Source organism: Rhincodon typus, chromosome 29, assembly GCF_021869965.1.
Source record: "Rhincodon typus isolate 14 chromosome 29, sRhiTyp1.1, whole genome shotgun sequence".
Classification (NCBI taxonomy): Eukaryota; Metazoa; Chordata; class Chondrichthyes; order Orectolobiformes; family Rhincodontidae; genus Rhincodon; species Rhincodon typus.
The window spans coordinates 2,542,213-2,592,700 of record NC_063360.1 but is presented as its reverse complement, the minus strand read 5'-3'; the positions used below and the strand labels follow the sequence as shown (position 1 = coordinate 2,592,700).

General features: G+C 40.7%; 1 protein-coding gene across 1 annotated transcript; it reads right to left on the bottom strand.

The window, feature by feature from the left end:
* Positions 1-5,908: 5,908 nt before the first annotated feature.
* LOC109927429 (calreticulin-like) lies at positions 5,909-46,385 on the bottom strand. The gene is made up of 9 exons (XM_048614096.1): positions 46,207-46,385; positions 32,050-32,151; positions 23,323-23,526; positions 22,636-22,730; positions 18,909-19,118; positions 17,452-17,565; positions 15,852-15,995; positions 13,808-13,900; positions 5,909-7,360 (listed from the first exon to the last, which is right to left on the bottom strand). The coding sequence occupies exons 1-9, from the start codon at positions 46,289-46,291 to the stop codon at positions 7,127-7,129; spliced, it is 1,281 nt and encodes a 426-aa protein (XP_048470053.1). The 5' UTR covers positions 46,292-46,385; the 3' UTR covers positions 5,909-7,126.
* Positions 46,386-50,488: the final 4,103 nt, after the last annotated feature.

The window sequence follows — 50,488 nt, the reverse complement described above, 5'->3', positions numbered from 1 at the left end:
CAGTATCCAGTGTCTTCAACCGTTTCTTGATATCATGTGGAGTGGATCGAATTGGCTGAAGACTGGTATCTGTAATGCTGGCGATCACTGGAGGAGGCCGAGATGGATCGTTCACTCGGCACTTCTGGCTGAAGATCGCTGCAAATGCTTCAGCCTTATCTATTGCATTGATGTGCTGGGCTCTTCCATCATTGAGGATGGGGATATTTGTGACGCCTCGTCTTCCATTGAGTTGTTTAATTGTCCACCACCATTCATGACTGGATGTTGCAGGACTGCAGAGCTTAGATCTGATTCGTTGGTTGTGGGATTGTTTAGATCTGTCTATCACTTGCTGCTTTCACTGTTTGGTGTGCAAGTAGTCCTGTTTAGTGGCTTCACCAGGTTGATACCTCATCTTCACGTATGCCTGGTGCTGCTCCTGGCATGCCCTCCTGCACTCTTCATTGAACCCGGGTTGATCCCCTGACTTGATGGTAATGGCTGAGTGGGGGATATGCCAGGCCATGACGTTACAGATTCTGGTGGAGTACAATTCTGCTGCTGTTGATGGCCCATAGCGCCTAATGGATGTCCAGGCTTGAGTTGCTGAATCTGTGCAAAGTCTGTCCCATTTAGCACAGTGATAGTGCCACACAACACAATGGAGGTTGTTCTCAATGTGAAGGCGGGACTTCGTCTCCACAAGGACTGTGCGATGGTCACTCTTACCGATACTGTCTTGGACAGATACAACTGCAGCTGGCAGATTAGTAAGGATGAGGTCAAGTATGTTTTTCCCTCTTGTTGGTTCCCTCACCACCTGCCGCAGACCCAATCTAGCAGCTATGTCCTTTAGGACCCGACCAGCTCGATCAGTAGTACTGCTGCCAAGCCACTCTTGGTGGTGGACATTGAAATCCCTCACCCAGAGTACATTTTGTGCCCTTGCCATCCTCACTGCTTCCTCTAAGTGTTGTCAGAGTAAGGTCAGAGGTGGGGATGTTCGCCGATGATTGCACAACATTCAGCACCATTTGTGACTCCTCAGATACTGAAGTGGTCCATGTTCACATGCAACAAGATCTGGACAGTATCCAGGCTTGGGCTGACAAGTGGCAAGTGACATTCGTGCCACACAACTGCCAGGCTATGACCATCACCAATAGGAGACAATCTAACCACCGTCCCTTGACATTCAAAGGTGTTACCATCACTGAATCCCTCACTATCAACATCCTGGGGGTTACCATTGACCAGAAACTCAACTGGACTCACCACATTAACAGAGTGGCTACAAGAGCGGGCCAGAAGCTAGGAATACCGCAGCGAGTAACTCACAACCTGACTCCTCAAAGCCTGTCCACCATCCCCAAGGCGCAAGTCAGGAGTGTGATGGCATACTCCCCACTTGCGTGGATCAGTGCAGCCCCAACAACACTCAAGAAGTTTGACACCATCCAGGACAAAGTAGCCCGCTTGATTGGCACTACATCTACAAGCATTCAGTCCCTCCACCACCGACACTCAATAGCAGCAGTGTGTACTATCTACAAGATGCACTGCAGAAATTCACTGAAGATCCTCAGACAGCACGTCCCAAACCCACGACCACTTCCATCTAGAAGGACAAGGGCAGTATGGGAACACCATCACCTCCAAGTCACTCACCATCCTGACTTGGAAATATATCGTCGTTTCTTCACTGACGCTGGGTCAAAATCCTGGGATTCCCTCCCTAATAGCATTGTGGGTCGACCCACAGCAGGAAGACTGCAGCGGTTCAAAAAGGCAGCTCACCATCACCTTCTCAAGGGCAACTCGGGATGGGCAAGAAATGATGGCCAGCCAACGACGCCCACATCCCAAAAATGAATTTTAAAAATGCACAACGTATATGAAACAAGATAAATGTGCATGCAACGTGGATTTTTAATTGGTTGGTACGACAGAGACATGGCTGGAAGGCCATCAGGGCTGGGAGCTAAATATTCAAGTATACATATCAAGATGGCTGGGGACAGGGTTGCCTTAGTAGTAAGAAATGAAATTAAATTGATAGCAAGAAGTAATATAGAGTCAGAAGGCATAGAATCAGCATGGGTAGAAATGAGGAACCATAAAGGGAAAAAGACCCTGGTGGGATATACGTACAGGCCTCCTAGCAGGAGTCAGGATGTGGCAAAGATGGAAAAGGCACTATTGTAATTCTTGAGTTCTGAAAAAGTGTCACCAGACACAAAACATAAGCTCTGATTTTTCTTCACAGATGATGTCAGACCTGCTGAGCTATTCCAGCAACTTCTGATTTTGTTTCTGATTTACAGCATTCACAGTGCTTTTGGTTTTTACTATGATAATTATCATGAGGGACTTGAATATGCAGGTGGACTGGGAAAATCAGGTTGGTAGCGGATCCCAAGAAAAGGAATTTGTGGAATATCTACAAGATGTTTTTGGTTTTGGAACAGCTTGTGGTGGAGCTCACTACGGAACAGGCAATTCTGGATTTTGTGATGTATAACAAGGCAGAGCTTAAAGTGAAAGAACCCTTTCTTTCTTCCAGAAATATAGTTTACTCAAAAAATCTTTATCTAATGTTATGGACCAGACCGAACCCCACTCAAATACATCAAGGAAATAGCCTAGACCCTAACTTTTATCTTATTTAAAGGCAAATGTAAAGTGCTCTGTTCCAGATGCAATTGGATCAGCTTTAAGCAAAACACACTTTATTCTTACCTACAGTTAATATACAAACAAAAGAAAGAAGAATTGGTATAACTTTAACTCTATTAGAAAACTTAACAGAATAACAGATTGTTTAACTACTAGACAGCAACTGTTCCAATGTAGTAACATCCCATAAGCACATCCTTGGCAAAGTCAAAGTCAGTAAAATGATTGTCTCATATGCAATTCTGGCAACAGAAAGAGAAAAAAAACAAGGCTTTACAAGCTGTTTACTTTATTGGCTTGGACCAGACAGCTTGGCTCCTACGGCTCAAAACCTCTCTTCAAAAAAAAGGACAAAATGTACCTCTTAAAGCCATAGAATCATCACGTTACATTCACAGGTACTAAAGGAGTTCAATACTATCTTTACATATCAAGAAAAACAGACATTGGAATTTGATATCTCTGCAGTTACGAAAACCAAAGTGATTTCTTACTCATGCAGGACAGTACTTACATACATTGAAGCTTGCGGGTCTGATAATTGAACAAACCCTCATTATATTTCAACAGGGGGACTTTAGATGGTGGTCTTTCCCCAGTGCACCTTGGCAGCAACTGACCCAAGCTTTAGTGCATCCCTCAGCATGTAGTCCTGGACCTTGGGATGCGCCAGTTGACACTCGGTTGAGGTCAACTTTTTGCACTGAAAGACCACGAAGTTTCAGACAGACCAAAGACATCTCTCACCAAGTTGATAGTTCTCCAGGTGCAATTGATGTTTGTCTCAGTGTGCAGCCCAGTGAACAGACCATAGAGCACAAAGTCCTGCATCAAGGAGTTGCTTGGGACAAATCTTGACATAAACTGCATCTCTCTCTCCCCAGTCCTTTTCTGCAAAGCTACATTGCAGGAGGGGATGTGAGACAGTCTCTTCACCACTGTAGCTGCTTTGAGGGCAGCATGTGGTGGCACATAGAACAAGGCATGCATGAAGGATCAGGTGGGCAGTGCCCTTCTCACCACAAGCCAAGCTACATCTTGGTGCTTATTGGAAAGTTCTGGCAATGAGGCATTCTGCCACATGACTTGTACAGTCTACATACAGAACCACCAACAGGATCAACCCTTTCCTTTTTCCCACAGGGTCCTGAGGGCCATACGTGCTGACCGCTTCCTGACGGACTTGTAGTCAAAGGTGTTTCTCATTGAAAATTTTTCAATGAAGTACAGGTGATATAGAACAGCCCAACTACTTGGAGTTTTCTGCAGCACCAAGGCCAGTTTGCCTAGTTTCCACCAGGCTCACCGGTTTCCTCCCGTAGTCCAAAGATGTGCAGATTAGGTGGATTGGCTGTGCTAAATTGCCCTGTAGTGTCCAGGGATGTGCATGGCATATGTTGGGTTCCGGGAATAGGGTGAGATGCTCTTCGGAGCGTCAGTGCAGACTCGATGGGCCAAATGACCTCTTTCCACATTGTGGAGAATCTATGATTCTGACACCAGGGCAGGTAGAATCTCAGTACGTAGTGTCACTTGGTGTTTGCGTACCGAGGGTTTACGCACAGCTTGATGCGGCCACCAGGATGAGGGTTGCGTTGGGTACATTCTCCACCCCCCGCGCCTTATCCAGAACTTTGTACATGGTGTCCGTGTGACCATCTTTGACCTCCAGTTGAAGTGGAAGATGGCTCAGGTGACTGCAAAGGTGCAATTTCGGGGAATGGGCCAGACCTGCACCATGTGCAACAACACAGAATCCCTCACACCTGATGACCATGTTTTTACCCACAGTGCTCCCATAAGCCCAGTTTCTGCCTCACCTTGACAATACACACCTCCCAGGTTTTAGCACACACCCTGGCCCCTCAACCATATTCCCAGCACTTTCAAAAACAAACGTGATGGTGAAGAGAATAAAGATCGGTCAGCCCAGTTCCTAAAGAACGTGGCCTCACTCTTGCTTCAATTTACCTTGACATTGAGGCCAGTTTAAACTGGTTACAGATGCACACCAGTCTGCACACTGACAGTGGATCTGAACAGAAAATGGCAACATCAACCATGTTCAGGGAGGCTTTGACCTGCAGGCCTCCGCTGGATGGAGGAGTCACCCCTCTCAGGCTCACATGCTTCCTGATGGACTCGGCCAAAGGTTCACATTACAACACACTTGCCTGAATGTGGACCTGATCAGGAAGCTTTCTGATTTCCACCAGTCAGTCGACACTACACTAACGATCTTAATGTTGGGCAGTTCTGGAATCCACATTATAGGAGTAATAATTGGACTGGAGAGGGGGCAGAGGAGATTTACCAGCACAATGCCCGAGTTGGCAAGTGTCAGTTATAATGCAAAATTAGACAGACTCAGGTTGCTTTCCTTAATCATGTCCGCCCTCAACTGTCTTAAGATGTAAAAAATTAAGGGCATAGATATGGTAGATAGGATGAAATTTTTCCTCTTGATGGAGGAGTTAATGGCCAGGGGGCATAGATTTAAGGAGCAGAAGGTTGAGATGCAAGGAAATAATGTTTTGACAGGAGGCTCTAATTTGATGGGTAGCAAAATTATCCATGTTCTGGCCAATATTTATTCCTCAAAACATCCAAATGAGTTTAACCGGTCACTTAATTCATTGCAGTTTATGGGATCCTGTGTATAGATTAGCTGGCATATTTTCTAAATTACAAGTATTACTTAATTCATTATAAAGCTCTTTGGTACATCCAGAGGTCACAAGTAGGCAATTATACAAACAAAAGTCCTTTTTTTAAAATCCTACTTGTTCAGTAAGATGCAAATTTGAAAAATAATATCAACCATTACAAGTTTAGTTAAAAAGGTAAGAGAAACATGTAATCCACTCTGCAAGCCCACTCACCGCAACGAGCCAGGATCTTTTGTCAATTAGGAAGGCTGAAAATTGACATGTGCCAAAGGAATTTAATCACTGTTTTCAATGGCCCACATCAAAAGTACAAGAAATGTTACTGCTTCAATTTGCCCTCAAATGCAAAGACTGCTGTATTCAAGTATCACATTAGTTATTGGATTAGTGTGCAACTCCAGTGTGGTTATTTGAAGGATCAGCTGCTTTGATTTTGGAAGTGAAGTCTGAACATTTCTTTCATCTCAAAGCTGATGATTATTCAGGAAACAGCAGTACTTAAAATCTGGTATCGAAGATTTCTTTAGCCATGTGGGTCCCCACACTCTGACGGAAGGAAGAAAGCACACGATAAACTTTGACAATTTTTGTACAGGTTTATTTAAAACAAAATGTTTTCTCTGGAAATACATTTAGATCCTACAAAATCAGTTAAAGACAGACTTCATTTTTTTTTTGAAAAGGTACCAAAAATAATCAAAACCTCAGCTGAAAAGTGGGGCATTACCTAGGATTGCAATTATTTACACCAAGATCCAACAATGGAATCTTCCATCGGGTACTGATGTGAATGCAGTTTCAATGCGATGGTTAATCTATTCACCAGCTCCTCCTCAACTTGAAGAAAAGTTCCTGACACAAAGCTCTGCTAAAAATTTCAAAAAAACCAAAGTAGATTTCTCAAGGTGACTTCCTTACTTTCCATTCCTTCCAATTCCTGCATTGCATTCAAGTAATACAGCCATAGTATTTATATCAATGTCCTAATTTACATACAGTACAGCTTAATTACAACATAGCTAATTTTGCCAGTCCTATGTAAAAACATGCAGCTATCGTTTAATTCTTGATCCGTTAAATTTAGGAGGCATCACAGTATTCATGCTCCACTATATTGAGTCAGGGATGAAATTGAGACCCAGTACTGTTCACGGTAGTACATTCATCAGGTCAGGCAGAAATATTTCATTCAGAAGAGGAACTAAAATAATATTGAAAAATGTTTGAGGAGCTTTCCCCAGAACAAATCTGCATCTCTAGGTCAACAGTAGGAAATTTACATCCCATCTGCCCCGAGGAATTTTCTCAACCATGAAGATGATAAGACAGATTCAGACATTCTGCCTTCCCAGTAAGGAAACATAGCTGCCAGAAACCAACAACTTTTTCCAGAGGACTATGATGGGGCAAAAAAAGAGTCAACAAAGGAACAGACTTTCAGATGAGTCAGTCAATCTTCACCTCAGCATGGCTTGAATCAGTAGGTCCCAGTAATTAACTGCAACCATTGCTAGGCTCCGTTAGATGCTAATGGCACAAAACAATGATTCTGATTCTCAACAGGCTTGCCCAGCACCCGAGCTCTACTGATTCTCTTAGAGCCAGAGCTTTTGGAAGATGTAGTGAAGTGGTTTATATGTCAAAGAAAACTTTTAGTAGTAAAGCCTATAGCCCCAAGTTTGTAATCACTGCATTGCTATTTGGGAGACCTTTCAGTCAGAAACTTTAAGAGATGGTAGAGGTGAAAGGATTAAATCGCAGAAAAACATTGAATGGGCATGGCTGACAATATACAGATTTCACAATTCATCTTTTTCTTTAGTTTTATCTTTTGGTGCATCCGCCTCCTCCTCCTCCTCCTCCTCTTCCTCTTCCTCTTCCTCTTTCTTTTCCTCTTCTTCCTCCTCATCCTCTTCCTCCTCATCTTCTTCATCCCCATCTTCATCAGCCTCATCGTCTTTCTTTTTCGCTTCCTCAGCCATACGTTTGCTTTCTTCCTCATCCTGACTTTCCTTCATCTTCTTCTCGGGCTCCTAAACGAAACAGAGAGACATCAGAAATATGTAAAGAGAAAACTATGGAGTAACAATCCAGCCAGGCCTATAACCGTAGCATCAACATCACACAATAAACTATCACCCCGCAAAAATATAAAAATGAGTTAATGGAAGCTTCTCAGTTGGTGCACTTTGGCAGGAGTAAAAGTGCTAGGCCACTGGTTTGCAGAGTCAGCAGAATATTAAAGCACAGTAATTTTTATTTTTTTCAAATGTGTTTCTGTTGTCATGTGCCCATACATTATGAATTTTTAGTCAAAGCTGGTATGTTGAATAATTGGATACAGACTTATTAACCGCTGCAAATCATGTTACCTTTGACATTTGAGCTTCAAACAGTCCCAAGTCTCCAGTGAATACCTAATTAAATATGGCCATTCACTATCATCAGGAGAATTCACACATCACTTTGGATCAACACTAAGAACTAAAAACTTTCAGCTAGTCAGCCTCTGTTTCAAATTGACTAAAATTAAACATCAAAACTCAAATGTGCATAAGGTGGATATGAATGAATCTTACCAACCCATCAATAGATTACACTCGTTTCTCTCATCTAAACAAGACTGGGTGATTCTTGGGTGATGAATGTCAACACAGTGTTGGAATCCACGTACATATTTGTTTGGGAAAAACAATTCTAAACTTGCAAAAGTCAAATGATGGGAAAGATGTGTTGTTGACTACTTTAAAATCAGCCAGAAGAAATGTCCAGGCAGTGTTCCACTAAAAGCCATCCAATTAGTTGCAAATCAGCAAGCAGCCAAGATAACTAACAATACCTCAAACACAGAAAATCTCAAAAAGACTTCCTCCATCCTGTTTAACTTCCTGGAACTTCAACCACTAGGATCCTCACAGCCTGCTGAGAAACCTTCACTTTACAAGACCCTCACTTTCAACTTGAAAGCATAAAGTTTTTGGTGTAGGAAATAAAGGTTCAGTTCCTCAATGGGATACTACTGGTAATGTACACTCTAGCTAGCATTCAACAAGGGTAAAGCTGTTGGGGTGCAGGATATTATATATGGTCAAAATGTGTTAAATTAGATGCAGGAGTGTAAAAGAGTAATGTGAAAGGAGCATTGAGATTGATTGTATTAGTACAGCTTAAGATTTGTTCCAAAGACAAAAACAGATTTAATGTGTCTAATTTCAATGCTTTGAGAAAAACAAATCAATTTAGGAAATGGGAAAGTCAAAAAAAAAAGAGTTGCACTTACATTTACATGATAAAGTTAGAAAGTCTTTCTGAATGAAGGCTTAGGAATTAGTATCAGAGACATGGTGCAATGATCCTGAACAATGGGATATATATCCAGAACAATAGAAGTTTTTAGAAGAAGTCTTTTCAGAAGAAAAGAACATAGTTATATTCCAATATTAAGACAAAAATGAAAGGATATAGACACTCTTTTCTTTTCTGTCAATTTGGACACAATTAATAGGTAGTGACAGAGATACTATACCTCCAGAAATCATCTACAAGCCCTCGGGTCAGAGCAAACGGTACACACGGGGGCAGGTGTGTTAGGTAGAAACCAAGACACCACCCCCACTAGTGAGATAACTTGACCAATTGCACACCAGTCAGCTCGTGGCCTATCACAGGTCTCAACAATGGCACCCCAGGCCACAAGAAGCTTCATGGTTCTTAAAAGGGCTTGATAGGGTAAGTTTCCCTTAACGGAGAGTCTCGAGGTTATAATCTCAGAATTAAGGGTCACATTTTTAAGACGGAGATGAGGAATTTCATCTGACAGTTGTCAGTCTTTGGAACTCCTTGCCTCAGAAAACGGAGTAGGCTTGAGGTGCGGAATAGCCTCACTTGTTCCTATGTTTTTAATGGTCTTATGATAACCAGAGGTGACAGTCCTTATTACCAAGAAACTGTCAGTCAAGTCTTACTTCTCAGGGACCTATGGGAAAGAAGGCAAGTGATTTTTTTTCCTTGTTGGGATGTGTGTTTTGGAGGGGTGGGGAGCAGATTAGAACAAAAGCAGGCCTGTGCACCAACTCGGCAGGCTGGTTATCCTAATTTCCCAGTTGGAAAATTATCCATCCATCTTACCTGTCAGGAAAGTAGAAATCTGGGGTGGCAAATTAAGGCCCTTAAGTTGTCATTAATCAATCACTTAAAGGGCTTTAATTGGTGGTGAGTCAAGTCCTGAACATCTTTTTCCCTATCCTCCCCTGTATTTCAGTGTTGCTCTCTCCGTAATGAGTAATGCTTGTTAATTGTCTTTTAATTAATGACACAGGTGGTTTGGTGGTAGTTTTAAAAAAGCCCCCAATGGGAGGGCTCTTGTAGTGCAGTGGAAATGTCTCAACCTCTGACCCAGAAGGCCACCTGCTCCAGAGGCATGTCATAACACTTAACAGGTTGATTAAAAAACCAAATAAAGTTCCCTGGATCTTCTACAGCACTTAAGTGGGGAGCAGTATCTCATTAGAACCAACTTAGCCAATTATTTCCGCTTCTCGCTACCTCTAGGGAGAGGAAAATTCCACTCTCCAGGATGAGACAATGAAGATGACTAGGAACAGATCAGCTATAGTCTTTAGGGATTTTAAACTAACCAGAAATTGACTGGGGCAGTAATGTCTGTACAACTACTGGGAAGGAAGCCTTTTGTTTAAAAAACGTCTTTGATTCTTTAGAACTCCATTTGTTTAAAAAAGACAAAATAAGAATAAAGTACCTTGGACATGATTACTAAAGTTTACAACACAAAATGTGGGTGAGGCAGTTAACTCAGTCATAGACACTCTTTGTACAGGCAGACCAAAGACTATCTATCTGGAACGAAGTGTTACAGGGTGGCACATTCCAAAAATCTAGGGTTACGTGCTGAAGGATGCACTAAAGCTGGGAGCAGCTGTCACGGCAGCTTACTGAAGGAAGGCCACAGTACACAGATTGGAATTCTTATTAGACCTCTCATGCTGTATGTTTGATATGAAATGAATATTGCATATCTAATTCATAATTTCAAATACAGTGAGGCATCACAAGTGCCATACATTATATTGAGAGAAACTGATCTGCATAGCACTTTGTAATGTCAAATTTGAACTGTAGTTGTATATAACACAAATAAAGCATGTTTTTTGGAATAAAAGATAATATTGATTTATGAAGGGAGTTATTGCCAACCAAATTTTACTGATTTTCATTGCAAATTTGACAAGCCCCTTGGTGGGTATTATAATAAATGTAGTACATTGGAATTTCAATAGGGTCTTTAATACAACCAGTCTGGAAATGCTTGGTGGCTGGCCAAAGCAAGTCAAATGTTAGGATTTACTAACAGATCAATACTGACAATAGCAAGGCAAGTACTCCAATTCATAAATGATTGGCATGACTGTTAATACTGTTACATGCATTGATGGTGTGCAAAACAAAGAGACAACACAGGAGCAGAGCAACAAGTGATTGAGTGGTCTGCTTCTATTAAATGGCACAATCTCTTTAGAAAGAAAGCGATTAATATGTGACAGTAATCCTGTCTTTAGGATTCTGAAAGGGACTGTGCTACAAGCTGCTTCACTTTGATACCAGGGAAAATGGCATGTAGTTGAAGAGGAATGCAAAACTAATCTGCACAAACATATAGTTGAAGGGGATAGGTCAACATTCAATTGCAAAAATTGAGAGTACTGAGAAGGCAAATCCAACCCACAAATTTCTGGATTTTACTGAAATGGGATAAAAGGTGGAGTGGCATTTTAAATATGATCATAAGGCTGGAAACCTTGGAATTGGCAGACCTTAACTATGATCAGTGGAGTTTTCCGGGCTTTGGGAAACAAGTTCAGGCATCACTGCAGATCAAGAGAAGCAGAAGTGCTTCCTTGCCAGGACCCCACACAACCAAATACCTTCCTAGAAAGAGGTGGTGTCTAAATAAGGTTTGACTTCCAGGTCTGACAGTCATAGTTCACATCAGATTTGGTTTCCTTTGCACTAGTGGGCCACCCTTTCCCCAAGTAAAAATTCAGCGAGCAAGTGGTAAAATCTGTGAACAGTTTTCCTACGGAAAGACATGGAGCAAATGGTTTGGAAACAATCAAATATAAATTAGACAAAATTTCTCCCTGAAAACTATTAAGCAAACAGTAATGAGAGATATCAATGGAACATGCAGTTTTGGACAAATGATTCACAAAGCAGTCCACCACTGGAGCTTTCCTCATCTTGTATCAGAGTTTGTTGCGGACTTGAGATTTATTGCCATTGCTAATCAACAACAACAACTTACATAGTGAAATTTTCAAAGCTTCACAGGAGCAGTTTCAAACAAAATTTGACAACTGCATTAGGAAACAATAGGACAGGTGACCAAAAGCTGTCACAACAGGTATATTTTAAGAAGATCCTAAAGGAGCACAGGTAGAATCAAAAGAATTTGAGAGTGAGTTATTGTTTCATCACATTACTAATCTAAATCCACCTGGCATTTTCCCATTTTCCTGCATTTCTGGCTAAATCCATGATCAAAACTAAAGACTGAGCAAAGAATAACTGGAAAAAAAAAGGAACCCCAAGAATATCTTACAAATCTATAAAAAGTAAAAGCAATTGAAAAGAATCATGTGACTGCGTAGGGAAATCTAATACAGCAGAGGACATGCATGAGGTCAAAATGGTTAGAGAGCTGCAAAGTAGTTGATGAAAAGCATGAATTTTGAAGTCACACAGTGGAGAAAGGAGCAGATATATTCAACAAGATAAACATAGATGGAAAGTAGATACTTGGCAACATTAAAATTTTACACGTCACCCAGTCCAAATGCGATGCACTTCAGCTTGCCAAGAGCAGTAGTTGTGGAAATAAGATCTCTAACTATAACTTTTCAATCCCCTTTGGATACAGGAGTGTTGCTAGAGTACTGGAGGATTGGAAACGTTACTCTCCTATTCAATAAAATGACAGGGATAAATCTGGTCATCAGTCAAACATGAATGATGATAAAATTACCAATCTCTTGGCAAGACCAAGATTAATTCTCACTTGGAGAAGCAGAAATTAATCGGGAGAGCCAGCACTGATTTGTTAAAGGAAAATTATAGTTAAGTAATGTGATAGTTTTTTGACAAAGTAACAGAGGGTAAAATGAAGGTAGTAGTGCACTAGATGCTTTCCATATATTTAGGAAAAAAATACTAGACTTAAAGGCATTAACGGAACAGTTGTAACTTCTCAGAGTACAGGTAGTGATAAAGAGAACTGATAAATGGTTATAATTATGAAGAATTTAGAGAGAGTAAAAACAGAAAAACTTTTCCAATTGCTGAAGGATTGAAGTCAGATGCCACAGCATTAAGATTATAAGCAAAAGAACCAGAGGCAACATAAGGGAACCCTCAGAAATAGTAAGAACTGCTGATGCTGGAGTCAGACAGAACACAGAGTGGAGCTGGAGGAACACAGTAGGCCTGGCAGGATCAGCGAAGCAGGAAAGCTGACGTTTCGGGTCGGGACCCTTCTTCAGAAAAAAAAAAAAAAAGAGGGAACCCTCTTTTCTGTTGTGAGTGGCTAAGATTTGGAATGTATTGCTGGACAAGAGGATGGATACAAGTTCAACAGTAACCTTTTAAAGAGAATTGGCTAAATAGTCAAGGAGAAAAAAAGAGTATTGCTGAAAAAGACGTTGTTAGATCTTTTAACTTGCAGTCATCAAAACAGTTTTCAAAAATACTAGTTCAAGAAGACAACCATAATTTATACTACAAGAGAAGGGAATGTTAATTGGTTGGCAAATGGACTACAATTGGCGTTGCATGTAATGCCTATACAAATCAGCATTCTCCGCTCATTGTACAAACATTGTTTTTTCTCTTAAGTTGATTTCTTACAAACTATCCTGATTAATGCAAGGTGAAAAGCTTCAACAAAACTCATGTTCTATACTACTAAAGAGTAGAATTAATTGAATTGTTCTTCAAAGCAGACATCACGGACTTAAAGACGATGTTCTGTGCTGTACAATCTCTGATTGGAATAGGACCGGGCTCAGCTAAACGTTTCAAAGTTAACTTGTTTTTGTGTTTACATCATGAAGTGAGGTGCCAGACAGCTACCCACAACCCAAATGAATGAGAAAAATGCAAACTAAACAAATGAGTAAGCAAACTATTTTGACTGTCTCAAAGTCTGTCATTATTTTTCCTTTCTTTCGCACTCCCCACCCACCTTATCTTTATGGTACATTTTCTTACTTCATAAAGCCAGCAAGGGACACATTGCTAGGCCCGTGCCTATAATACTCAGGGTATTAAATATTGCAAGAAAAAATCCATGTGCCCTATTTTCTTAAAACAATGTCCTACAGTATCAACATTCTAATACAATTAAGTAAATTAGTTTGTTGTCTCCAAATACTCTCTCCATTCCTTTTCCAATTTAGCCACCTCACCTTGGTCTTTCCCCAGGTCTCCTTGCCGAACTCTTCTGCATATCTTTCATCATTAGTAATGAGGAAATTATCAAAAATAGTACCAGATTTCACCTGTGAAACAAGAATGAGGATAAAGTCCTTGAACTGTAGTAACCTTACACGTGTGTGCAAATTCAATACTAATCAATTATAATAAATTGCAGCAACAATGTCACAAAGTATTATGTTGTGTAATATTTCAAGGGGACACAAATTAATCTTGCAAACTAGATGACTGAGAATTCACACTAACAACATTACTTTATAACCGTTGTTGTCAGTAATGAGAAACGTGTCAATAGAATTTAGTCACTCCAATCTGTTAGAACTACCGCAGTTGGAAGAGACTCCTCCAAAAGAAAGCACCTCTGTACTGAAGAGCGTGTAAATTATGTAGTCAAGTCTCTGGTGTCGATACAGGCACTAAACCAATGCTGACACCTTTAAACATAAGGATTAGATAGGGCAGCGCAATCCTTGCTGTTCTTGACTTTTGGAATCAGCCACATTAACTGAAAAGCAGATTAGTTCAGGACAGCGAAGCCAAAGTCAATTCAAACTTCAGCTCAGAAACATGTAGTGTAGCAGTGAGAATTTTGCCACTTTCTACACTAACTATTTTTGCAACCTTTGAATAAAAGTGTTAAATGTTTGATAGTTGCACCACATCCACGATATAGTAGTGCAATCCGAGAACTCAATTCATCCATTGGGCTGGATGGAGGAGTCCTGTTCCCAGAGGTTTTCTTTAAGCCAATGCAGCATATTTAATACAGTATTATTTAATGCAGAAGCATTAAATATTGTTTTTTTTTTAAAACTTGTCTGGGCAGTTCTATCATAAAAATTCAATTTTTCCTCACAATAGCCACACACCAGTTGTTTTACTGAAATAAATGAGGCAGACTTCTATTTATATAGCACGGTGACCTCAGGAAATCCAAAACAAAATTAAGTAATTTTCTTTTGAAGTGTAGAACACTGTTATAATACAGGAAATATGACAGCCAATCTAGGAACTACCTGGCCCTCCAAACACAAACAGAAAATAACCAAAAATATTAGCCAGGATGCTAAACAGATCTTTCCAGAGCTTCTTAAGCTTAGTGTCAAGGGATCTTTTACATTCTCCTGAGGGAGCAGACAGGGCCCTGGATTAATGTTTAATCCAAAGAACAGCATTTCGAACAGTGCAACTCTCCTATGGTACTGCACAGAAGTGTCAAAGTAGATTGTGTGTTAACGTTTTGTGATTTGGAGTTTGAATCCACAATCTTCAGACCCAATTAGGACTTTAAATAGTGGGCAGAAATAGCATAATCTCTCCTCCAGGCTTACAGAAAATGATCTTATTAGAAGTCCAATTGCAATACAAACCGCTGTATCACAAACCTGGAATTTTCAATTTGTTTGGCTCACACTACATGCAACCCAGAGCTATTAGGACTGCTGGAGATGAACTTAAACATCAGTAAAGATATCACCCGGAACCTGAAGTGCTATAGACATGTTGATTTTATTAGGATGCAAACTTCCTTCTGCCTCAGCGACTTCTCCAAAGTCAGTTACTTTGATTGGGTTATCAATATTTAAACTGGAATAGGTGAACAAAGATGCTAATCAGAGTTTTTGTTATGATTTACAATGTCACTATAGTACTGTATTCTATGTTACAGTGTTCGACAATTCTGTGGATTTATTGCTAAGACAAAAGCAAAACATGATATTTTAGGAGCACACTTGATGATTATTGGCAGTAGTAGGTTTGCAATCCTGAGTACAGGGGTCTCCAATTTACAAATGTACGATTTATGAATGTTTGGACTTATGCACGCAATCTTTAACAGGAATGTAAATTTAAAAGATCCGAGTGGCTATTCTGTATTGTCCTGTATTATGTTATGACTTGTGAACAAATTCAAGTACAGAACCCGTTTGCAACCCAGGGACTGCATTTAATAACAATGTTTACATTAGTAATAGCTATTACTGTAACCAGTCATGATCACTGCCCATTACTGACCTGCCACAGATCCAGTCCAATCACACCAATGTTCTCAAATCTGTACATATTTGTGTCAGGAGCATATTCAGGATTATCGATCTCTGGATGAACCCAGGCACCTTTGTAATTGGGGTTTTTTATTTGTTTGGGTTTCCATTCACCCTAAACACAAAAGGATGTCAATGTTTAATTCAACGTACAAACTCCAAGTCCGTAAAACACGGCATCAATACATGTACTAAACCGATGCAACTGCCCTTTGTAATTAATAGTCACAAGTATTCGGATTTTAAACAGTTTATATTAGGTGCAATCCTGCTTCCTAGGGATAGAAAATTTGATACTGCATTTACCCTGCTTGAACTAACTAAAAAGATGATTACAGATTCAGTCACAAGAAGAAAAAGGAGAGGAGAAATATCCTTAAATGAAAATTTGGAAGAAGGAGTATTCCCATTTTCCCTTGCATTTAACAACCCAATTGGTAACTGCATTCAGCATGTTCAAAAGTACATATTTCTGCAAATGTTTAGTATATTTTGTTCACAGCTGACAAAAATGGACAGTTTGTTTCTGTTAAGATGTTTCAGTTGAAGAGTTACTATGTAACTGTGTGGGGTATTACAGCAGGATAAAGGCTACTCACTAACTGTAAGGAATTATATTGATACTGTATTTGAATACACATTCGGGAAAGGTCATAAAACCCTAATGTGTGCCATGGTATTTTAGGTAGAATGAGCATTAACTTTTGTTATCTAATTTACACCCAAAGCAGAGATAACTGAACAGTTGTGGTCTCCTTGTTAAAGAAAAAAATACACACAGAGGCATTAGAGAAAGATGATGTCAGAACTCATGGTATCATCATCAATAAAGGCTGGACAGGTTGGTGCTCTTTAATCCAGATATAAATCTGGAAAATTATAGGTGGGTTTGACAAGGTGGCTGTAGAGAAACCATTTCCACTTGTGGGCTGACCAAAACTGGTGCCATAACTAAGGATCTTCTCTAATGAAACCCTTCCCTGCTTCCACCGATTTATTGACAGAAAATAAGGCATCCACTAGAAACTTCTTCATCCAGAGTATGGATAGAATCACGGAAATGCACTGCACAAATACCATTTGGTCCATCAAGTCTGGTCTAGTCGTTCGAAGGGCAATGAGTTACTCCCACTACCTCTTTCTGCATATCCCTTCAATATTTTTCAAATGTTTACCCAATTGTTTTTAATGGCTATTATCGAATCACATCAAATTGGTGACCTTTTGTTATTGATGCTTTGTTCTAAACCCTAAAAATGATTTTAAACACATCTATTAAGTCTCTCCTAACCCTCTCTTCTGTAACACAGCATCTCCAGTTTTTTACATTACTGCGACTTCTTCAATCCTGGAACCATTAATAAATCTGTTCTATACCGTCTCCAAAGCCTTCACACCTTCTAAAGTCTGGTGCTTAGAACTGGTTTAAATGAACTGGGGTCCTGTACAGCATAAAACGCAGGAAGTAGACCAGTTAGGTCAAATGCTCTGTTTCTATGTTGTAAATTCTATGTACTACCAAAACATTGTAGTCATTAGTTAAGTCAATACAAACGGTTCCACCTCCATACCTTGTAATCTGGATTTGGGATCATCGGAGGCTCCCACTCCCCATCCATTTCTTCATCCCAATCCTCTGGTTTCTTAGCGTCAGGGTCTGGAATGTTTTCAGGTTTATCCCAATCCTGCATTTGATGTTAGGGAAATAAAGTTAGATCAGACAGTTGTCACCTTCTTTGCATTGTTAGTAAATCCCTCTTTGTTCTTTATTTTCATCGCTATCATGACTCTCTTGTAACATCAGCTTTCTCACCAACACATCTACATTAGTTTTATCAGTTTATTCCTGGCTGTAAGAGACCACATATTTTTCATTATTTGGGACTATAAACTGAAATGGAAGTTGTCTGCAATACCAGGAATGTTTTGAAATTTGAAAACCAAGTTTGCCTCTCATTGGGCTGTACAGTATAGTGTCGCTTTTTGGTAGCAGTTAAAAGGGGACATTGCAAATAGAGTGACAAAATCTTTTTGAGGTAAGACAATTCCGCCTGACAACAGCCCTGTGGTTGAGCTGCATCGTGTTGAAAATCTATAAGTGCTAAGAGCAGCAGAGTTGGGTATAAGTATTCAGAGTTGAGAAAGAAAGCATCAATCTCTTCCTCCCTCTGTTTGGGAAGAAGTCAACAAAACAGAAAGCTTAAAAGAAATCATAGATGAGAAAAGGCCCATTAAATCAAAAGACAACCATTACCTTCAGGCCAATCATTATTGCAAAAATCAAAAGGACTGTGAGGAAAATAACTTTACTCCTACTGGTCTGAGTTTTTATATTTTACAATTTCATTTACCCTATATATATTCCTTTCCATCCATCTACTGTATACACCACTTGTGTTTATCATGATTGCGTGTGCGTGTATGTGAGACACACAGTGACTTGGGGGTGGGGCGCAGGAGGCAGGTTCGAGTTTGACGTGGTATGGTTTAAGTTCCATAAATTTATTTTGACTGTTCTTGATAAAGGAAAGCATGTTACAATAAAGTGTTATTTTTGGTGTGAATTGTTTTTATCCAGAATAGCAGTCAGTTAAACAAAACAGTCATTTTGGTGCTCTCATTAGGACTTTATGGCTTGTGGAACAATGGGACAAGATTATCAGTGCACTCCACCCAGTCAGGACTTCGGTTAAGGCTTTTTTCTGATGAGATTGTTATAAAGTTGTCGCTGCTAATAACATGTTATGAAATATGAAATTTTAATGACAGTCTATATTGCTCTTAGTTCTGCCAACAGGAAGTGCGGCATCAGTCTCAAACTTACATACCACCACCACCCCCCCCCAACAAACAGCTTTGCCAACGTGAACAATGTTCACAGTTTAGGGTGATGAATTATACCACTCTATTAAAAAAAAAATTCACAATAACCGAACAGCTATTTTTCATCAGCAGCATGTATACATATCCACCATTGGTCACATTGCCAACAATCACAGGGAGACGGAGGTAACAGTTCTAATCTCACCTCTGGCTTTTTATCATCAACATCATCAATTGTCTCTCGGTCATCCCAGTCCTCTGGCTTGGACACCTCAGGGTCCTTGATCTTCTTTGCTGGTAGCAAGTCCCAATCATCCTCCAGATTTCCAGACTCCACTTTTGCGTTGTCAATCTTAACTTCGTATGTCTGATCAGGTTTAATGATCAGTGTGTAGAGGTGGGTCAACTCATCATCCTGCAAAAGGATGATTAAAAAAAAAAGGTGTCATTCCATTTGTAAAGGGGTCAAGCAAATGATTTTGAATCCCAATGATCGATCACACCATTCAGCATTACCAGAGTGAAGCATGCCAGCATATCTGTGCTTGTAACCCCTGCCCACCGCTCGCTACCACTACTACAGGGGAGAAGCCAGGTTTTTCTGTTAAGAATATGGAACAAGTGCAAAGAACTACATGAAGAATTGCCATTGGAAAGCTGAATAGAAAACAGGGAAAATAGACTAGGTCTTAAAAATGAAGCTTTTTGATAAACATCTTGATTTTCAGGTATGACATTCCCTTTAGTCTGTCTTTCCCCACAGAAGATACTTTTTCTGTTGTTTGGCACCCGTCTGTTTAGTGGAGATTAAAAATCAAACATCCCATTCCATGGTTTTTGCTGCCTGTTTGAAACACTCAAACATTTTCATTTCATGTATTTCCCAGATCAGAGGGCAATGTGAACAAGGTGCCAGGTGGAAAACCCCATTGTCCCACCACAAGATCAAATGGTAGGGGAAGAGGAGGAGAAGGAGCAAGCGAATAGGTGTAATGGAACACAGTAGAGAGACAATAGAGGGGGAAAGAAAAAAAAAAAGAGAAACACACACACACAGATTGTCAGACATTGAGGTATAGATAATGGTAAGCCAGGGAGAAAGAATGCTGACAATGAGGACCTTGAGTAAGTGAAATTGGCTGTACTGAATGCAGCCCATATCATAACAGGGCCAGGGGTGTGCGGGTGGTAAAAGATATAGAGCAAGGTATTCAGTTTATAAAATTATTGAATTCGATATTGAGTCCCAAAGACTGCAGGGTCCCCAAGTCAATCTTGACACACTTTTGTATGTATACATGATATAGAGATACATATTACAAGTAGACACCATCTAACCAACATTTTCTCTAAACTGTGTTGCAATGCAGGACAAGGAGACTGTGCAGCAGGAAAAAAAAAAGGCATCGTTGCTCCTAACCCTATAAACAAAATTAGTCTCAGACCGTTATAGGGGTCAAGTGAACTCAGAGGTAATGCAGATCATCTGCATCCAATTAATACACAATCGCCATCCTTCACCTTTGATGGTTTGCATTGCCCTTAAGATATGCAAGTAAAATATTCAGGTGGAAGCATGGGTGATTTACTGGTGGTTGTGGTTAACAGGTAGAAATAAAAATACCACAATGATTTGGTGATAGGAAAAAAATTCAGTTGTGTGAGATAACACTTTGGATATAGAGGGAAAAAAAAACAAACAAACAAACAACACTCTCTACTTCTCCATTATCTTTGGTGTCATTGCATTGCCCTTGCCAGGCATTCCACGTAAAATGATTAATTGGAAACACAAGTGATTTAGTGGTGGTATATAAAAGATTACGGATGATGTGGTGGTGGTGGTGGAAGAAGCCAGTTGATTAATAGTACTTCTGCATACACAGGGGTAAAAAACAGCACATCAACACCCTTCAGATCATAAATAAGGATGAATGAGTGGGAGGTTATAACTCATCACCTACATAAAACATGTAGCACCAACACACTGTAATGCTCTGCCAAGGCCTGCAACTTTTCATAATTCTATAAAATTTGTGGTTCAAAACTTGTTTAGACCCTCAAATATGTGTTGTTCAACAATCAAGCTCTTGTGACACAATGGTAGTGCTTTCTACCCACGGGCTAGAAGATCCAGGTTCACAAGTCCCACAATACAAATGGAACTCCTTGTAGTTTTTTTAAGACTATAACCATATATGGTTGCAGTTTTGCATTAAAACTGCAGCAGCATTATAATACTTTAACTCCCTTGGGATATCATAAAGCTCTCTGTCCCTACTAAATGACTTTGATAAGGAAGTGGAAGGGTGGGTTAGTAAATTTGCCGATGACAAGAAGGTTGGTGGAAATGTGGATAGCACTGGGGGCTGTTATAGGTTGCAAGGGGACATTGACAGGATGCAGAGCTGGGCAATGAAGTGGCAGATGGAATTCAACCCGGAAAAGTGTGAAGTGATTCATTTTGGAAGGTCAAATTTGAATGCAGAATATAGGGTTAATGGCAGGATTCTTGGCAGTGTGGAGGAACAGAGGGATCTTGGGGTCCATGTCCATAGATCCCTCAAAGTTGCTACCCAAGTTGTTAGGGTTGTAAAGGAGGCATATGGTGTGTTGGCATTCATTGGCAGGGGGATTGAGTTTAAGAGCCGCAAGGTTATGCTGCAGCTCTATAAAACCCTGGTTCGACCACATTTGGAATATGGTGTTCAGTTCTGGTCACCTCATAATAGGAAGGATGTGGAAGCTTTAGAGAGGGTGCAAAGGTGATTTACTAGGATGCTGCCTGGACTTACGAGGAAAGATTGAGGGAGCTAGGGCTTTTCTCATTGGAGCAAAGAAGGATGAGAGGTGACTTGGTAGAGGTGTACAAGATGATGACAGGCATAGATAGAGTGAATACCCAGAGACTTTCTCCCAGGGCAGAAATGACTATTACGAGGGGGCATAATTTTAAGGTCATTGGAGGAAGGTATAGGGGAGATGTCAGAGGTAGGCTCTTTACACAGAGTGCTGGGCGCGTGGAAAGCGCTGCCGGCAATGGTAGTAGAGTCAGATACATTAGAGACATTTAAGCGACTCTTGGATAGGCACGTGGATGATACTATAAATGTAGGGTATGCAGGGTAATTCGATTTTAGTAGGATAATAGGTTGGCACAACATCGTGGGCCAAAGGGCCTGTACTGTGCTGTAGTGTTCTATGTTCTATGACATGCAGATTATCATGACATGTCCAAACAGGTTAGTGAATTACAGTCCAGCAGGCTCTCCTACTTGTCCGACTCCAGTCTAATTTTCATTTCACCCCTTCACTTGCAGTTGAGCCTTCAGTATCTTAGAGCCCACTTTTGCATTCCCTCAAACTCTTCACATCTATTTTTGTTTTAAATGCTGTTTAAAATTCACCTCTCATTCAATAATTTGGCCAGTCCTGCTAATCTCCTTTGGCTCAGTCTTAATTTTCATTATTCCACATCACTTTACTTAGGCTTGTTTTTTCTATGGTGCGAGTACCATGCACGAAAAATCTGCTTTCCCACCATGTACTAAGAATGGGTGTGGTCAGCAAGTTAAAAATGCTGATTAACAGAAGGCATATCAATACTTCAATAGGCACAGCGAGCTTTATGATATCCCAAGGGAGTTAAAGTATTATAATGTTGCTGCAGTTTTAATGCAAAACCACAACCATGTATGATCATGGTCTTAAAAAAACTACAAGGAGTTCCATTTGTATAACTAATCAAGCTTACATTCCTGATTTATTAGGATAATGTTCTTGAAAATGAGAAAACTAGATTAGAAAATGTTTCCATGTTATGTGCATTTTGTTAAACCACACAAGTCTCAAAGGGTGCAAAGGGTAAATTAAGATTCTAATTGACATGGCATTGGATAATATGAATTTTTCTATAAATTATTAATACACACCTTGCACTTAATATCTTTCTTGATGAGATGGTTCTTGCCTTTGTAGCTGACAATTACATGCACTTTCTTTGTTGAATATCCACAGATATCGGGACCTAGGTTACAATTAAAACAGATATATTTTCAGTCCAGGTTTAATTCAGTTAATCGGATTAACCTTTAAACAGTATGAACAATATATAGGACAATGGAACCCCATATACCCAGTTCTCATACAAACGTGGAACTTGAAGCGTGAGCATGGTGATCTCTGTATTATGGACATGGAAGAATGCTGCGGTCAGTGTTCTGTAAACCAGTGTATTATATCATGTCATGTAATAATAATGGCATTGAAGGAAGGTTTCTGGCCTATCATGTTCATCCTATACGAGCCTGCTCAGTTCCACACGCAGAGTGCTTTGGTTTTAAACCATTTGCAGATGTTAAGTGAGCACTGAAGGGATCATAGTGAATTCATCAAATCTTTGGTTACTAAATGAACTGTGGCAAAGCACAGTAATGGCCAGCTAACTAGAAAGTAAACCAGATGGCCACAGCATGCAGTGAAAACGTATCAAACAGCAGGTCACTAGCCAGCCATCTAAATTTGGATTTTTTGAATCTATATCAAGGGGATCGGTTCATAATTGGATATAATTTCTTCACAATGTACTTTGACACTAACCACTCAAACTCAGAACTCACCAAACATGAGATAATATTCAGATTCTCCATGAATGGCATCCTGATCCACGTCAGCTGGGAAGAGTTTAATATAACCACCGCCACAATCTATCTTCTGCTCATGTTTCACAGTGAACTGAATTACTAGGTTTTTCCCCTCATTGCTGAATGGCTCAAATCTTGCTGACAGGGCATAAAACCTAGCATCCTGGCTGGTCTGGATACCTGGAAGAAAGTTGAAACCTTTTAGAAATTCACAGAACAATAATAATTTACACCATTGTACAATTAGAAGTTACACATCAGAAACCAGCAACAACAAGGACAACAGATCAACAAGAGAGGGTACAGTGCAAGTGATATTGTACAGAGAACAGGAATAGACAGATATGATGGATAGTGGGTTTAAGATAGCTTTACAAATGAGCAATCAAGACAAAGTACATTACTCACATTCACACATTTATAGATTACGTACCCATGTAGATCAAGCTGTCCACAAGCAACAAACTAATCCACTCCAGTCTCAAAGAACTTTAAAGATAACTGCGCCAATGTTTATCAGGCAGAAACCCACATCAGGTATGACACACAAATATAACTGCACTAGACACAGGTCAAAAGCACAAATTCAGGCAGAAGGAACATGACAGACACTAGCCCCGATGATGAAAGGCAATTTTCAATATGGAGAGAATGGAAGAGATGCTGGATTTCTTCTACTCCATAACATATATCACAGTGAGTAGTAATTAGACTGTGCCACCTTGACACAGTTGTACACACTACTGTGCTCCTGTATCCACAGTCTTGATGTTTAAACAAGAGTTGCTGAACTCGAGGGTCCATGACAAGACTCTAAGGGATCTCTATCGTCATTGATTTCCTGTCTGTTCTCACATCTCAGATATTTGTCCTCTATTTGCTGACTTATAGCATATCGTTAGTGGTACTGTAGACTGGGAAACATTTGCTATCAGTGCTCAAAGTATACAGGGGCAAAGAACAGAGAAAGTTATTTAAATCGGTCAGACTTAAAATGCAGTTAATGCTATTACAATGAGCTCAGTATGAATTGGTAAAATTTGAATGAGGCTAGTGTTTAGGGTGATAGGTTTGTATACAGAAGGGGAACAAATGCTGCCCTTGTCAGCAACACCCACCTCCCATGAAAGAATAATAAATTGCCCTGTGGTTATTGCTTTTATTTGCGGAGCAGGCTCGAAGGGCCAGACGGCCTACTCCTGCTCCTAGTTCTTATGTTCTTATAACTAAGTATCTACTTTGATTTGCTCATGGTCACAACCCCATAATTGTGGGGTCTTGCTGTGTTTATTTCACATCATGCACTTAAGTCAGTCACCAGCCTAACTTGGAAATGTATCATTATTCCTTCAGTGTCACTAGGTCACATTCCTGGAATCCCTTCCTTAATGGCATTTTGGATCTACCTGCAGCACCACCACCTTCTCAAGGGCAATTAGGGACAGGCAATAAATGCCAGCCAGTCAGCGACACTCATGTAACTGAATAATTTTAAAAAGCCACATTTATAGAAAACTTGGAAAACTACTATATTAGAGAGGAATTAAAATGGAATTCAGTAGATTTTGCTAGGATGTGCAACAGGTGTGTAGATGACGTTGAGATACAGATCAAGAAGGGATGCAACTTAGTGGTGGAACAGGCTCGAAAAACGCAACAGTCTATTTCCGTTCCCGTATTCCTAAATATTTTGCTTTCTTTGGGAACACCAAAGCAAAGGGTGGGAATAATTCATCACAATAGTTATTCCCAGTGTTTTTTGGTCCATTAATATTAAGAATTAATCAGTATTTTGCACAGCTTTTGTTTTTCGAAGCTCTTTCCTTCAGTAAAATCATGACTCTGCCCTGACTATATTTTACAGATATCTAGCACCCCTCCTTATTCACTTCTTATTCCTGAATGAATAAGGGTGGTAGAGTCAGAGATGTACAGCACGGAAACGGATCCTTCTGTCCATGCCAACCACCTAAATTAATCTAGTCACGTTTGCCAGCATTTGGTCTATATCCCTCTAAACCCTTCCTATTCATATACCCCTCCAGATGCTTCTTAAATATTGTAATTGTACCAGCCTTCGCCACTTCCTCTGGCAGCTCATTCCATACACACACCACCCTTTGTGAGAAAAAGTTGCCCCTCAGGTCCCCTTTAAAATCCTTCCCCTCTCCCCTTAAACCTATGCCCTATAGGGCTCCTACACTCTGGAGGTAAAGACATTGCCTATTTACCTTATCTATGCCCCTCATGATTTTGTAAACCTCTAAGTTCACTCCTCAGTCTCCGATGCTCCAGGAAAAATAGCCCCAGTCAAGTTTCACAACATTCTTCCGACAGCGGGGAGGTCAGAAATGCACACACAATTCCCAAAATGGCTAACCAACGTCCTGTACAACCGCAACATGACCTCCCAACTCCTATACTCAATGAACTGACCAGTAAAGGCAAGCATACAAAACATCTTCTTCACTATCACATCTATCTGCGACTCCATTTTTAAGGAAATATGAACCTGCACTCCAAGGTCTCTTTGTTCAGTAACACTCCCCAGGACCTTACCAAAATGCAGCACTTCACATTGATCCAAATTAAACTCCATCTGCCACTCCTCGGCCCATTGGCCCATCTGATCAAGATCCCGTTATACCCTGAGATAACCTTCTTCGCTGTCCATTACACCTTCAATTTTGGTGTCATCTGCAAACTTATTAACCGTACCTATGTTCACTTCCAAATCATTTATATAAATGACGAAAAGCAGTGGATCCATCACTGATCTTTGTGGCACACCGCTAGTCATAGGCCTCCAGTCTGAAAAGCAACCCTCCACCACCCTCTACCTTCCAGCCAGTACCGTATCCCAATAGCTAGTTCTCCCTCTATTCTGTGTGATTTGACCTTGCTAACCAGTCTACCATGAGGAATCTTGTCGAATGCCTTACTTAAGTCCATATAGATCACATCTACTGCTCTGCCCTCACCAATCTTCTTCATTACTTCTTCAAAAAACTCAATCAAGTTAAAAAGACACGATATCTCACACACAAAGCCATGTTGACTATTCCTAATTAGTCCTTGCCATTCCAAATACATGTAAATCCTGTCCCTCAGGATTCCCTCCAACAACATGCCCACCACCAATGTCAGGCTCACTGGTCTATAATTCCCTGGCTTTTCCTTACCACTTTTCTGAAATAGTGGCATCATGTTAGCCAGCCTCCAGTCTTCTGGCACCTCACCCGTGGCTATCTCAGCAAGGGGCCCAGCAATCTCTTCCCTAGCTTCCCAGAGTTCTAGGGTACACCTGATCAGGTCCCAAGGATTTGTCCACCTTTATGTATTTTAAGCCATCCAGCACAACCTCCTTTGTAATGTTGACATTTTGCAAGATGTCGCTATTTATTTCCGCACATTCTCCATCTTCCATATCCTTCTCCACAGTAAACACTGATGCAAAAATACTCATTACTATCTCCCCCATCTCCTGCAGTTCCACACATAGGCGGCCTTGCTGATCTTTAAGGGGCCCTATTCTTTCCCTAGTTACCCTTTGTCCTTAATGCATTTGTAGAATCTCTTTAGATTTTCCTTAACCGTATTTGCCAAAGCTATCTTATGTCCCCTTTTTGCCCTCCTGATTTCTCTCTTAAGTATACTCCTACTACCTTTGTACTCTTTGAGGGATTCACTTGATCTCAAAAGAATATTCATAAGCTAGTCAACTAGAGATGTGGATGAGAAAGGGACAAAATGGCAGTGAAACCTATCACCCAACATATATTTTTTTAAAGAATCATGGCTGTCACTAACATTGCCTAGCTGTCTTTGAGAAAACAGTGGTGAGCCATCTTCTTGAACTACTGTAATGGTGAAAGTTGGAGTGACCATTTGATTGTTCAACTGTTTCAGATAGTTAAGAGTCAAGCAATATTGCTTACACACCCCCAGCAGAAGTTACAGGTTGTTCAAAAAAAAAAATCAGGAGTGGGAAGTCTAGTTCATTTTCTTCTTTCTAATGTCAGCCACTTGAGGTTAGCTAAGAATTGAGCATCAAGTCTGAGATATTGCTTGTTTAACTACACATGGAAATAACTTGGTGAGTCTGCTCTGCCCTCCAACATATTTCTTTAAATATGATGGATATACTAGCTCATTAGGAAGAGCAAATCAGTTGTCCTGTAGGATGCATAGATCTTTAATGAGAATGTTTCCAGTGATAAGGGACTCCGTTATGAGGTTAGAATTGGAGATGTTGGGGCTGATCTCCTTAAAGAGAAGGGGAGGGGTGAGGGAGGAGATTTAACAGACTTGTTCAAAATCATAAGGAGTCTGGACAGAATTCAGAGAGAAACCAGTCCCATTTGCAGTACAGTCACAAGAGGACATCTATTTAAAAGGGAGAAAATAAAATGAAGACATGAGGAAAAACTTTAAAACAAAATACATGGTTAGGATCTGAAATGCACTGCCTGAGTGCGTGGAGGCAAATTTCATTTTGGCTTTCCAAAAGAATTGGATAGTTAGCTAAAGAGAGAATTCTTACAGGCTTATAGGCAAAGAGAGAGTGAGAGAGCTCACTAGGACAGTAGCAATGGACCAAAAGACTTCCTAAGCGGCTGCTGTATTATGCAAAATTCCCTCAATGCAGAATTTACCATTGTCATTTTGTCACCCATTGTTCACATTGAACAATTTATTAGAAGTAATCTGAAAGCAGATGTATTGTACTGTACATAAATCACCCTGGCTAACACTAGTGAGTAGTGCTGCCTTACAATATGTTTCCGGTGTTATGAAGTGGAACCTCAAGTGGGAGAAGGAAAAACACATGCCAGTAACATTTGACCAGTGGTTCAGCAACTAGAACATTAGCAAACGTAATACACCAGTAAGATTACATGGCTCATTTTTTCATAATCAGGTTATGAGTCAGTTTTGCTTATTGCTGTCATATATGAAGAAAGTCTGGAGTGCAAGGGAGTTCGCGTCGGTATGCGAAACTCTATCACTGTCATGCAAACAGCTCTGCTATGACATCATATACAGGGACACTAGACCAAATGTAATAGACAAATGAAAGGGATTTAGAGGGCCAGGAATAGTTTGGGCAGGGTGGCATGCATAATTCAATGGTGATTTTCTAAATCACTTTTTTCCCCCTAAATACTTCCCAATAAATTCTGTATGGAAAATGCAGTCCCCACAGGCAGAAAGATTTAATTATCATGTAACATTAAGTTTACATAGGCAGTTTCTGTTATAAACAGATCTATAAATCTTTTAATGCAAAAAAGGTGACAAGGATAAGACAGTAGAGATGTTATGTTTCCAGTCAATATTATTAGTGGACAAGCCTGATTCCAGACTCTGGCTTAATAGATTTTTGTTTTGTTTTAACATGGTGATATTTCATTGAAATACAGTACACAATGCAGCATGTTTAGTTTCTAAGTTAAAAAAGAAATTTATTACACAAAAAAGGAAATCTAAAGAGAGCAAACCAAGTTATTTACATGTAACACAGTGGCAAAAATCTTTCAAAAACACTATAAAATCCCTACCTATTTCAACATTATTACATTTCGAGGTACATATCGGGGAGACGTCAGAAGTAGGTTCTTTACTCAGAGTGGTAGGGGCGTGGAATGCATTGCTGGAGAGGGTAGTGGAGTCAGCCTCATTAGGGGCATTTAAGTGGCTATTAGATAGACATATGTATGATAGTATAAGGTAGCGGTGGAGGTTAGATAGACCTTAGGTTTAGGGTAAAAGTTCTGCACAACATCGTGGGCCAAAGGGCCTGTACTGTTCTATGTTCTAGGGCGTTGTTTGGAGGATCAGTGCGCACTTGATGACCCATATGATCTCCTTTCCGCACTGTAAGGATTCTATGATTACAATTCTTACACCAGAGAGAGTTCCTTTCTTTATGACATCTAATGACTTAACTGTTTCATTCAACACACACACACACACACACACACACACACACACACAGAGTCTTGAGAGTTTGATAGGCTTTTCCTTTAATATTCACACAATTAAGCTTAAAAAAAAACTTTCTTTGGTTCAAATAACCATTTTAGGGTTATAACCAAACACTTCTGGCCTGAACTTTCTGAACTAAAACCCTTATACTGGGATTTTCTAGTTGTTTTGAACCAACTCCTCTTTCAAGGAAAAGTTCTTACACTTGACCCCAGCCAAGTCACCTGTGAACTGACTTCAAAACCTTTTCAATCTACGCAATTATCCCCAATCAAGAAAATCATTTCTGGATTGTTCTGAAATAGAAGCAAGCTAATGCCTTTCAATGTTTGCACTCTCTGATCACAAAACCCACATTACAAACAAATTCACATCATCACTCCAGAAGGGCCCAGTAAGTGGTCTCTGATACATATTGGCTTAAAATCGTAGCTCCAAAAACACTGACAAGTCAGTCAATTACTAAACTCCTTCTTACAATCCACATGCCACTAGTTCAAAATCCAAATTCTAAACTAAATAATATATCACACACCCTACAATCGAAAAAAAAAATTAAATATAGAATGAAAAAGCCTTAAGAGAATATTCCTATTTACAGAAAACTAAACACTGTATGAATATGTGACAATTAAACAGCTAAATGCTGTAGAAACAGTGACATATAAAAGCTGACAAACATCAAGAACAAGGTAGTTGGAGACACCTGTTTAAGCACATGAAACTGGATTTCTGATGTTCAGCCCATTTATAGGAGTTAAAAATGCAAATATACATAAATGAGTTCCCAGTTCCTCTTAAAAACATCCTATTCTGAAGTTGCACATGTGGCTGAATTACAAGGCATTTTTTCAGAAATTCAATCATATTTGTGAGTAAGAATCAAAGGTCTGTCTTAATAGATAATCCTAGATAGTGTAAGAATGACACACACACCCCCACTCCCAACAAGTGCATCAGGGAACCATTCCGAATTGAGCACCAGGTCCCCAAGAGCTTGAACCTTCTGTTCTTAAGTCAAAACTAAACTGATAGCCTTCATGTGTTTACTCTGTCATAAACACAACAGCATAACCATGTCATCCATTAACACCACATGGATCTCCCACGCAATTGACTGAAGTCACATGCCTTCCTAGAAATTATGTATTAGGTCACTCTCCAAATTATAGAGTCATAGAGATATAAAGCATGGAAACAGACCCTTCGGTCTAACTCGTCCATGCTGACCAAATATCCTAAATAAATCTAGTCCCATTTGCCAGTATTTGGCTCATATCCCTCTAAACCTTTCCTATTCATATACTCATCTAGATGCCTTTTAAAATGTTGTAACTGTACCAGCTATTACCATTTTCTCTGGCAGCTCATTCCATACACTCTGTGTGAAAAAGTTGTCCCTTAGGTTCCTTTTATATCTTTCCACCAACCGCACCCGCTCTTCCCACCACCCCCACCCCCTTTAAACCTATGCCTTCTAGTTTGGACTCCCCCATCCTAGGGAAAATACCTTGTCTATTTACCTTATCCATGCCCCTCATGATGTTATAGGCTTCAATAAGGTCTCCCCTCAGCCTCCGACACTCCAGGGAAAATAGCCCCAGTCTATTCAGACTCTCCCTATAGCTCAAATCCTCCAACCCTGGCAACATCCTTGTAAATCTATTCTGAACCCTTTCAAGTTTCATAACATCCCTCCTATAGCAGGGAGACCAGAACTGCATGCAGTATTCCAATAGTGGCCTAACCAATGTCCTGTACAGCCGCAACATGACCTCCCAACTCCTATACTGAATGAGCTGACCAATAAAGGCAAGCATACCAAACATCATCTTCACTATACTGTCTACATGGGACTCCGCTTTCAAGGAACTATGAGCCTGCACTCCAAGGTCTCTTTACTTACTTTGACTTCTTTTAAAAAAAAAATCACCTTCACGGGACTAACAAAAATCCAGCTGCCTCTTTAAAAAAAAAATTTTAAATATGATATATATTCATCACAAGATACTCTGAGAACAAAGAAATCCCATCTTTTGAAGGTAGGACAGAATATACAGAGTCTGCTGTAATAAATTGAGATGTTTAGAGAACAACACAAACAAACCCAAGAGCAGAAACAAACCTAGTCTTATCGAGCAGAGAAAAATGAGAAAAAGCAAAGGAAATTGGAACTTCATACTGACCTAGTATGAAAGTCATGCAAATGGAGCATTTCTGACATTTGATTCCTGGTCTATGTTACCTATTCTCAGCTAGAATGGCAACAATGGTGCTGAAACTGGTTTAAAGACCCAGAGAGGAGAGTGAGCAAGCAAGAGAGATGCAGAGACAGACAGCCAGGTACACAGAGAACCCCTCCCCAACTTATAATATAGTCTCCTAATTTTCTATGGTTAGGACCAAACAAAGACTAGCACTAAAGAATAGAAGGAGTCTACGAGAACAATACCTCTGCATGTCACTGACTTTACAAATTGAAGGAACAAAAAGAAACAAATTTATAAATTTTAAAGTTATAACATGTTAACAGGAAGTCAGGAGTTCACTTTAAAGAGGCATTGCCATGAGTTTTATACATACAAGCTACAGTTTGAGGAGTGATATGAAATAAATTGAAAGCTATTGTTTCCAAATCAACTTAACCAGACATTAGCAGTGAAGCCCTACAGAAAATGTTTAACCACTTCAAACACATATGAAAAGGTAACCTACCTTTGTCTTTCTCCAGATCCCCATAAAATTTTCCAGCTGTTAGTTTGAATTTGCCATAGTCTGATTTATATTTGGATTCAATCCATCGACTCTTCCAGGCATCTGAAACCAGAATGGGTGGTGGCAGAGAAATCAATAAATAACTTACCAATCTGATACGGTCACATGCTTCCACAAATCTTAATTGCAGAACAACATTACATTCACAAATTCAGGTAAAGAAAGAAAGGAGGAGGATGGATGATGGAAGACTCTCATTGATATGTTGCCATTCATGATCTAAGCACAGTACAGTTGATGAAGTATCTTTGAAGCGTACAACATGCAGCAGCAATCTTGCACCCAGCAAGATCCATACTGAAATGAGATAATAACCAACCTCAGAAATTGTTGGAAAATATAGCATGTCTGGCAGCAGCTATGGAGAGAAATCAGAGTTGAAGGTTTGGGTCCAATGACCCTTCTTCAGAGGGTCTTCAGTTCTGAAGAAGGGTCACCGGACCCAAAGCATTAACTCTGATTTTTCTTCACTGATGCTGCCAGACATGCTGAGATTTTCCAGCAATTTTTGTTTGTGTTTCAGATTTCCTGCATTCACAGTTCTTTCATTTTTTTGAGGTAATGACCAGATGGTTTACTCTTACTTATGTTGGGTAAGGGGATAAATATTGGCTCAGTCAGGTGATGGGCAAACTCACCTTGGCAACATTGTTCTGGAAACCGTTCAGGTGGGGGAATGGAGGAAAAAGTGTGCAGAAGAATACAATAGCAATAGGAGACAATATGGTATTATGCTGAGAGAGAGACAGAAAGAGACAGAGAGGGGAGCTGGGGTCCAAATTGGAATGCAAAACCTCAAAAGGTAATTTCTAGATTCTTATCACAGCCACATGCCAGTTGAAATAGGGTCAAACAGATTAAAGAATTCAATGCGTAATTCATGCTGCAAAGAAATAAGGAAAGAGGAGATTTAAATTCATATACAGGGCAGGAACTTGTACCCAGGAAAGAAGGAGCTGTTTCCCTGGGAATGAGTTCCACTTAAACTGTGCTGAGACCACAGAACTACAGCTGTGGATAGAGGATTAAACTAAAAAGTGGAGTGGGGAAAGGAGTTCAGGTGAAAAGAAAATTCAAAAATCCCAACAGAAAAGCTGAGGCAAAAAAGCAGAAAGATTTAGGTAAAAACAAGCAGAGCAAGACAGAGCGAAACAGAGCTTGACAGAAATAGTGCATTAACAAGACTTATGTAAAGAATGGAATAAAAGTAAAGTTAAAAGCTCTTCAAAGAGCATTTAAATAAGACACAAAATAAGCAGCATAAATATAATGATTTTGATCTAATATCATAATCAGACATGGTTACAAAGTGGCCGTCTCTAATGACCACCACCATCACCATCTCCCCCCACCGCCCCCCAACCTGTTACATGGAATTATCACAAGGCTTGTTGATCACCTTCACATCAACCATCATCGTTCTGTTTTTATTTGGCAGGTAGGTTTACAGGCAATGTATCTTACTGTCATCAACCGTCCTCAGTTGCCCAGACCAGGGTCCAACAACAATACACGCTGGCTTGCTTGCACAATTGGGTGGGTTCTAGTTACAAAGTAACCATCGTTCAGCAATAAATATTCTAAGGTATAATACAGACAGAACAGAAAAGGTACAAGTGTATTCCTGATAGTAAATCATGGCACAAGTACAGTATAGAGAAAAGATTTTGGCTCAGGTGATCAGAAAATAGAATCGATATGAACAGATTAGGAATTTATTTTTTAAAACAGGCTTATTTTATTGGCTTCAACACTTGCTAATCCATTAGACTGGCCATTAAACACAATATATTTGGAGCTTGTAACAGAAAGAATGTAATAATCATGGGGACTTCCATCTTTATATTGGCTGGACCAATCAAACTCACATTGATAATATCAAAGATGAGTTTGTCAAATATTTCAGTGACAGTTTCTTGAAACAAAAAAGTTGAGGAACCATATTGGGATAAGCCTATTTTAGATAGATTCATGCAATGAGCTAGGTTTAAGTAGTAATCTCACAATAAAGTGATTCCCAGGAAGAGATTGATTTATGGCTTACTAAGAAAGCTGAAGATAGCATCAAATTAAAAGAAGGAGGTTTATTATGTTGCAAAGAGTAGTAGCAAGCTTAAAAATTGAGGGTGTTTTAGAAACCAACAAAAGTCAATACCAAAAGAAAAAAATTGGCAATATTGCTTGTAATATGAAAACATTATAGAAGCTTTTAGAAGTATATGAAAAAGGGGGATAATAACTAAAGTAAAAGTCAGTCCCATAGAGGCAGAGACAAGAGAAATCATATATTTGAAGTAAAGAAATGCCACACAGGTTGAACAACTATTTCTGTCTACCTTGACAGTAGTAGGTAGAAAGTAAGTTGCCAGAATTAGAGGGAAACCAAGTCACTAAAGATCAAGGAACTTGGGTAATCAAAGTATTGGAGAAACTTTAGGAAATAATAGCAGACAAAGCCTTAATGGTTTACAATGTGAATTCTATTAGAGGTAGCTGCAGAGACAGTGGATGTACTTGCGAATTTTCCAAATTCCCTATATTTGTCCTAGCAGATTGGAAGTTTGCAAACGTAACATAACTATTCAAACAAAAAGACGACAGGTCAGTCATTGAGGAAATGCTGGAATCTACTATTAAAAGGAAGGAACCAACATAGTTTTACAAAAGGAAAATTGTATTTGACACAGTAACAAGTATCACTAAAAGTACAATCTTGCCCTCCCAAAGATGAAGCTGCCACAGAAAAGACAAAGGACTCAAAAAATTGGGGATGGAGTAAAATGTGAATATGGATGGAGGACTGGTTAATGAACAGGAAACAAAGAGTACGAACAAACAGGGCATGTTCAAGATGACAAACTGCAATTTGTATAGAGCTGCAAAGCTCGGTGCTTGGGCCTCAGTTATTTATAATTGGGACTCAGTTTAACGCATCAAAGTTTGCTGCCCAAACACAGCTGGTGAGATTGTCAACTGTGAAGAGGCCAGGCAGCATGAGACTGCAAAGTTATACAGACAGGTTAACCGAGTGAGAACAGGCAGTATAATGTAGGGAGGTGTGTGTTGACAATCAGAGACTTGCCTGGACTCTTACAAGGGAAACAGCAAATGTATCTGCACATAACAAGCAATTAGGAAGGCAACAGCATATTGGCTCTTATTACAGGAGAATTTGAGTGCAAGAACAAGCAACAATTGTACAGCACTTTGCAGTAGTCCGCATTTTGGTTTCCATGTTTAACGAAGACTTATCGGTGAGTAGTCTCACTAGGTTAATTTCTGTGATGACAGTTCTCCAAGATGAGAAATGGGCAAACTGGCCTAATGTGTTCTCAAGTTTAGAAGAATGAGTTGACATCATTGAAGCATACCAGATTCCGAAACGGCTTGACAGGATAAATACTGAGGATGCATTTCCAGCTGGGAATTTGAGAACAGGGGTTTCATGTGTCAAGATAAGAGGTTGATCATTTAGGTTTGAGGTGAGAAGTTTCTTCGCTCAAAAAGATGGCGAAACTTTGAAAATCTCTGCTCCAACGGGTATGAATGCTCCATCATTGCATACCATATATACAATCCTAAAATTGCTGAAATTTTTGGTATCTCAGGGAATCGAGAGATTATTAGAAGCAGGTGGAAAGTGGAGTTGAGGCAGAAGGTCAGTAGTGACGAGCGGAATCAATAAAATTTATATCCTTGAGTATTGCTCATTTTCTTTAATTAGACATGTTCACTCCTCTTGCCCTAAAATCTCCAGGCGTGATTAGATATGGCTGCTCTGCACAAGTGCTGAAGTTACTTGACAATGCCCTATTATGTACTCCTTTCCCAGCGTTCAGGGTACTGAATACTCCTTTCAGACAAAACAGTGAGTTACTTGTATTTCTTTCAGTTTAATATATTACAGTATTGTGTTTGCTGCCTTCATTGCAGTCTCCACCTTGCTGAGTGGGGTAGGGGAGAAGAGAGAGGAAAAACTAAGAACAGATCAAGTGACTGCTTTGCAAAATGCAAAGGCAAGGCACCCACAAGGGTGACCCTGAATTTATGCTATTTGTAATTCCTTTTTTGCACCACACTCCCATGGTAAATCAGGCACTATTTAGGCAACTTGTGTAATATGGGATAAGCCGAAGAGAAAGGAAAGAAGGACTTCCACACTGACCTCTCTGCCCCAGGCTTCCTACAATGGTCTAGTGAAGTTCAATTTAAGCTTTAGGAATGGCATCTGATTTTACTATTAGGCATCCTATTAGATTTCTAGATTCAACAATGAATTGAACAATTTCAGATCATAACTTGTGCCTCCATTTATTTGGATGTCAGATATTTTCATTGCCTTATGGGATGTGGGTGTCAATGGCTGGGCTAGCATTTGTTGCTCATCCCTGGATTGCCTCAAGATAGTGGTGAGCTGCCTTTTTGAACTGCTACAGCCCATGTGTGCTACAGGTAGACCTACAATGACCTTAGGGAGGTAGTTCCAGGATTTTGACCCAGCAACAATGAAGGAACACCAATATATTTCCAAATCAGGATGGTGAGGTTTGAAAGGGAATTTGCTAGTGATGGTGCTCCCACGTATCTGCTGCCCTTGTCCTTCTAGATGGAAGGGGTTGTGGGTTTGGAAGGTGCTGTCTGAGGATCTTTGGCGACTTTATACAATGTGTCTTGTAGATAGTACACACTGCTGTTACTGAGCATCGGTGGTTGAAGGATGTTTGTGGGCTCCTCTGTCCTGGATGGTGACAAACTTTGAGTGTTGAAGAAACTGCATCCATCCAGGCAAGTGGGGAGTTTTCCTTCACACTTCTGACTTGCGCCTTGCAGATGAGAGACAGACTTAGGGGACCCAGGAGGTGAGTTACTCACTGCAGTATTTCTAGCCTCTGACCTGTTCTTGCAGCCACTATATTTATATGGTGAGTCCAGTTGAGTTTCTAGTCAATGGCAATGCCCCATGATGTGGATTGTGGGGATTCAGTGATAAAGAACAAAGTACAGGCCCTTCAGCTCTCCAAGCCTGACACAGTTTTCTATTGGAAGGGCAAAACACGTCTTCACTTACAGGATCCGTATCCCTCTATTCCCTCCCTAGTCATGTATTCGTCCAGGTGCTGCTATTGTGTCTGCTTCCACCACCTCCTTTGGCAGTGCATTTGAGGCACTCACACTTTGTGAGAAAAACTTGCGTCGCACTTCTCTTAAAAACTCACTCCCCTGCACCTTGAACCTGTGTCCCCTAATAATTCACCCCTCCACCTGGGGAAAATAGCCTCATACTTTCCACTCTATCCATGCCATTCACAATCTTATAAACTTCTATCAGGTCACCCCTCAACCTCCTGCATTCCTGTGAAAACAAACCCAGTCTATCCAACTTTTCTTCTTAGCTAAAATCCCCCATACCAGGCAACATCCTGGGAAACCTTTTCTGTACCTATCCAAAGCATCCATATCCTTCTGGTAGTGTGGTGAACAGAACTGTACGAAATATTCCAAGTGTGGCCTAACTGAAGTTCTATAAAGCTGCAGCATAACTTGCCTATCCTTATACTCAATGCCCCTTCCAATGAAGGCAAGCATGCCATAGGCCTTTTTACTACCGTATCTACCTCCACTGCCACCTTCAGTGATCTATGGACCTGCACACCCAGATCCCTCTGCATATCAATACTCCTAAGGGTTCTGCCATTCACTGTACAATTTCCACCTGCACTTGACCTTCCAAAATGCATCACCTCACAATTGTCTGGATTAATTGTCTATCATTTTTCTGCCCATGCCTCCAACTGATCTATATTCTGCTGTATTTTCTGATAACCGTCCGCATTTTATGCAACTCCACCAATCTTGGTATCACCTGCAAACTTACTAATTAGACAAGCTATGTTTTCCTCAACCTCAGAACAGCAGAGGTCCCAGCACTGAGCCCTGTGGACCACCACTAGTCACAGCCCTCCATTCCAAAAAGCATCCTTCCACTGCTACCCTCTGTTTCCTATGATTAAGCCAGTTCTTTATCCATCTCCAAGCTCATTCCTGATACCATGTGACCTCACCTTTTGTACCAGTCTGCCATGAGGGACCTTATCAAAGGCTTTACTGAAGTCCATATAGACAACATCAACTGCTTTTCCCTCAGTCATCTTCATCACCTCCTCAAAAACTCAATCAAGCTAGTGAGACACGACCTCCCCTGCACAAAACCATGCCATCTATCACTAATAAGTCCATTTGCTTCTAAACGAGTTTAGATCTGGTCCCTGAGAATCTTTTCCAATAATTTCCCTACCACCAATGTGAGCATCACACGCCTGAAATTTCCAGGATTATCCCTGTTACCATTCTTAAACAATGGGACAACATTGGCCATTTTCCAGTCCTCCAGGACCTCACCTGTGGCGAAAGAGGATACAAAGATGTTGGTCAATTGCTCCAGCAATTTGTTCTCTCGCCTCCCTCAATATTCTGGGATAGATCCTATCAGGACCTAGGGACTTATCTACCTTAATACTTTTTAAGACGCACAACACTTCTTCCGTTAATAGCAACTCAGTTTCGAGATTCAACACTCCCTTCCCTGAGATCATCCTCCACCAATTCCCTCTCTTTGGTGAATACCATCACAAAGTATTTGTTTAGGACAACAGTGAATGTCATGGAGTGGTGGTTTGATTTTCTCTTATTGGAGATGGTCATTGCATAGCATTTACATGGCACTAATGTCACTTGCCAGTCCAAACCTGGATATTGTCCAGATCTTGCTGGATTTGAACATGGGCTGCTTCAGTATGAGGTGTTGTGAATGATGCTGAACACTATGCAAATCAGTGAATATCCTCACTTCTGACCTTACAATGGAGGAAAGGTCATTGATGAAGCAGCTGAGGATGGTTGGGCCTGGGACACTATCCTGAGGAACTCTTGCAGAACTGAGATGACTGACCTTCAACAACTTCAACCATCTTCCCATGTGTCAGGTACGACTAACCAGCAGAGATTTTGCCCCGATTCCAGTTATGCTCCTTGATGCCACACTCGGTCGAATGCAGCCTCGATGTCAAGGGCTGTCACTCACATCTGAAATTCAGCTCTTTTGTCCACGTTTGAATGAAGGCTGTAATGCGGTCAGGAGCTGAGTGACCCAGGCAGAACTCAAACTGGGCGTTGCTAAGCAGGTGCTGGTTAGCACTGTTGATGACACCTTCCAATGCTTACTGATGATCAAGAGTAGACTAATGGGGTGGTAACTGGCTGGTCTGTATTTGTCCTGCATGTTGAATATTGGACATATCCGGGCAAAACTGGTAATGATTCAGCTATTCCCATTCATGGGATTTTGATTAGATACTACTAACATGTATCATTAACTTGGTTGCTTCCTATTCACAGATGCTGCTGGACCTGATCATTTCTAGCACTTTGTTGACAATCTCCTCTTACCTTGCACCATCAACACTATTGATCTTCCCTGTACCCCCCCCCACCCAGTTTCCATAAGGGCTTAATTCCCAGTATCCAGTTCTGACAAAATTCATCAACCTGAAATATTAACTCTGTTCACAGATGCTGCCTCATTTGCTCAGCATTTCCTGTATTTCTGGTTTTTATTTATTGAAAACATTTTTGTTTACTACCATTACAGAATTGCTTTTATTCAACTATTTCAGCTCTAAGATGAGTTAATTTCTCTGCTGCCTCTGCAGGCCTCTTCCACAACTGCTAACCAGGGTTTTAAATACAGAATAGTCCAAAATTTGGAGAACTGCTGACTGATTTTACCACTTCATCTGTATTAAGGCACACAACTCTCTCAACTTGGAATGCATGGTGGCTCAGTGGTTAGCACTGCTGCCTCACAGAGCCAGGACCCAGGTTTGATTCCACCCCCAGGCGACTCCCTGTGTGGAGTTTGCATATGCCCCCCGTGTCTGTGTGGGTTTCCTCCCACAATCGAAAGACGTGGTTAGGTGGACTGGCCATGCTAAATTGCACATAGTGTCCAGGGAGTAAAGGTTACGTGGATTAGTCATGGGAAATACAGGGTTACAGGGATAGGGTGGGGGAGTGGGTCTGGATGGGATGTAATTTGGAGGGTCAGTGTGGACTTGATGAGCCAAGTGACCTATTTCCACACTGTTGGGATTCTATGGAACTAATTGAGAAATTATACTGAAAGCCAACCAACAAAGAGAGCTCGAAGTACACAGGTGAGTACTTTTCACCAGTGAAGTATTTATTTCATAATAGAAGGCACCAACATTGTCCTGATAATGCATTGCTGAAATCAGTGTTGTTGTTCTGGGAAAACTGCCAAGAACTCATTGTTTCAAAATATTTTAATCACGTTGTTGTGCTCCCTTTGCAAACCCGAAGCTGACTAGAAGCAAACTCTACCTCAGCCAAGATACAACAATTTTATTTTACTTCTTAAATCCTGCACCTGTTCTTGGCTGATCACAAGTGGTGTGGAAATGAAAGGATAGGCTTGGGGGCCGCTTTGCAGAACACCTACGCTCGGTTCGCACTAAACAACTGCACCTCGCAGTCGCGAACCATTTCAACTCCCCCTCCCATTCCTCAGACAACATGTCCATCCTGGGCCTTCTGCAGTGCCACAACGATGCTACCCGAAGGTTGCAGGAACAGCAACTCGTATTCCACTTGGGAATCCTGCAGCCCAATGGTATCAATGTGGACTTCACAAGCTTCAAAATCTCCCCTCCCCCTACCGCATCCCAAAACCAGCCCAGCTCATCCCCGCTTCCCTAACCTGTCCTTCCTCCCACCTATCCCCTCCTCCCACCACAAGCCCCACCCCCATCTCCTACCTACTAACCTCATCCCGCCCCCTTGACCTGTCCGTCCTCCCTACCTCCCCACCTACACTCACCTTTACTGGCTCCATCCCCGCCTCTTTGACCGGTCTGTCTCTTTTCCACCTTTCTTCTCCTCTATCCATCTTCTGTCCGCCTCCCCCTCTCTCCCTATTTATTTCAGAACCCCCTTCCTCTCCCCCATTTCTGAAGAAGGGTCTAGGCCCGAAACATCAGCCTTCCTGCTCGAGCTGTGTTCATCCAGCTCTACACCTTGTTATCTCAGATTCTCCAGCAACTGCAGTTCCTACTATCTCTGATAACTTTATATCAGCTGGGTTTCTCATACTGTGACTCCTGGGACAGAGTACAACAATGTGGAGGTGATATTGAACTCATGTAAAACACTGGTTTGACATCAACTGGAAATTTGTACCTCGTTCTGGGCACATAACTTTCGGAAAGATATGGAGGTACTGGAAAGAGTGCAGAAAACATTTACAAGAGTGTTTCTGGGGATGAGGAATTTCAGTTATGAAAATAGATTGGAGAAGCTGGGACTCGTTTTCCTGAGAGAAAAGAAAGCCGAGAGGAGATCTAATTGGGGTATTCAAAATCATGAGGGTCTGGAGGTAGGGGAAAAACATTCCCACTCATGAAGGGATCAAGAGCAGGTGGGCAAGAATGAAGGTACTTTGCAAAACCAAATCAGAAAAAAAATTTTTCACGCAGCAAATCATTAAGGTCTGAAATGCATTTCCAGATGGTGGAGGCAGGTTCAACTGAAACATTCAAAAAGGGAACAAGATTGCCATCCAAAAAGGAATAATGTGCAGGGTTACAGGAAGAGCTAGGAAAATAGAAATGTGAATTACTCATTGAGAGCTGGTGCAGACACGATGGTCTGAAAAGCTGAACAGAAGGGAAAGAGGTATACTGAGAGATTTACGACTTCTTATTCCTACTATCCTCATGGCCAGATCCAAAATATGAGAAAATACCCTCACAGGAAAAAAAAGCAAGGTCGTACCCTTTTTTCATCACAATATAACTATGTTTACACTATAAACCTTTAAATTTGGTAATTTGCTCCTTATGTCTAGGAAGGATGAATGCATTGTCCAAGATTATTTCACAGTGGTGAAAATAACCAGTTATAGAATTGTACAGCTGTTTAGCACGGAAACAGATCCTTTGGTCCAACTTATCACGCCAATTAGATATCCTAAATTAATCTAGTCCCATTTGCCAAAGAGTTTGGCCCATATCCCTCTAAGGCTTTCCTATTCATATACACATCCAGGTGCCTTTTAAATGTTGTAATTGTATTGATATCAGACTTTTTTTTGGTGGTTTTTAATTATTGTCTACAATCATTGGGTGTGATGGGTTCATCATTTTGCCTGCTTTAAAGTGCACATAATTTCTTCAAATCGTGGGGATGATTGAGAGAACACAGTTCAAAGGAAGACCACTTTAGGAGATTCTAGCTTGAAACCCTGCTGGGGGCTGAGGCAGGGGGTGGGGGTCCTCTTGCGGCAAAATGGTAGTGTCCCTACCCCTGGACCAGGAAATCAGGGTTCAAGTCCCACCTGCTTCACAAGTGTCATAACATTTCTGAATCAGATGATCAGAAAAATGGGTCAAAGCCTGTTGGGACTTTCCCAAACTCCTTTTGTTTAAACATTAGCTCTCAGTTCAAACCACCTGGACACTGTAATAATCCTGACAATGTGACATGTAGACACCAAGGTGACAATTAGAAGTGAAACCCAGTTTCTGTAACCTTGTACCATGTTACTTTGTATTTTTGATGATGTAGCAACATTAAGTACAGAATAAATGGAAACTAATGAAAATGAATCACAGAGATCCTGCAGGATAGATATATAGTCAAGATCAGCAATCTCAGATGAAATAAGTTAAAAACGGAACAGAAAGTGAAACAAAAGAAAACAAAAGGAAAAAGGAAAAATTATCACCGTGTTTCTCAAGGAAATGTAGTTCTATGGAACAACTGCAGTGATGAGAAAGATAATCTGCCATCTCTACCATCTAGGAGGACAAGGGCAGGACATACATGGGAATGCCAGCATCTACAAGTTCCCCTACAAGTCACTCACCATCCTGACTTACATAAGAACATTAGAACTCAGAGCAGGAGTAGGCAATTTCAAACCCTTTAATACAATCACGGCTGATCTCATGTTGGCCTCAACTCCACTTTCCCACCCATCTCCATAATTCTTTAAGCTATTACTAATTAAAAGTCTGTCTCACTTTTCCTTAAAATTTATTCAGTGTCCTGGCATTGACCACACTGAGGTGATGAATTCCATAGAATCATGACTCTTTGTGAGAAGTAATTACTCCTATGTTTTAAATTTGCTACCCCTCATCCTTAAACTATGACTTTTTGTTCTAGATTGCTCCATGAGGAAGCATCCTGTCTACATCTACTCTATCAATCCTCTTTATCATCTTATGAGATAGTCATTAGAGAACTACACCACAGACCCATGACCCATTTTATCTGCACCAAAAACAACCAGCAGACTATTCTAATCCCATGTTCCAGCACTTGACCCACAGCCTTGTATGCCTTGGCATCACACGTGCGCATTCAAATACTTCTTAAAATGTTACGAGGGTTGCTGCCTCCACTATTCTTACAGGCAGCGAGTTCCAGATTCCCACCAACCTGAGTGAAAAACGTTTTCCCTCACATCTGCTCGAAACCTCCTGCCTCTTACCATAAGTCTATGCCCCTGGTCATTGATCCCACCAGTAGAAAGGTTTCTTCCTGTCTGTCCTATCGATGTCCCTCAATTTTATACATCTCCATCATATCCCTGCCTCAGTCTCCTTTGCTCCAAGGAAAACATCCCTAGTCTGTCCAATCTCTCTTCACAACTAAAAACTGTCCAGCCTAGGCAACGTCCTGCTAAATCTTCTCAGCTCTTTCTCTAATGCTTTCACATCCCTTCTACAATGTGGATTCCAGAACCGGCCACAGTGCTCTAACTGTGACCTAACCAACATTTTATACAGTTCTAGCAAAAACCTCCCTACTCAAATCCAAGCCTTGGTTAATAAAGGCAAGAATCCCAAATGCCTTCTTAACCATTTTATCCACTTGTCCTGATACCTGGAGGCATCAGTGTATTTACACAGCCAGGACCCTCTGATTCTCGGTGCTTCTCTGGATCCTACCATTCACCGTTATTCCCTTGCCATGTTCATCCTGTCTCAAGTGCATCACCTCGCATTTGTCTGGATTGAGCTCCATTTGCTACTGATCAGGCCACCTGACCAGCCTGTCTATATCCTCCTGTAATCTAAGGCTATTCTCCTCACCATTTAACATCCACCAACTTTTGTACCATCTGCAAAACTTACTGATCAACCCTCCTACATTCGAGTCTAAATCATTTGTATTAAATACAAACAGCAAGGGCCCCACCACAGACCCCTGTGGGACCCCACTGAGCAGAGATTTCCAGTTTGAAAAGCACCCCTCAATTACTAACTTAGATCTCTTCTCATTCTTCTAAACTCCAGAGAGTAAAGGCCTTAACTGCTTAATCTCTTTTCATAAGACAAATGCCTTATTTCTTGACCTTCCTCTGAATTGCTTCCAACACAACTACATCCCTCCTGAAGTAGGGAGACCAAAATTGTATGCGTTACTCCAGGTGCTGTCTTACTAATGCCTTGTACAGTTACAGCAATACTTCCTTACTTTTATGCTCTATTTAGCAATAAATGCCAAAATTCCATTACTTCCTTATTACATGCTGTACCTGCATGTTAAATTTCAAACTTGGAACTATAATTTCCATTCCTTCACTGTCAGTGGTCAAAATCCTGGAGCTCCCTTCCTAAAAGCACTACATGAAGTACAGCAGTTCAAGAAGCAGCTCACAAATCATTTTCTCAAAGACAACTTGGAATGGGCAATAAATGCTGGCCCAGTTAGCAATGCCCATATCCCATGCAAGATTTTTGTTTTAAAGTTAAGAGAAACACTAATAATGCACGGGTCCAGGCTAGTTTTCTAGAAGCATGCGTGCAAATCCTACAAACGGTAACTGGTGTTGTCTCCTCTCAAACTCCAGCAGGGTGAGCCAGCCCTCACTTGGTCTGGCCTATATGTAATTCCAAACCCACACAAAATGCAGTTGACTCTTAACCACCCTCTGAAATAGCCTAGCAAGCCTCTCAATTCAAGGGTATTTAGGGATGGGCAAGAAATGCTGCCCTTGCCAGCAATTCTTACCTTCCATTAGAAAAAAATAAAGTTATCTTGTGATCATTGCTTGTGAACTGCAAGTACCTAGTTGATCACAGCCCCATAATTGCAGGACCTTACTGTGTACATATCACATCAAGCTCTTAAGTTAGTCACCATCATGATTTGGAAATATATCGTCATTCCTTGGGTGTCGCTGAGTCAAAAATACTGGAATTTCCTCTTAATAGCATTGTGGGTTTATCTACAGCACATGCCTTCCTGAACTACTGCAATCCATCCCCCCACCACCTTCTCAAGGGCAACCACGGTCAGGCAATAAATGCTGGCTAGCCAGTGATGCCCATGTCCCACGAGTGATTTAATAAATACACGTTGAAACAGCTTGAGATTGTGAAAGGTGTTATATCAATGCAACTTTTTTTTTATGTAAAGACTAATACTGAGTTGGAGGAGGGAGATACAAAAGATCACAGATAAAAGATAGTAATGACAACAGAATTAAACCAAGGCACTAAGCATTCGACTCCCAAAGCCTATGTTGTCACATTATGGAGTCTCCATGCTTAAAAGAGTACAGTATTTCCTTTTGTACTCTTCCGCCGATTCACAACTCATCGGAGCACTTCCTTTCCCCTGGAGCGTCAGTCAGGAGGATAACAGAGGCGCTACAAACTCGCCATCTTCTCAATAACGTGACTTCTGCTATCTGTTTTACTGATCGTGTTTTTCTTTTGCAAAAACCTTGATCTCTGTCCTCCACTTCATTATAGATAAGCGGAAAGCCATGAAACGTTGGAGACGGAAGAAACCACGTTTAGAGAGAATAAAGCACAATGACAACCAATAAATAGCGACAAGCATTGGTGAGAGCTGAGATTTAGCTATAAAAGAACTCATTGCAGACAACTGAGTACAGAGAGCCAGTTGTTAGTTAAGGAGCAATTAAGTTAGTTGGAGAGAACTAATTGCAGGCAGCTAGTTAATTGGTAAAGTCGCTGTTTTGTTTAGGTTTATCAATCTCACCTCCATCTGCGAATTGTTCGGTGAAGTAGACAGTGGACTGGACAAGGCCAGCCACGGAGCACAACAGTAGGAACGGCAGCAGCATTTCTGTGAGCACCAAGCAGAACGGGCATGAACAGCGCAAACCTGTAACAGAAAGAGCACTGACTCCCGGCTCGGACTGTCTGGTTCAACCCCTTCTCTCCACACGGCTTCAAACCATTGGCCACAGTCAGCAGCGGCCCGGCAAATCAACTCCAAACACGTTTTTCCGTCCTTCTAGTTCCTGGATGATTCCAGACGGCCGCATCTCTTGTTGCGGTCTCTTTCCTGTATTGTTTTTTGTTAACACCAGAATGGCCAAATCCGAGGAATTTACTCGAGAATAAATTACTAGCTCAGCATATGGTTGAATGTAAAATGTCATAAGGGTAACAAATTATCCGGATTGGAGCTTCAATATTTGGCTCACTGTTCATAGGATTAAAAACTAAATTCTCAGGGTCATTTGGATTGTGTAATCGAGTGCTTAAAATTTCTCTTCGGATCATTTGACTTGAGCGATGGAGCAAATAGGAAATTCAGTTTATTTTTGTAGAAAGTTGAATCATAGACAACATGAACAAAGAAATGAATATCATTCACAGAACAACGGAATAATACATAAACCTACTGATTTACCCGATTTTACATGACAGAGACGCCCGGTGCGATGAGAACAGTGACTGAGCACATGGCCAAATCTGAGCTGTCAGAATTTGAAAAACGATTTGTCATATTTGATCAAACTGATTTAATTGTTTATGTTATTTATTATGATTCATGCACTGGATAATGTGGATAATGTTGGGAATTTGCTCAGTAAATTTGCAGATTACATCTTGGGAGGTTTTACTGTGTTTTACACACTACATAAAGATACAATGCAACCAAGTGCAAAATGAGATAGGTGTGCTAGAGGAATCCTCCAGTTTACATACATAGATTTCTGCAGGTTGGTAGAGCCAATAGAGAATAATACTACGGCAGATTGAAAAACATTGTGTAACTGTGCAAGGTCACTGAAGGGTCACGATTAATGTAGAGAAACAGTAGCTAATGCTAAAAGATATTGAATTGTATGAATAGAAATATTTAATATAAATCAAAGGGCACCATCAATGGGAGGAAGGAATTGTTTAGTCATGATGCTACATCAAATTGAATAGTCCTGTCAAAGTTGAGCAAGACAGTATGAATGGATGCTTTGAATGTGTAAAACACTTGTTCCTGACTCAACTCGTGAGGGAATCAGCTTCCATTTACCCTTGTCCAAGTCTAAACATCATTTTATAATCCCCCTTAATTTTGTTCTAAAAGATTCAATTTTTCACAGGTATTTCTTCATTAAACCACTCTTTGCCTGCTTTGAGTGAGTTTTCACTGAACCTACATTTTTTTGTGGTATACATTAATTTGCATGTACGTATTGGTGGCCTGATCAAGCGCTTTGCTGATGACACAAAAATTGGTCAGGTGATTGATGCTGAGGATAAATCAATGTACTTGTCAGATGGGGCAGAAATGTGGAAAATGGAATTCAATCTAGAGATTTCTTGACAGATATATGAATAGGCAGGGAATATGGACTGACAGATTTTAGTTTAGAAAGGCACTGTGTGTCAGCACACTCTTGGTGGGCAGAAAGGTCTGTTCCTATGCTGTACTGTTCTTTGCATCTTTGTAGTATTGAGGTAAAGCATGCAGGAGATCAAACAGGACAAAAAAAGTACACAATTAATAGGAGAAAATGGAGAGGTGTAGAGAAAAAATGGAGTAAATGACCACAGATCTCTGAAGGTAGCAGGTCAGGTCGATGAGATAGTTAAGTCGAAATATGGAATTCTTTCCTTTATTAGCCAAAATCTAGAATCCAAGAGCAGGGAGGTTATGCTGGAGCTGCAAAATCATTTGGCCACAACTTGAGTAGTGTGAGTAGTTCTGGCCCCCTCATTAAAGAAAGGACATAACTGCACGAGAGAGAGGACTGGAAGATTGTAGCCATGAAGAAAGACTGGTTTTATCAGGCTATCCAAACTGCTAGAAAAACTCAGCAGGTATGGCAGCATCAATAGTGAGAAAGAGTTCAACATGACTCTTGGAGCTGAACAGGACTGTAAGAGTATGGTGAATTTTATGCTGTAGAAATAAAGGGGGAGGAGAAGCAAGTGGAATGTAATGGGGAAAGTGCCCCAGAGCAAAAGGCAAAGGTAGTTGAGAAGGGACATAGATGAAGAGTAGTTAATAGCAGTAGACAATGGATCAGCTTTACGAAGAACAAACTCATGCAAACATGACACTGAGCGGGGAGAGGTAATTAAAATGCAGGACAGAGTTCATGATCTGAAGTTGATGAGCTCAGTGTTGAGCCCTGAAAATTTGTAAAGTGCCTAAGTGGAATTGGATAGGCTAGGATTGTTCTCTTTTTGGAATAGAGGAGGCTAAGGGGAAATTTGAATGAAATGTATAAAATGGTGAAGGGCCTGGATAGCATGGATGATAAGGACCTTTTTACTTTAGCAGAGAGGTCAGTAAGTGGAGGCATAGATGTAAAATTATTGCTAGAAAGATTAGAGGGGAATTGAGGAAAGCTTTTTTTAAACTCAGGAGATGCTAAAATTCACTGCAAGGAAGGGCAGCCAAGGAGGGAAAAGTATGTGGAAATGCAAGTTAAGTGCCATAACTTCCAGGACTACAGACCAAAATCAGGTAAGTGCGATTAGGCGTGGCCATTCATTATTTGACTGGTATAAGTAGCCTCTTTCTGCGCTGTAAACCTTTTATAATTCAGCATTCTTGTTTTCTTCATTCTTTCAAGGGATGTCAGCATCGTTGGAGAGGCCAATATTGGTTGCTTTTTCATAACTGTACTTGAGAAGTTGTTGATGGGCCACCACCTTGGACTGCTGCAGTCTACTTAAGTCTGCTTAATGAATACTTTTCTTCAGTATTCACAACTGAGAGGGACCTCGTTGTAGAGGAGGACAGTGTGAAACAGGCTGGTAGGCTAGAGGAGGTGCTGTTAGTAAGGAACATGTGCTAGGAATTTTGAGGAAGTTGAAGATAGATAAATCCCCCAGGCCTGATGGGATTTATCCAAGGATTCTATGGGAGGCGAAGGAAGAGATCGCAGGGCCTTTGGCGATGATCTTTTCGTCCTCACTGTCCACGGGTATAGTGCCGGAAGATTGGAGAGAGGCAAACATCATTCCCTTGTTTAAAAAAGGGAATAAGGATAACCCCGGAAATTACAGGCCAGTTAGTCTTACGTCAGTGGTGGGCAAATTATTGGAAAAGGCTCTGAGAGATAGGATTTATGATCACTTGGAAAGGCACAGTTTGATTCGTGATAGTCAGCATGGATTTGTGAGGGGTAGATCATGCCTCACAAACCTTACTAAATTCTTTGAAGTGGTGACCAAATACGTGGATGAAGGTAGAGCAGTGGATGTGGTATACATGGATTTAAGTAAGGCGTTTGATAAGGCTCCCCATGGTAGCTCATGCAGAAGGTAAGGAGGCATGGGATAGGGGGAAATGTGGCAGATTGGATTCAGAATTGGCTGACCCTTAGAAGACAAAGGGTGGTAGTGGATGGAAAATATTCAACATGGTGCTCAGTTACGAGTGGTGTACCACAAGGATCTGTTCTGGGTCCTCTTCTATTTGTGATTTTTGTAAATGATTTGGATGAAGGAGTGGAAGGGTGGATTAGTAAATTTGCGGACGATACGAAGGTGGGTCGCGTTGTGGACAGTGTGGAGGGCTGTTCTAGGTTACAAAGGGACATTGATAGGATGCAGAGCTGGGCTGAGAAGTGGCAGATGGAGTTTAACCCTGAAAAGCGTGAGGTGATTCATTTTGGAAGGAAAAACTTGAAAGCAGAATACAGGGTTAACAGAAAGATTCTTGGCAATGTGGAGGAGCAGAGGGATCTTGGGGTTCATGTCCACAGTTCCCTGAAAGCTGCCACCCAGGTGGATAGAGTTGTTAAGAAGGCATATGGTGTGTTAGCTTTCATTAATAGAGGGATTGAGTTCAAGAGCCGTGAAGTTATGCTCCAGTTATACAAAAGCTTGGTTTGGCCACATCTGGAGTATTGTGTCCAGTTCTGGTCGCCTCATTACAGGAAAGATGTGGAAGCGTTGGAAAAGATGCAGAGGAGATTTACCAGGATGTTGCCTGGAACGGAGGGGAGGTCTTACGAAGAAAGGTTGAGAGAGCTAGGGCTTTTCTCTTTAGAATGACGAAGGATGAGAGGTGA

Excerpts from the sequence above, each read along its gene's own strand:
- LOC109927429 (XM_048614096.1), bottom strand. The coding sequence starts at position 46,291 with ATGCTGCTGCCGTTCCTACTGTTGTGCTCCGTGGCTGGCCTTGTCCAG. Across the intron at positions 23,527-32,049 it reads GGATCTGGAGAAAGACAAAG|GTATCCAGACCAGCCAGGAT; the intron begins GTAGGTTACCTT and ends ACTTTCTTCCAG. Across the intron at positions 22,731-23,322 it reads TGAATATTATCTCATGTTTG|GTCCCGATATCTGTGGATAT; the intron begins GTGAGTTCTGAG and ends ATTGTAACCTAG.